The sequence below is a fragment of the Arachis hypogaea genome, chromosome 11, assembly GCF_003086295.3.
Source record: "Arachis hypogaea cultivar Tifrunner chromosome 11, arahy.Tifrunner.gnm2.J5K5, whole genome shotgun sequence".
Classification (NCBI taxonomy): Eukaryota; Viridiplantae; Streptophyta; class Magnoliopsida; order Fabales; family Fabaceae; genus Arachis; species Arachis hypogaea.
Window position 1 is genome coordinate 95,188,975 of NC_092046.1, and position 72,089 is coordinate 95,261,063.

The 72,089-nt window shown below is 37.9% G+C and overlaps 1 non-coding gene across 1 annotated transcript; it reads left to right on the forward strand.

The window, feature by feature from the left end:
- Positions 1–26,479: 26,479 nt before the first annotated feature.
- LOC112725073 (small nucleolar RNA R71) lies at positions 26,480–26,587 on the forward strand. The gene has a single exon (XR_003164202.1). It is a non-coding gene; the product is annotated as a small nucleolar RNA R71 (small nucleolar RNA).
- Positions 26,588–72,089: the final 45,502 nt, after the last annotated feature.

Genomic DNA, 72,089 nt, shown 5'->3' on the forward strand with positions numbered 1-72,089 from the left:
GAGAAGCACACATTGGAGTTTGCGTGCGCACAACCTAATGTGCGTACGCACAAAAGCCACAAAACCATGTGTGCGTACACACGACCACCTGTGCGTACGCACAAGAAGAAAATAAGCATGTTATGTGCGTCCGCACACGTCCCAGCACGTGACTCACTTAATAGAAATCGCTGGGGGGATTTCTGGGCCTCCAGTGTAACGACCCAATTTTCAATATGTCTAGATCATATCGGAAATCGAGCGCTACCAATTTGTCTTCCTAATTATTATCTATTATTTACCATATGAGCCTGATTCGTTGTTAAAAGCGTAGTCAATTTGCGAGGTGTATTTTTTTTTTGAAAACATTTGGATTAATAGGCGGAATCACTCATAATCAATTCACAAGTAATAACAGATAAAACAGTTATAAACAACCACACATAAATACATCACGAGTAGCTAGCAACATTCAGTTATCCAACCTTTCTTAGAGTATAGACCTTTAGTTAGAATACCCCTAGATATAGCTAGATAATAACTATATACATATATATACATACAACCTCCCAGGTCTTGACCTGTTTAAGAAGTCCCTAAGCTGGCACCCAGGCTAGCCTAGACTCTATACTCACCTAGTCCCTCTAAACCACTAAAACGAGGAAAAGTACTTTCTAAGTCTTCAAAACTCAAGTCAGGTGTAACGTCATCAAAAGATAAAACACCATCTACTACTCCTCTGCACGATTAGACTTTTCCACAGGACGTCTCTCTGGTACCTCATGAAGTAGCCACACAATGGGAATCTCATACACAGGATTTAGGTTAAAGTGCGCATACGAACGGGGTGCAGACGTTGGTTGGTCTCATAGTACATACATATAATCAGAGAACGATATTCACCCTAGACTCAGAAGACTATCCAGAGCAGAATCCTCTTCTTGCGAACGGTCATCAGCGAACTATGGTAAGGTACTCTTACTTCCATCTGAAGGGGGAAGGGAGAGAGAAGGGGTAAGAACTGGGGAGTCCTTAGTAGGGTCGGGGTTATTAGTTACGTTCATTAATTCTATGTTGTTTAGCAGACTATTAGCAGAATACAAAGAAGCAGTAATTAGAAAACACAGATAAGTAGAAAAGATAGAGAAAATAGATAGCAGAACACAAAGAGAAGAATACAAGAAAATAACACAAACACAGAGAATGGAATACAAACAAGGAAAGCATACATTCATACCAAAATCATAACAAAGGAAATGCGCAACCAAATATGATGCATGTCTAGCCCTAGCGCAGGTAATGAGCTCATTTGTCGGTTACATACCCGCTCCCGACGTTACCCGGAGTCCTTTGACCAGGTAAGGCTTTCCTGTTGGCAATGTCCCTCGCAAGAGTCCTTTGACTTGCAGGGCGACACTAGCAACCCACTGCAAGAGTCCTTTGACTTGCATGGCGGAGCTAGTTAACTTATATCTGCCAAACACACTCACTGTAAGAGTCCTTTGACTTACAAGAGTATATGCCAGTTGTGTTTTCTCGATACCTCTGTAAGAGTCCTCTGACTTACAGAATAGCATTATAGCTAAGTATCCCAGGAAAGCACTCTCAGTGGTCGTACCACCATCTATCTGACTGCCTTCATGCAGCAGATCATCACATAATCATTCTCATTATCATCATTCATTATCATTCTCATTATTCATCATCACTTTCACATTCTTATGCAGTACCTCTTTCTTTCTCTATATCTCTTTACTCTGTTTTAATTATTCTGTTCTCTGCATCTCTTTTCTCTTCTCTAATTACTCTTTTCATCTGTATCTATATTACTCTTTTTCTCTTTATCTCTTTACTTTACTCTGGTTACTCTGTTTTCTGTGTTTCTCTACTCTGCTCTAATTTTTCTGCTTAACGTATGTATTTAAAGTTTATGTAAATTTCGGTATGAATAGTTAGCCTGTCTCAAGTATAGGTTCATTAAGTCTATACTGAAACAGTTTAACTTTTCATATTATACCTAACCCTAGTCGCAACTCAAGTACTAACTAAGTTGCCCTAGTTCGTTCACTAGTCTCTGTCTGTTTTTCTGTCGTTAAAACTTTACAGACTTTTCTTTGGTGTTTATCTTTTCTTTAACTTTTTATCTTTCTTTTATCCTTGCCTCACTAATATGTTCTTACCACTCCCTAAGTGTTTTATGAAGGTAATTATGAGATTCTGCGCTTAAAGTTGTCTTTCTAAAGCTTTTACAAAAAACTGCCTTTTTCGCATTATTTTATTATTTTTATTAAAATATTAATTTTAATTAAATATTATTATTTAATATTTTATTATTATTTATTATTTTATTATTATATTTTTGAAAATTAACTTACCTTTTACTTTTAACCTTTAAAATTTACTTTTTACCACCCGTAACTTTTAATATTTCTACTTTTACCACCCTAACTTTTAGAAATTACCAAATAACCCCTCAAACACCAAAATAATTACTTCCTTGCCCTTTTATCAATCAAAAAGGTGTTCTTCATTGTTCTTCACCACACTCAAAGTGTTCTTCATGTTCTTCATAAATTCTTCAGATTCTTTCTCTGTTTTTACCCGTTTTTCAGTCTTTTCAGCAACCGATTTTTTCCAAAATTCAAAATAAATTCCCAGCCACTAAAACCCCATATTTTCTACATGATTTTAACACAAATTGAACCCCAATTTAGGGCCTAGGGTTTCGTTTTCCAGCAGCCACAAGAACACACATTCACAGCTTGAATTTCATCAAATTTCATCCAAATTTCACCAAATTTTCACCAAGAATCAATCATATTGCAACCAATTTTTAGCACAGCCAAATAATACAACATTCACACATCTCAAACACAAATAATCAAGATTAATTTCGTGACACCCTACCTTGATTTGCTGCTCCAAATCCGGTTAGACTTTCAGGTGGTCCTTAAGCACTTTTTCCTTCTAAATCACATCAAGAACAACTTTAAATTCAAAAACTCTCAACTGACTAAATCTTACTCAGTATGTTAGGAAGAGATATATCACCTTATACTTGCTGGAAATTCACGTTTCTTGGCCCTCAAGTCAAGTTAAGCATGATTCCTAAGGAAGAACATCAAGAAAACACATGTTTTGCATGGTTTTCCTTGAAAACCGAGTTGAAATGGGAGGGAGACAGCCATCTCACCTTATTTTCAGCCTTGATAAATTACATGGTTATGTAGAGGGAGAAGAGAGGATCATTTTGGTGAAAACGGAGTTTTGATTTGAGTTTTAGTTCAGAAGAAATCAAGCTTTGAAGATTAAGTGTTCATGAAAGTTTCTCTCTTTTCTCTCTTGTTATTGTCGGCCAAAATGATGAAATGAGACAGCCTTGGATGTCTTGGGGGTATAAGGTGAGTTGTGATTGGTTGGCTTGGAGGTGGATTAAAATAATACTAAAATATCTCTGGTGTACAACCACTAAAACTAGGTGTATCGGAACACTCATAAAAACATCTCTAAAAATTATTTTCTGAGCTGCTAGTATAAATGACACTAGTAACATATTTATTATGAGAATAGAACATGTATAATGAGGCCTTGGTATTGCTAAATTCATCAGAGAGTGCTGGTGCTAAGCTGCACCAGTAAACCGTAAACCCGGTTAAACCGATTTTCTGTTTTTAACAAAAATAGACCAGGTAACCTTATAATATCATTCAAGCATGTTCTAATACTAATATAATGATAATATTATACTATTATCTCTCTCCTCTCATGAATCGAGTCCGGTTCGTTAAACAGAGACTATTTACGAAAATCAGAATCAAAACTGCCAACCGATACGGTTCAAAAACTAGGTTCTTCCCGATTGCATTATCAAGCTTGCCTCAGAGGAGGTTCTAGCTTAAGGATGACATAATGATAATGAGGATTGAGATGCTTGATGATATAACAGAGGTGTTCCCTTTACTGATCTTCCGGAGAAACCCGTACTTTCAGAAAAGATCTCATATACTCGAAAATTAGGGTTGTTACATCCAGAGCCCAGTTTTTGGGCCTTCTGAAGCTAATTCTTCCTATATTAGACAAGGCCTCACTTCATGTGAGAGGGGGAAGCAATTAGGGTTAGATTTTAGTCATGTAGTTCATTTTCTAGAGAGAAGCTCCCCCTTCTCTTTAGAACCTAGGGTTTTTAGTTTAATTTCCTTGTAGTTGCTACTTTCAATTCTTGTTTTAATCTATTTTGTTCTACCTTTCTTTGTTCTATTGTCTTAATTCTCTTGTTTATCTTGTTAATTTATCATTTTAGTTGGCTTTTATGTTTATGCACACTCTTGCTACTTTAATTTACATTTAATGCAATTTTATGTTTCATGCCATTTATTGCTTTATTGAGTTGCTATCTTTATTTTCCTTGCTTGGTAGTTGTAGCATTTATTATTTCTTGTCATTTTACCATGCTTTATTTTCACACCCATCAAGTGTTTGGCAAAATGCTTGGTTGGGATTTTGCTTAGTTTCTCACATTCTTGTTTGGGAATTTGGGTGTTTAGATGAACTTGAGTGGTGGATGTCCCTTCCACATTGTGTGAGGGTTGTTAATTAATTTGGTTTCCCTTGACTCTATGTGACCCCTTTAGTGTTGACTTAGGACTTAGGGATTGAGGTTAATTATGCCTAATTGACTTATGCCCGATGTAGGGTTGACTAATTAGGATTAGTTCACACACAATTACCATGTTTGTGGTCCACAACTAGGATAGGAATCCTTAATTATCCACTTCTTGCCAGGAGTTCTTTTTAGCATTTAATTTCCCTTTCTTGCCTTTAATTGCTTTGACCCTTAATTTCTTGCATGTTTTGTTACCTTCTTGCATTTTAATTTCTTGCCAATTGCTATCATCCAACCCCCATTTCCCTATAGCCAATAATAGACACTTAATTGTAACTCCTAGGGAAGATGACCCGAGGTTTAACTACTCTCAATTATTTTGTATTGTATTTAATATTTGATCTTGAAATTCATTATTGGTTTGGACTATACTACTAACGAATTGATTCTTGTTTTGATTGATTCCAAACCATGCAAAAATTTTCACTATCAGGCATCCAACCATAGCTTAGCTCTGTCTCTTACAGCAAAGGGAAAGAGCATCAGCTTGTAGACTTCAGAATTAACTCCATTAGTCTTTACAGTATCACAGATCTATAAGAACTCAGCTAAAAATTGATGTGGATCTTCCATTGGAAGTCCATGGAATTTGCATTTCTATTGCAAAAGAGAGACTAACTGAGGCTTAGGCTCAAAATTGTTAGCTCCAATGGCAGGTACAGAGATACTTCTGCCATAAAAGTCAGAGGTAGGCATGGTGAAGTCACCAAAAACCTTTCTGGGCTCCTCTTGTGGTTCGGCCATGTCCTCTGTTTCTTGTTCAGAACTTTCTGAAAGGTCTCTTCCGGAGTGTTGTGCTTTAGCTTGTTGTAAACGCCTCCTTATAGTCTTTTCAGGTTCAGGATCAGGAGTCAAGAAGGGTTCTTTATCCCTGTTCTTGGTCATAAACAATAAGAAAAGAAAAAAAGAAAAAGAAGAAAACTTTTTGTGCCAATAGGCAAGAAGCTCCTCCTCAAAGTGAGATGTGAAGAAAGAAGAGAGAAATAAAAGTGTAGATGGAGGATGAGAAAGAAGAATAGAGAGAGAAGAAGGAGAGAGTTTTCGAATTAACAGAAGTGAGAAGAGAAGAAGTATAAATAAATAAGATAAATAAGAATTAAAATTATTTTTATTTTTATTTTTATTTATTTATTAATTATTTTTCAAAAATTAAGTTATTAATTTAAAAAGAATTGAAAATTAGTTAGTGTATTTTCGAAAAAGAGAAGAGAGAAATAGGAGGGGATTTTCAAAAATTAAAAAGAGATGAGAGTTAGTTAGGTAATTTTGAAAAAGAAGAGAGAGAAGAATGAGAGAGTTTTCGAAAATTAAGAAAGAGATGAGTTAGTTAGGAAGTTTTGAAAAAGAAGACAGAGAAGAAAAGATATTAATTAAGAAAAGATTTGAATTTAAAATAAGATAGAAGATAAGAAATGATTTGAAATTGAAATTTGAAAAAAGATAAGATAAGAAACTAAAAAGATTTGAAAAAGATTAAATTTTAAAGTTTGTAGTTAGAAAAGATAAGATATGAAATTAAAAAGATTTGAAAAAGATTTTAGAAAGATAAGATTTTGAAATTTGATTTGGAAAAAGATTTAATTTTAAAGTTTAAAATATGAAATTTTAAAATTTTAAAATTTTAAAATTGAAACTTGAATTTTGAAATTTTAAAATTTCATATTTTAAACTTTAAAATTAAATCTTTTTCCAAATCAAATTTCAAAATCTTATCTTTCTAAAATCTTTTTCAAATCTTTTTAATTTCATATCTTATCTTTTCTAAAATCTTTGAAATTTGAAAAAGATAAGATTTTTGAAAAAGATGAGATTTTTTATTTTGAAAAAGATTTGATTTTTTTGAAATTTGAAGACTAAGATATGATAAGATAAAAATTTGAAATTGAAATATAAATTTTTAATGCAAGACTTAAAATTTTTAGATGTAGCACCCCTTATTTTCGAAAATTTTTGGTGGGAAACACTAAGGGACACCAAACTTAAAAATTTTAAGATCAAAACACAAAAAGGACTCAAGAACACTTTGAAGACTAACAAGAACACAAAGAACAAAACTTAAAGACTCAAAGAACACAAGAACATAAAAAGAACACTAAACTTAAAATTTTTAGAAAACCAACCAAATATTTTCGAAAATTGAGAGAAAAATAACAAGAAAACACCAAACTTAAAGAATTGACACAAGAATTAAACAAAGAAACTATTTTTAAAAATTTTTTGAAAGAAAAACATGAAGAAAATGAAAATTACCAAGAACAAAAATACAAAGACTCAAACTAAGAACAAAAATCAAACAAAGAAAATAAAAATATTTTTGAAAAACTTTTTTTGATTTTTTCGAAAATTTGAAGAAGAAAATAAAAGACTTAATCAAGAACACTAACAAAGACTCTCAAACAGAAAGCTAAGGATGCTTGAAAATAAACTGCATGAAATTAAAAATTTTTAATTGAAAAATAGAAAACAAGAACATGCAATACTTAATACCAAGAACAAAAGTTTTTGAAAAAGTTTTTAATAATTTTCGAAAATTGAAGAAGAAGAAAATAAAAATAAAAGACTCAAATAAAATAAAATAAAAATTACCTGATCTACAGAGCAAGACAATCCGTCAGTTTGTCAAAACTCAACAATCCCCGGCAACGGCACCAAAAACTTGGTAGCACGAATCCTCACACTTTCTACTGTTGTACCAGCAAGTGCACTGAGTCGTCCAAGTAATACCTGAGCGAGTCAGGGTCGATCCCACGAGGATTGTGGCTTGAAGCAAGCTATGGTTATCTTCCAAGTCTTAGTCAAGCAGATCAGAAGGTTGTTGGATTGATGCAAGGGCAATTCATAAAAGGAATATATTGTATATATTAAAATCAGTAATAGGAATATAGTTGAGAATTGGAGTTGCTTTATCTTTCTAAATAACTCTGGTACTACTGTCTTCTTTGCTTGTAAATGATCTTCTTCTATGGCAGGCTGTATCTGATCAACGCCATGGGCCGTGGTCATTGATCTCCTCTGCTACAGATTGAACGCCATTGGCCGTAGTCATCCAATCTGACGAAGGGTGAAGCACATAGCAGTTCATTTCCTTGGCGATCCTACTCAAAACACCACAAACAAGGTCCAATCTTCCAGATCAGAGGATGCTGCTTCTTAGGATTCTAGCTTATACCATGGAAACCCTAATCTCCCCAGAAATCGGGTGAATTGGGGTCTTGAGAAGTCCCCAACGAAGTCGTAGATTAGCCGTCTGAGAGATGTATAAACATAGCCGTTGGCTCGTGCTTTCCAGTCACATATTCGCAAAAACCCAAGTAGATGCGGGTGTTTGTCAGACACGCTCGTCTTAATGTGATGAACAGAGCTAATTTGATAGATCATCCTATTCACCATGATGAAGATCGAATATACATCTTAGAGATAAGTCAAACACGAATTAAAGAAGAAACAGTAATACTTTTATTAATTCATAAGACTCAGCAGGGCTCCTCCCCTCATCCTAGGAGGTTTAGAAATTCATACTGAAGGTAAAACACAATGTAAAACGTGAATAATGGAGAAAAGTGTCGAAGAAGTTCTTAATTACATAAATAAAATCCCTTAAATACTAAACAAATGACTAGTAAGGGTAAAACAGTCTATTTAGTGCTAAAATCCACTTCTGGGGCCCACTTGGTGAGTGTTTTGGCTGAGCTTTGATGAGATCCACGTGCTATGACGTCTCTTGGGTGTGGAACGTGATGACAAGTCATCTTAAGCTAGTTTTAATAGCAATTTTCATTTGTTTTCATTAGGTTTTATGCACTTTCTTGCACAATAAGTAAGTGATTGGAGTGAAATTTCATGTTTATCTTGACTCAATCAAACATTAGTAATTTTGTACAAAATCATGAGATTTATAAAAGAATTAGGTGATTATTATAAATGATGCAAAACCTTATGTTTTTGGTGAGACTTTGATTGCATGTTTGATTAATTTTAGGTGAAAAAAATGAAGAGAAAGAGAGGTAGTGCAGAATAACGCTGCGCTCAAATGGAGAACGCTACGTTCTCTTGCGACATGTACGCGTACAGGACGCTTACGCATCGGGCAAGGATTTTTGAAGACCAACACGTACGCGTCCATGACGCGTACGCGTGGATGTGATCAATGCTCATTTACAAAGAGAGCGCTACACTATCTGAATGAGCATTTTCGAGCAAGTTTCAAATTTGGGATTGAAGATTTGGTATTGACGCGCACGCGTACATGACGTGCACGTGTCGATGGAGCATCTTGGAAGAAGAACACAAACGCGTGGGTGGCGCGGAAGCTAGGAATTAACATTTTGCCATCCACGCGCACGCGCAGAGGACACGCGCGCGTTGATGACAAGTCATCTTAGCCTAGTTTCACTAGTCTTTTTCTTTTGTTTTCACTTGAATTGTGCACTTTCTTGAGCTACAAGTAAGCTAATTTGGGTAGATTTTCATGCTTCCTTTGATTGAATCAACCATGTATGAATTCATGTTATTTCATGGGGTTTTATGCTATAATTATCACATATTATGATAAAATGAATATCTCATGATTTTAAGCATAGCTTTGATGTGTTTGGTTGATTAATGATAGGTGAAGAAAGCTTGAAGAAAGGTTGAAGCAAGAAGGAATGGCTAGGAGTAAAGAGAGGACAATGGAATAAGTGAAAATGAACCAGGAAGCAAAAAGCTGGACCAAAAGTTAGCCTCAAACTTTTGCACAAACTTTTGGGTGAAAAGTTAGCCCCAACGTTAGCCCCTAACTTTTGGGCTAACGTTGGCACATGAAAGTTACTCCCTGGGCACCAAAAGTTTGCGCCAATGTTAGCCCCTAACTTTATGGCTAACGTTGGCATGAGAAAAACACTCCCTGGGCACCAAAAGTTTGCGCCAACGTTAGCCCCTAACTTTGTGGCTAACGTTGGCATGAGAAAAACACCCCCTGGCCACCAAAAGTTTGCGCCAACGTTAGCCTCTAACTTTTGGGCTAACGTTGGCACATGAAAAACACAAAGGGGGAGCAAAAGTTTGCGCCAACGTTAGCCCCTAACTTTTGGGCTAACGTTGGCGCCATAAGTGCACTAAGGAAGGCCAACGTTGGAGCAAAAGTTAGACCCCTAACTTTTGCACCAACGTGGGTATCAGCAAAACATGGGGGCTGATATGAAAAGTTGGACCAAAAGTTTGCCTCAAACTTTTACTCAAACTTTTACTCAAACTTTTACTCAAACTTTTGCAAAACTCCAACCCGGTTCACTTGGTTCACTTTGGTTCCTCTCCAAACTCCAAGAGCAATCAACCAAGGCCTCTCTCAACGCAACTCCACCAAGAGCAAAGGCCCAACTCAAGGCTTGAAGATCATTTGAAGAAAGTGTATAAATAGGATAGAATTCAAGTTCTTTCGAGAGCTTTCCTTTTGAGTTTTCATAATAGTTTTCGGAGAGCTTTGGATATTGAGTGATCTTTAATTTCTTAGTTTCGGGGAAGGAGCATTCCACTCTTTTCCTCTTAGTTTTATTGCTTTCAATTTCAATTGTAATTGTCTTGGATCTTGGGTTGGAGAATTGAAGGAATTCTATTTCAATCTCATCCGAAGATCTCTCTGTTTCTTCTACTGCTTATTGAATTTAATTTCTGTTAATTGTTCTTCATCTACTTTCTTTGCAATTTACAATTCCTTTGCAATTGTTCTTGTTGGATCTAGGAAGGCATTGAGATCTAGACTTGGTTATCTAGTCTCTTGGGTCCTGAGATCCGGATTCCCCATTTCCCATTCCCTGTTTACTGTTTTCATGCTTATTTACAATTCTGTTTTTAGATCCGGTTCAATCCAAGTGTTCTTTTACTTCTCTGTTGGTTGCAATTTACTTTCCCTCGTTTAATTTTTGCAAATCCAACTCCCAATTCCCTTTACAATTCAAGCTATTTACATTTCTTGCACTTTAAGATTCTGCAATTTACATTTCTTGTGTTCTAAGTTTCTGCCATTTAATTTCTTGTTCTTTAAGATTCAGCATTTAAATTCCTGTTCTCTTTAATTTCATGTCAATTACCCATTCCCTTTACTTTCCATGCAATTTAAATTCTGCAAATCACAAATCACTCAACCAAATCTTGATTCGCTTGACTAAATCAACCACTAAACTAAAATTGCTCAATCCTTCAATCCTTGTGGGATCGACCTCACTCCCGTGACTTATTATTACTTGATGCGACCCGGTGCACTTGCCAGTTAGTTTTGGGTGTTTTGGAGAAATTCGTTTTTTTTTTCCAAAATACACCATCAAGTTTTTGGCGCCGTTGCCGGGGATTGATTAGATTGACAATGATTAAGTGAAGTGGAGATCTAGATCAAGCATTTTTTCTTTTCTGTTCTTTAATTTTCAATTAACCCACTAACTGTTTGAATTTTTGCTTAAGCTAACCAAAACTTCATTCTAGCAGTAGATTGAAGTGTCACTGGTTTGAGTGTTTCTTATGTTCTGCTTGTATGTCAGGTACAAGAAGAACCACACCCAACTTTCATGAACAAGACGAAAGAACTCTCCGAAGGCTAAGAAGAGAAGCAAGAGAAAGAAATGTTGCTGGAGAGGAAGAATCAGATGAAGAATATCATGAATTGGAGGAACACTCAACAAATCCACCAGTGAGAATGGCCAACAACAATGGTCAACCCCAGAGGAGAGTCTTGGCTTCATATACATTTGCTAATCCAAGGCATTGTGGGAGTAGCATCCTTACCCCAAATGTCGATGCAAATAACTTTGAATTGAAGCCCCAACTCATCACCTTGGTGCAGAACAACTGTTCTTATGGAGGAGGCCCCTTGGAAGATCCACACCAGCACCTATCCACCTTCCTGAGGATATGTAACACAGTGAAGACCAATGGTGTACATCCTTACAGTTACAAATTGTTGTTGTTTCCATTTTCCCTGAGGGACAAAGCTACTCAATGGTTGGAGTCATTCCCAAGAGACAGCATCAACAACTGGGATGATCTAGTAACCAAGTTCCTTGCCAAGTTTTACCCACCTCAAAGAGTTATTAGATTGAAGAATGAAGTACAAACATTCACACAAATGGATGTTGAACCCTTGTATGAGGCATGGGAACGATACAAATCTCTAATCAGGAAGTGCCCTCCTGAGATGTTTAATGAATGGGATAAACTCCAAAATTTCTATGAAGGACTGACAATGAAAGCTCAAGAGGCACTTGACTATTCAGCAGGAGGCTCGATGCAACTTATGAAGATAGCTGAAGAAGCTCAGAACCACATTGATATGGTGGCAAACAATCAATACTTCTTTGCTCATCAGAGACAACGCCAACCATCACTAAGGAAAGGAGTATTAGAAATGGAAGGGGTGGACACCATCCTAGCTCAAAACAAAATAATGCAGCAGCAGATTCAAGAACAATTTGAGCAGATGGCTAAAAAGATTGATAGTTTACAAGTTGCAGTAGTGAATACAAACCAACCATCAACCACATGGGGACAAAATGAAGAAAACCAAGAAAATCAGCAGCAGGAACAACCTCAATATGTGCACAACCAAGGCTCAGGCCAAAATGAGGTTTATGGTGACACCTACAATCCATCCTGGAAGAACCATCCAAATCTCAGATGGGGAGATAACTACACCCACAGCCAGCAACCGTGGCAGAAAAACTCAAACCAAAACAACTCAAGAAACACAACTTACTCAAACCACGACCAGCAAAACACTAATAATAATCAATACAAGAAACCACAAAATACATATCAACCACCCCACCACAATCCACAAACTCATCAAAATAGCATTGCCGCACCAACATCTAACCCCCAAAACTACCACACTACCCCTACAAATAACTTCCAGCAACCACATTCCACCCCCATCATATCACCAATAGACCATCATGAAAGTAGAATTTCAAGTCTTGAGGCAGCCATACAAGCAATTGCTCAGTCCACTCAATGCTTGGTCAAAATGCAAGAGAGAAATGAAGCTACCATGAAGAGCCTTGAACGACAAGTGGGACAATTGGCCAAACAAGCTGAACGGCCAACCAATGTTCTCCCAAGTGATACAATCTCCAATCCAAAGGACAAAGGAAAAGCTACAAAGTGGGAGGAGTGCAAAGCAATCATAGTGGGAAGTGAAAAGACTAGGGAGAAGGAAGCCATCAATCAGGAAGAACACAACAGAGAAGTTCCACAAGAAGAGACAGAAGAGAGAAGTGAGGAGGATCAGAAAATCAAGAATGCAAAAAGCTCAAAGAGAGATAAGGATATCCTTGAAACACAACTACAAGAGAAGAAGGAAAGGGTAAAGCCACATATCCCCAAACTTCCATACCCTCAGAGGTTCAAAAAAGAGAATGAGGATAAGCAATACTCAAAGTTCCTGGACATATTCAAGACCCTCAGCATCAATATTCCTTTCTTAGAAGCACTTGAACAGATGCCAGTGTATGCCAAATTTATGAAGGAAGTGCTGACAAAGAAAAAGTCCCTAAAAGAAGGACAAATTATTGAGATGACAATGGAATGTAGTGCTATCCTCCAAAGAGAGTTGCCAGAGAAGAAAGATGATCCTGGGGGTTTTTACATACCTTGCACCATAGGAAACATAATAATTGAGAAGTCATTTTGTGACCTCGGTGCAGGTATAAACTTGATGCCTTTGTCTCTAATGAGGAAACTTCAAATTTCTGAGCTGAAGTCCACACGAATAGTTCTCCAAATGGCTGACAAATCCATTAAGCAAGCACTGGGAGTTGTGGAGAATGTGTTGGTAAAAGTGGGAAAATTCTTTCTCCCAGCTAATTTTGTCATCCTGGATATGGATGAAGACCCTAACACTCCCATCATCCTGCGGAGGCCTTTCCTGGCTACGGGCAGAGCATTGATAGATGTTGAAAAAGGAGAATTATTGTTAAGAGTGCATGATGAGCACCTAGCATTCCATGTTTTTAAAACCCCACATGAGTCCACTCAAGAAGAAGAGTGTACAGAGGATAAGGCCAGAGAGCAAAGTTTGAAGGAGGCATTCAATGAGTTAACTCCAAGACTTTTACATCCATGCTTGAATGAAGTAGAGATGGTGCAACAGACCAAAAAAATCAAGGAGGAACTAGATCCAAAACCCCAAAATGAGAACCTCAACATTCCAGATAAAGAACCACCAAGGCATGAATCATCTCTTAAGAAAGAAGAGAAGAAGAAGAGGCCAAAAGGGTGGAAAAACAAGAAAATCTCCACTGAAGGCTTTTCACCAGGGGATAAAGTAATGTTAAACACCCAACCAATGAAGGTGTCCCCACAATCATCTGAATGCTATACTGTGAACCGGATCCTTTCACTTGAACACCTAGAGATCATCAAAGAGGAGACCGGAAGAAAGTTCACAGTAAGAGGAGAAAAGCTGAGGCACTATGATTTTCAACCCCCATGATCTAAGGGGATCGATGTCAAGCTAATGACAATAAAGAAGCGCTTGTTGGGAGGCAACCCAACCTGAGGTAGTTCACTTTTCATAGCTATTTCAATAAAAGGGTTAATTAGACTTATCTATATTGCAAGGAGCTAAGTTTGGTGTTGCACACCAAAATAAATTAAGAGAGAATGACAGATTCTAAGTTTGGTGTTCCACCAAATTCTCATTTAAAAGCACATTCTCACCTTCTACATACATGGCTGCTAGCTCCAAGTAATCAGATAAACTAATTAACCAATTGTTTCCTTTTTAGTTTTTCTAGTTTTTATTGTCTTTAACAAAGATAGGAGGATTTCACATATAGTTATTTTGATGCATAAGAAAGGTGGCAAGGAACTAAGTTTGGTGTTCACACACCAAAGTAAGTTCAAAAGCCTACAAGAAAATCCTGCACACTAACAAGTTACCTAAGGGCTTGAGAAACAAGCAACTTCCATGAACTTTATAGGAATTCAATCACTCTCTTGGAAGGGTTACATACCATCAGCTGAGAGTAAGAAGAAGAAGCCACCAAGAGGTTGTATTGTCACTTAATTCTATCAGCATTGAACTGTTTTAATTTGGAAGTTTGAGTGTTACCATTGCAACAGTAACTGTTAGTTCAGTCATTTTGCATCTTGAGTGTTCTAGTTGAAATAAGTATGCTAGCTTAAGTGTGTGCTTGTGTGTTCACTTTCACTTAACAAAAAGCATGCTTTGTCCCCTGCAATTTCAATTCAATAAAAGAAATGTTTGAATGTGAAGTAAGATAGTTCTCTGTTAGATAGACGTATAATAAAAGTAAGTGGTGGTATGTGTGTGACTGTATAATAGCTCACCTTTAATGAATAAGAACACTAGGATGTCTCCTCTTAAGTAGAAAGTAGCTACTGTCTATGAATCTCAATCGAATAAAAATCCTTGGTTAGAAAGAAAAACAAAAAGAAAGAAAAAAAGGGGAGAAAAAGAAATAGCCAAAAAGTGGCAGAACAAAAGAAAAACAAAAAGAAACAAAGCTGGACACCAATAGCTTGAACCTTAGAATATATGCCTGTGGTGTCTTTGTATTAGGATCTGCTTGGATTATTAAGCTCTTTGGAGTGCATTAACACTTGATGACTTGGGTTAACTAACCCGGGATCATCAGCTGAAAGTCCACTATCAAGAGCAACCTAACTACAAGGCATTTAGTTGCCCAAAGAGGTGTTGGGCATCAATGTTCTAAGAAGGAATGGGAGCCAAGTGGCTATAGTGAATAATGTGTCAAGTATAAAGAAAAAGAAATGAACTTGCTACACATGACACTCAAATAAAGCTTATGAACAAGATAATAGCCAAGGATAAAGGAATAATGAGAGGTCATAGCAGTATGTTACTTGAAGCTTGAAGGAGGCTTTCTAGGCTTAGGAGTCAATAAGAGGTGAGTATTTACATATCCACACAAAATCCCATGAACTATCAATAATACTCTGCTAGCATGAACATCCTCTTCCATTTCATCCTTTCTTCTCAATAAATTTTTTTCTTGCTTGGGGACAAGCAAGCTTTAAGTTTGGTGTTGTGATGACAAGTCATCTTAGCCTAGTTTCACTAGTCTTTTTCTTTTGTTTTCACTTGAATTGTGCACTTTCTTGAGCTACAAGTAAGCTAATTTGGGTAGATTTTCATGCTTCCTTTGATTGAATCAACCATGTATGAATTCATGCTATTTCATGGGGTTTTATGCTATAATTATCACATATTATGATAAAATGAATATCTCATGATTTTAAGCATAGCTTTGATGTGTTTGGTTGATTAATGATAGGTGAAGAAAGCTTGAAGAAAGCTTGAAGCAAGAAGGAATGGCTAGGAGTAAAGAGAGGACAATGGAATAAGTGAAAATGAACCAGGAAGCAAAAAGCTGGACCAAAAGTTAGCCTCAAACTTTTGCACAAATTTTTGGGTGAAAAGTTAGCCCCAACGTTAGCCCCTAACTTTTGGGCTAACGTTGGCACATGAAAGTTACTCCCTGGGCACCAAAAGTTTGCGCCAACGTTAGCCCCTAACTTTGTGGCTAACGTTGGCATGAGAAAAACACTCCCTGGGCACCAAAAGTTTGCGCCAACGTTAGCCTCTAACTTTTGGGCTAACGTTGGCACATGAAAAACACAAAGGGGGAGCAAAAGTTTGCGCCAACGTTAGCCCCTAACTTTTGGGCTAACGTTGGGGCCATAAGTGCACTAAGGAAGGCCAACGTTGGAGCAAAAGTTAGACCCCTAACTTTTGCACCAACGTGGGTATCAGCAAAACATGGGGGCTGATATGAAAAGTTGGACCAAAAGTTTGCCTCAAACTTTTACTCAAACTTTTACTCAAACTTTTGCAAAACTCCAACCCGGTTCACTTGGTTCACTTTGGTTCCTCTCCAAACTCCAAGAGCAATCAACCAAGGCCTCTCTCAACCCAACTCCACCAAGAGCAAAGGCCCAACTCAAGGCTTGAAGATCATTTGAAGAAAGTGTATAAATAGGATAGAATTCAAGTTCTTTCGAGAGCTTTCCTTTTGAGTTTTCATAATAGTTTTCGGAGAGCTTTGGATATTGAGTGATCTTTAATTTCTTAGTTTCGGGGAAGGAGAATTCCACTCTCTTCCTCTTAGTTTTATTGCTTTCAATTTCAATTGCAATTGTCTTGGATCTTGGGTTGGAGAATTGAAGGAATTCTGTTTCAATCTCATCCGAAGATCTCTCTGTTTCTTCTACTGCTTATTGAATTTAATTTCTGTTAATTGTTCTTCATCTACTTTCTTTGTAATTTACAATTCCTTTGCAATTGTTCTTGTTGGATCTAGGAAGGCATTGAGATCTAGACTTGGTTATCTAGTCTCTTGGGTCCTGAGATCCGGATTCCCCATTTCCCATTCCCTGTTTACTGTTTTCGTGCTTATTTACAATTCTGTTTTTAGATCCGGTTCAATCCAAGTGTTCTTTTACTTCTCTGTTGGTTGCAATTTGCTTTCCCTCGTTTAATTTGTGCAAATCCAACTTCCAATTCCCTTTATAATTCAAGCTATTTACATTTCTTACACTTTAAGATTCTGCAATTTACATTTCTTGCGTTCTAAGTTTCTGCCATTTAATTTCTTGTTCTTTAAGATTCAGCATTTAAATTCCTATTCTCTTTAATTTCATGTCAATTACCAATTCCCTTTACTTTCCATGCAATTTAAATTCTACAAATCAAAAATCACTCAACCAAATCTTGATTCGCTTGACTAAATCAACCACTAAACTAAAATTGCTCAATCCTTCAATCCCTGAGTGATCGACCTCACTCCCGTGAATTATTATTACTTGATGCGACCCGGTGCACTTGCCGGTTAGTTTTGGGTGTTTTGGAGAAATTCGTTTTTCCGCTAAAATATCCCATCACGCGTGGGGAGCGCTCATGGCACGAACGTAGCACTCGTTCGAAGAACGCAATCAAGGACGCGCACACATGACTGGTGCGCGCAAGCATGATGGAGGCTGAAGATGGCAATGACACGTACGTGTATGTGATGCGTACGCATCGATGTGCAAAAATGCAAGGGACACTAGTGGACGAAATTGTGATTACACTTTGATTATGTAAAATTCATTGCTCTTTCTTTCCCTGGCAATCGCACCAAAAACACGATGCCAATACCATGGTTCAAAACTTCGCACAATTAACCAGCAAGTGCACTGGGTCGTCCAAGTAATACCTTACGTGAGTAAGGGTCGAATCCCACGGAGATTGTTGGTATGAAGTAAGCTATGGTCACCTTGTAAATCTCAGTCAGGCGGATATAAAATAGTAATGGGGTTTTCGAAATTAATTAATAAAATAAGGATAGAAATACTTATGTAACTCATTGGTGAGAATTTTAGATAAGCGTATGAAGATGCATTCGTTCCTCTGAACCTCTGCTTTCCTGCTGTCTTCATCCAATCAATCTTACTCCTTTCTATGGCTGGCTTTATGTAAGGATGTCACCGGTGCCAATGGCTACTTTCGATCTCTCTCGGGAAAATGGTCCAAATGCTTTGTCACAGCACGGCTAATCGTCTGGAGGCATCACCCTTGTCGTTGGTTGCATCCTATTCCTCTCTGTGAAAATGGTCCGATGCGCTGTCACTCCATAACTAATCATCTTGGAGGTTCTCGATCATACTGGAATAGGATTTACTATCCTTTTGCGTCTGTCACTACGCCCAGCACTCGCGAGTTTGGAGTTCGTCATAGTCATTCAATCCCAGAGTCCTACTCGGAATACCACAGACAAGGTTTAGACTTTCTGGACCCTCATGAATGCCGCCATCAATCTAGCTTATACCACGAAGATTCTGATTAAGAGATCTAAGAGATACTCATTCAGTCTAATGTAGAACGGAAGTGGTTGTCAGGCACGCGTTCATAGGGAATGATGATGATTGTCACGTTCATCACATTCAGGTTGAAGTGCGAATGAATATCTTAGAAGCGGAACAAGTGAATTGAATAGAAAACAGTAGTATTTTGCATTAATCTTTGAGGAACAGCAGAGCTCCACACCTTAATCTATGGAGTGTAGAAACTCTACCATTAAAAATACATAAGTGAAAGGTCCAGGCATGGCCGAATGGCCAGCCCCTCTGATCTAAGAACCAGGCGTCCAAAGATGATTCCAAAGATTCAAAGATGTCAAATACAATAGTAAAATGTCCTATTTATAATAAACTAGCTACTAGGGTTTACAGAAGTAAGTAATTGATGCATAAATCCACTTCCGGGGCCCACTTGGTGTGTGCTTGGGCTGAGCTTGAATGTTACACGTGCACAGGCTCTTTCTGGAGTCGAACGCTAGTTTTTGTGCCAGTTTGGGCGTTGAACTCCACTTTGCAACTTGTTTCTGGCGTTGGATGCCAGAATTGGGCAGAGAGCTGGCGTTGAACGCCAGTTTGTGTCTACTTTCCAACACAATTGGAGGCGCGCCAATTTGAGTTCTGTAGGTCTGGAAAATTCACTTTGAGTGCAGGGAGGTCAGAATCCAATAGCATTAACAGTCCATCTTCAACCTCTGAATCTGATTTTTGCTCAAGTCCCTCAATTTCAGCCAGAAAATACCTGAAATCACAGAAAAACACACAAACTCATAGTAAAGTCCAGAAATGTGAATTTAACATAAAAACTAATGAAAACATCCCCAAAAGTAACTAGATCCTACTAAAAACATACTAAAAACAATGCCAAAAAGCGTATAAATTATCCGCTCATCACAACACCAAACTTAAATTGTTGCTTGTCCCCAAGCAACTGAAAATCAAATAGGATAAAAAGAAGAGAATATACTATAAATTCCAAACTATCAATGAAACATAGCTCCAATCAAATGAGCGGGACTTATAGCTTTTTGCCTATTGAATAGTTTTGGCATCTCACTTTATCCATTGAGGTTCAGAATGATTGGCATCTATAGGAACTCAGAGTTCAGATAGTGTTATTGATTCTCCTAGTTCAGTATGATGATTCTTGAACACAGCTTCTTTATGAGTCTTGGCCGTGGCCCTAAGCACTTTGTTTTCCAGTATTACCACCGGATACATAAATGCCACAGACACATAATTGGGTGAACCTTTTCAGATTGTGACTCAGCTTTGCTAAAGTCCCCAATTAGAGGTGTCCAGAGTTCTTAAGCACACTCTTCTTTTGCTTTGGACCTTGACTTTAACCGCTCAGTCTAAAGTTTTCACTTGACACATACACGCCACAAGCACATGGTTAGGGATAGCTTGGTTTAGCCGCTTAGGCCAGGATTGTATTCCTTTAGGCCCTCCTATCCACTGATGCTCAAAGCCTTGGGATCCTTTTATTTATCCTTGCCTTTTGGTTTTAAGGGTTATTGGCTTTTTGCTCTTGCCTCTTGGTTTTAAGAGCTTTTGGCTTTTTCTGCTTGCTTTTTTTTTTCCTTTCTATTTTATTTTTTTTTCGCCTATTTTATCCTTTTTTTTTCTGCAAGCTTTGTTCTTTGCTGATTTTTCTTGCTTCAAGAATCATTTTTATAATTTTTCAGATTATCAAATAACATGTCTCCTAGTCATCATTCTTTCAAGAGCCAACATATTTAACATTCTTAAACAACAACTTCAAAAGACATATGCACTGTTCAAGCATACATTCAGAAAACAAAAAGCATTGTCACCACATCAATATAATTAAACTAAGTTCAAGGATAAATTCAAAACTCATGTACTTCTTGTTCTTTTGAATTAAAACATTTTTCATTTAAGAGAGGTGATGGATTCATACGACATTCATAACTTTAAGACAAAGTTACTAACTACTAATGATCATGTAATGAAGACACAAACATAGATAAGCACTTAACATAGAGAAAACGAAAAACAGAGAAAGTAAGAACAAGGAATGAGTCCACCTTAGTGATGGTGGCGTTTCCTTCTTGAGGAACCAATGATGTCCTTGAGCTCTTCTATGTCTCTTCCTTGTCTTTGTTGCTCCTCCCTCATTGCTTTTTGATCTTCTCTTATTTCATGAAGGATGATGGAGTGCTCTTGATGTTCCACCCTTAGTTGTCCCATGTTGGAACTTAATTCTCCTAAGGAGGTGTTGATTTGCTCCCAATAGTTTTGTGGAGGAAAATGCATATTAGGCATCTCCGGGATCTCATGGTGATGAGCTTCCTGCGCCTCTTGAGCTCCATGAATGGGCTCTCTTGCTTGTTCCATCTTTTTCTTAGTGATGGGATTCTCTTCCTTAATGTGAATGTCTCCTTCTATGGAAGCTCCAGCTGAGTAACATAGATGGCAGATAAGATGAGGAAAAGCTAGCCTTGCCCCAGGAGAGGGCTTTTAGGCTATTTTGTAGAGTTCAAGGGAGATGACTTCATGAACCTCTACTTCTTCTCCAATCATGATGCTATGGACCATGATGGCCCGATCCACAGTAACTTCAGATCGGTTGCTAGTGGGGATGATGGAGCGTTGGATGAACTCCAACCATCCTCTAGCCACAGGCTTGAGGTCCAATCTTCTTAGTTGAACCGGCTTGCCTTTGGAGTCAATCTTCCATTGAGCTCCTTCCACACATATGTCCATGAGGACTTGGTCCAACCTTTGATTAAAGTTGACCCTTCTAGTGTAGGGGCGTTCATCTCCTTGCATCATAGGCAAGTTAAACGCCAACCTCACATTTTCCGGACTAAAATCCAAGTATTTCCCCCGAACCATTGTAACATAATTCTTTGGATCCGGGTTCTTACTTTGATCATGGTTCTTGGTGATCCATGCATTGGCATAGAACTCTTGAACCATTAGGATGCCGACTTGTTGGATGGGATTTGTTAGAACTTCCCAACCTCTTCTTTGAATTTCATGTCGGATCTCCGGATACTCATTTCTTTTGAGTTTGAAAGGGACCTCGGGCATCACCTTCTTCTTGGCCACAACATCATAGAAGTGGTCTTGATGGGCTTTGGAGATGAACCTTTCCATCTCCCATGACTCGGAGGTGGAAGCTTTTGTCTTCCCTTTCCCATTTCTAGAGGATTCTCCGGTCTTAGGTGCCATCAATGGTAATGGAAAAACAAAAAGCTTATGCTTTTACCATACCAAACTTAGAATTTTGCTCGCCCTCGAGCAAGAGAAGAAAGAATAGATGAAGAAGAAGAAGAAATGGAGGAGAGGGAGAAGGGGTTGTGTTTCGGCCAAGAAGAGAAGAGAGGGTTGTGTTGTGTGAAAATGAGGAAGAATGGAGGGTTTTGGGGTGGGTTTGGGTGGGGAATTGATTTTGAATTTTGAAGGTAGGTGGAGTTTATGAGGTAGGTTTATGAGGAAAAGTGGATGGATGTGAGTGGTGAGGAGGTGATGGGGAAGAGAGATTGAGGTGATTGGTGAAGGGTTTTGGGGAAGAGTGTTTATGGCATTGTGTGAAAGAGGGGTGAGAAGAAGCGAGTGGAGGTAGGTGGGGATCCTGTGGGGTCCACAGATCCTGAGGTGATCCTGTGGGGTCCACAGATCCTGAGGTGTTCAAGGATTTACAACCTTGCACCAAATTAGGCATGTAAAATGCCCTTGCACACAACTCTGGGCGTTCAGCGCCAGGTTGGTGCCCATTTTGGGCATTCAACGCCCATTTGTTGCCCATTTCTGGCGTTGAACGCCAGAACCATGCTTGTTCTGGGCGTTCAGCGCCAGCTCCTCTCCAGGGTGCAATTCTTGCGTTCAGCGCCCAGATGATGCCCATTTTGGGCATTCAGCGCCCAGATACTGCCCATTTTGGGCGTTCAGCGCCAGAACCATGCTCTGTTCTGGCGTTGAATGCCAGGCAGATGCTTCCTCCAGGGTGTGATTTTTCTTCTGCTGTTTTTGATTCCGTTTTCAATTTTTATATTTATTTTGTGACTCCTCATGATCATGAACCTATAAAGACATATAACTAAGAAAAATATAGTTAGATAAATAGAAATTGGGTTGCCTCCCAACAAGCGCTTCTTTAATGTCAATAGCTTGACAGTGGGCTCTCATGGAGCCTCACAGATGTTCAGAGCATTGTTGAGACTCCCCCAACACCAAACTTAGAGTTTGGATATGGGAGTTCAACACAAAACTTAGAGTTTGGTTGTGGCCTCCCAACACCAAACTTAGAGTCTGACTGTGGGGGCTTTGGTTGACTCTGCTTTGAGAGAAGCTTTTTCTGCTTCCTCTCCATGGATGCAGAGAGAGATCCTTGAGTTGTAAACACAAGGTTGTCCTTATTTAATTGAAGGATCAATTCTCCTCTGTCCACATCAATCACAGCTCTTCCTGTGGCTAGGAAAGGTCTTCCTAGGATGATGGATTCATCCTCTTCCTTTCCAGTATCCAAGACTATAAAATCAGCAGGGATGTAAAGGCCTTCAACCTTTACTAACACGTCCTCTACTTGTCCATAAGCCTGTTTTCTTGAATTGTCTGCCATCTCTAATGAGATTTTTGCAGCTTGCACCCCATAGATTCCCAGTTTCTCTATTACAGAGAGGGGCATGAGGTTTATTCCTGAACCAAGGTCACACAGAGCCTTAAAGATCATGGTGCCTATGGTACAAGGTATTATGAACTTTCCAGGATCCTGTTTCTTCTGAGGCAATGTCAGTTGATCCAGATCACTTAGTTTATTGGTGAACAAGGGAGGTTCATCTTCCCAAGTCTCGATACCAAATAATTTGGCATTCAGCTTCATGATTGCACCAAGGAACTTGGCAGCTTGCTCTTCAGTAACATCCTCATTCTCTTCAGAAGAGGAATACTCATCAGAGCTCATGAATGGCATAAGGAGGTTCAATGGAATCTCTATGGTCTCTATATGAGCCTCAGAGGGAAACTCTTTATTGATCACTGGGCGTCCCAGGAGGTCTTCCTCCTTGGGATTCACGTCCTCTCCTTCCCTTACAGGTTCGGCCATGGTGCTTATGTCAATGGCCTTGCACTCTCCTTTTGGATTCTCTTTTGTATTGCTTGGGAGAGTACTAGGAGGGATTTCAGTGATCCTTTTACTCAGCTGGCCCACTTGTGCTTCCAAATTTCTAATGGAAGACCTTGTTTCATTCATGAAACTTACAGTGGCCTTAGATAGATCAGAGACTAAGTTTGCTAAATTAGAAGATTTTTGTTCAGAGTTCTCTGTCTATTGCTGAGTGGATGATGGAAAAGGTTTATTATTGTTAAACCTGTTTCTTCCACCATTATTAAAGCCTTGTTGAGGCCTTTGATCCTTCCATGAGAGATTTGGATGATTTCTCCATGATAGATTATAGGTGTTTCCATAAGGTTCACCTAAGTAATTCACCTCTGCTATTGCAGGGTTTTTAGGATCATAAGCTTCTTCTTCATAAGAAGCCTCTTGAGTACTGTTAGATGCAGCTTGCACTCCATTCAGACTATGAGAAATCATATTCACTTACTGAGTAAATATTTTGTTCTGAGCCAATATGGCATTCAGAGTATCAACTTCAAGAACTCCCTTCTTCATAGGCGTCCCATTGATGAGTATTTTGGTGAAAAATAAATTTCTCCCAAAACACACAAATCTAACCGGCAAGTGCACCGGGTCGCATCAAGTAATAAAAACTCACGGGAGTGAGGTCGATCCCACAGGGATTGATGGATCAAGCAATTTTAGTGGGTGATTAGTTTAGTCAAGCTGACATTTAGTGAATTGTGTGAAATGTAGCCAACAGAAAGTAAATTGCAATGAATCTTAAAGATGCAGAAAGTAAAATTGCAAGTAAGTTAAAGAACAAGAAAGTAAAATAGCTAAAACTTAAATTGCAAGAAAAGTAAATTGCATGAAAAGTAAAGGGGCTGGGGTGTTGGAAATTAAAAAGAGCAATAGATCACGCAACTGGAAATTTAAATTGCAGGAAGAATAAAGGAAATTGGATGCTGGGAATCAAAACAGAATTGAAATTTTGAAGTGCAGTGAATTAAAAGCAGCAAGAAAAACAAAGAGAAATCTCAGAGGGAGAATGAAACAGAACACCTTCAATTCTCCACCCAAGATTCAAAACAAAGAAAATTAAAGAGAGAGCTCTCAAATTCTAGTGCTCCCTAGTGGAGCCAGCCTCCTCACAAATATGAAAATGATGCCTTATATAGGCTTTACAAAATGGAAATGAAAATGAAATTAAAAACAAATTACAATTAAATGAAATTCCTATTTTATCTATTTCTTGTGCCTTTGAGTGATGATCATTTGGGCCCTTGCTCTTGATGGAATTGGGTTGATAAAGGCCTTGGTTGATTGCTCTTGGAGTTTGAAGAGGAACCGAATTGAACCGGGTTGAGTTTGCAAAAGTTGGACCAAAAGTTGGAGCTAAAGTTAGGGGTCTAACTTTGGCTCCAACTTTTCATAGCAGCCCACAAAAATTGCTGGTATGAACGTTGGTGCCAACGTTAGGGGTCTAACTTTGACCCAAACGTTGGCCTCCCTTATGCACATTTATGGCGCCAACTTTGTCCTCTTGTCATGTTGCCAATTTTATGCCCAATATAGACTGTCATATATGGTTGGAAAGCTCTGAATGTCAGCTTTCTAACCCACTTGGAATCATTTCAATTGGACATCTACAACTCAAGTTATGAGCATTTGAAGAGGGCATGGTCGCTGGCTTTGGTGTGCAGCGTTTGAGGTAACGTTTGCCTCAAACGTTGGCGAAAACGCCAGTTCTGGAGGCTCAAACGTATTGTCCACCCCATACTATTATACATTGTTGGAAAGCCCTGGATGTCTAATTTCCAATGCCGTTGGGAGCACATTATTTGAAGCTCTACAGCTCGAGTTATACTCCGTTGAAGGTGCAGAGGTCAGTTGGCCTCACTGCAGGTTGCCACCATGTTCGTTTATGCACATTGCGGGGCAGTTTTCTCCCTCAATTTTAGTGTCCACCATGCAGTGCCATATATGCTTGGAAAGCTCTTGATTCCTACTTTCCAATGCTTCTTGAATCACCTCATTTGGAGCTCTGTAGCTCAAGTTATTCTTGTTGGAAGTATACCCCTTCAAGCTGTTGTGGTGTGTGGCGCCAACGTTAGCCTCAAAGTTAGGGGGCTAACGTTGGCGCAAACTTTTGCTCCTCCCCTTGTGAATTTCATGTGCCAACGTTAGCCACCAAGTTAGGGGCTAACGTTGGCGCAAACTTTTGGTGCCCAGGGAGGTTCTCTTCATGCCAACGTTAGCCTCAAAGTTAGGGGGCTAACGTTGGCGCAAACTTTTGGTGCCCAGGGGTGAATTTCATGTGCCAACGTTAGCCTCCAAGTTAGGGGTCTAACTTTGAGGCTAACTTTTCACCCAAAAGTTTTTGCTTCCTGGTTCAACTTATTCCATTGTCCTCTCTTTACTCCTAGCCATTCCTTCTTGCTTCACCCTTTCTCCAAGCCTTCTTCACCTATCATTAATCAACCAAACACATCAAAGCTATGCTCAAAATCATGAGATATTCATTCTTTCATAATATGTGACAATTTTAGCATAAAACCTCATGAAATAGCATGAATTCATACATGGTTGATTAAATCAAAGGAAGCATGAAAATCTACCCACATGGCTTGCTTATGGCTCAAGAAAGTGCATAAAACCTATTGAAAACAAAGGAAAAAGGCATAGAAAAACATGACATGATGACATGTCATCACCCATTATTCACCAGGATTCCTTTCAGAAGTGTACATGAACTGGTTATTTGCAACCATGTCAATGAGTTCTTGAGCTTCTGCAGGCGTTTTCTTTAGGTGAATGGATCCACCTGCAGAAGTATCCAATGACATCTTTGATAGCTCAGATAAACCATCATAGAATATATCCAGGATGGTCCATTCTGAAAGCATGTCAGAAGGACACTTTTTGGTCAACTGTTTGTATCTTTCCCAAGCTTCATAGAGGGATTCACCTTCTTTCTGTCTGAAGGTTTGAACATCCACTCTAAGCTTGCTCAGCTTTTGAGGAGGAAAGAACTTGGCTAAGAAAGTCGTGACCAGCTTATCCCAAGAATTCAGGCTGTCTTTGGGTTGAGAGTCCAACCACACTCTAGCTCTGTCTCTTACAGCAAAAGGGAAAAGCACGAGCCTGTAGACTTCAGGATCTACTCCATTAGTCTTAACAGTATCACATATCTGCAAGAATTCAGTTAAGAACTGAAAAGGATCTTCAGATGGAAGTCCATGAAACTTGCAGTTCTGCTGCATCAGAGAAACTAGCTGAGGTTTCAGCTCAAAGTTGTTTGCTCCAATGGCAGGAATGGAGATGCTTCTTCCATGTAAATTGGAATTAGGTGCAGTAAAGTCACCAAGCATTCTCCTTGCATTATTGTTGTTGGGTTCGGCTGCCATCTCCTTTACTTGTTCGAAATTTTCAATAAGGTTGTCTCTGGATTGTTGTAATTTAGCTTCTCTTAGTTTCCTCTTCAGAGTCCTTTCAGGTTCTGGGTCAGCTTCAACAAGAATGCCTTTTTCTTTGTCCCTGCTCATAAAAAGAGAAGAGAAAAAGAAAAGAAGAGGAATCCTCTATGTCACAGTAAAGAGGTTCCTTATTGTTAGTAGAAGAAGAGAAGAAGAAGAAAAAATTCGAACACAGATAGAAGAGGGGGTTTCGAATTTGGTGAGTGATGTGAGGAAGAGGTGTTAGTAGATGAATAAATAAATAGAATAAGATGAGAGATGGAGAGGATTTTCGAAAATAATTTTTGAAAAAGAGTTAGTAATTTTCGAAAATAGTTTTTGGAAAATGTTAGTAATTTTCGAAAATTAAGATTTTAAAAATTGAAATAATTAGTTAATTAAAAAGGAATTTTGAAAAAGAGGGAGGATATTTTTGAAAATTAGAGAGAGAGAGTTAGTTAGGTGGTTTTGAAAAAGATGAGAAACAAACAAAAAGTTAGTTAGTTAGTTGAAACAAATTTTGAAAAGATAAGAAGTTAGGAAGTTAGAAAAGATATTTTGAAATCAAATTTTTGGAAAAGATAAGATGAGAAGATATTTTTGAAAAGATATGATAAAAATTAGTTTTTTTGAAAAAAGATTTGATTTTTAAAATCACAATTAATAACTTGATTCACAAGAAATCACAAGATATGATTCTAGAACTTAAAGTTTGAATCTTTCTTAACAAGTAAGTAACAAACTTGAAATTTTTGAATCAAAACATTAATTGTTATTGTTATTTTCAAAAATTTGATATAAAAATAAGAAAAAGATTTTTGAAAAATATTTTTTTATAATTTTCGAAAATAACTAAGAAAAATGAAAAAGATTTGATTTTTGAAAAAGATTTTGAAAAAGATAAGATTTTTAAATTGAAAATTTGATTTGACTCATAAAAACAACTAGATTTTAAAAATTTTTGAAAAAGTCGAATCTAATTTTCGAAATTATGAGAGAGAAAAAGGGAAAGATATTTTTTTGATTTTTGAATTTTTATGATGAGAGAGAAAAACAAGAAAAATGATGCAATGCATGAAAGTTATGGATCAAAATAATGAATGCATGCAAGAATGCTATGAATGTCAAGATGAACATCAAGAACACTATGAAGATCATGATGAACATCAAGAACACATTTTTGAAAAATTTTTAATGCAGAGAAAACATGCAAGACACCAAACTTAGAATTCTTTAATGCTTAGACACTAAGAATTCAAGAATGCATATGAAAAACAAGAAAAGACACAAAACATGCAAACGCAAAGATCAAACAAGAAGACTTACCAAGAACAACTTGAAGATCATGAAGAACACTATGAATGCATGAATTTTCGAAAAAATGCAAGATGCACATGCAATTGACACCAAACTTATAACATGACTCAAGACTCAAACAAGAAACACAAAATATTTTTGATTTTTATTATTTTATAATTTTTTTGTATTTTCTTTTAAATTTTTTTTTTCGAAAATCATTTTGAAAAAGAAAAATAAGGATTCCAAAATTTTTAATATGAATTCCATGAATCTTGCCATGTTAGTCTAAAGCTCCAATCAAAGGGTCAGGCATGGCTTAATAGCCAGCCAAGCTTTAGTCAAAATATGAGTGTAATTTATTCAATTTTAAGCCAAAACTTCAGTCCAAAAGAATTTAGACATGGCTTTACAGCCAGCTAGGCTTCAACATGCTTCATGAAACACTAGAATTCATTCTTAAAAATTCTGAAGAAAAATAGATTTTTGAAAACATTTTTTTTTTCGAAAACAAAGGAGAAATTTTTTGAAAGATTTTTGAAAAATTTTTGAAAATAAAACAAAAAGAAAATTACCTAATCTGAGCAACAAGATGAACCGTTAGTTGTCCAAACTCGAACAATCCCCGGCAACGGCGCCAAAAACTTGGTGGACGAAATTGTGATTACACTTTGATTATGTAAAATTCATTGCTCTTTCTTTCCCTGGCAATGGCACCAAAAACACGATGCCAATACCATGGTTCACAACTTCGCACAATTAACCAGCAAGTGCACTGGGTCGTCCAAGTAATACCTTACGTGAGTAAGGGTCGAATCCCACGGAGATTGTTGGTATGAAGCAAGCTATGGTCACCTTGTAAATCTCAGTCAGGCGGATATAAAATAGAAATGGGGTTTTCGAAATTAATTAATAAAATAAGGATAGAAATACTTATGTAACTCATTGGTGAGAATTTCAGATAAGCGTATGGAGATGCATTCATTCCTCTGAACCTCTGCTTTCCTGCTGTCTTCATCCAATCAATCTTACTCCTTTCTATGGCTGGCTTTATGTAAGGATGTCACCGGTGCCAATGGCTACTTTCGATCTCTCTCGGGAAAATGGTCCAAATGCTCTGTCACTGCACGGCTAATCGTCTGGAGGCATCACCCTTGTCGTTGGTTGCATCTTATTCCTCTCTGTGAAAATGGTCCGATGCGCTGTCACTGCATGGCTAATCATCTTGGAGGTTCTCGATCATACTGGAATAGGATTTACTATCCTTTTGCGTCTGTCACTACGCCCAGCACTCACGAGTTTGGAGTTCGTCACTGTCATTCAATCCCAGAGTCCTACTCGGAATACCACGGACAAGGTTTAGACTTTCCGGACCCTCATGAATGCCGCCATTAATCTAGCTTACACCACGAAGATTCTAATTAAGAGATCTAAGAGATACTCATTCAATCTAATGTAGAACGGAAGTGGTTGTCAGGCACGCGTTCATAGGGAATGATGATGATTGTCACGTTCATCACATTCAGGTTGAAGTGCGAATGAATATCTTAGAAGCAGAACAAGTGAATTGAATAGAAAACAGTAGTATTTTGCATTAATCTTTGAGGAACAGCAGAGCTCCACACCTTAATCTATGGAGTGTAGAAACTCTACCGTTAAAAATACATAAGTGAAAGGTCCAGGCATGGCCGAATGGCCAGCCCCTCTGATCTAAGAACCTGGCGTCCAAAGATGATTCCAAAGATTCAAAGATGTCAAATACAATAGTAAAATGTCCTATTTATAATAAACTAGCTACTAGGGTTTACAGAAGTAAGTAATTGATGCATAAATCCACTTCCGGGGCCCACTTGGTGTGTGCTTGGGCTGAGCTTGAATGTTACACGTGCAGAGACTCTTTCTGGAGTTGAACGCCAGTTTTTGTGCCAGTTTGGGCGTTGAACTCCACTTTGCAACTTGTTTCTGGCGCTGGACGCCAGAATTGGGCAGAGAGCTGGCGTTGAACGCCAGTTTGTGTCATCTAAACTTGGGCAAAGTATGAACTATTATATATTTCGGGAAAGCCCTGGATGTCTACTTTCCAACACAATTGGAAGCGCGCCATGTTGAGTTCTGTAGCTCTAGAAAATCCACTTTGAGTGCAGAGTGGTCAGAATCCAACAGCATTAGCAGTCCTTCTTCAACCTCTGAATCTGATTTTTGCTGAAGTCCCTCAATTTCAGCCAGAAAATACCTGAAATCATAGAAAAACACACAAACTCATAGTAAAGTCTAGAAATGTGAATTTAACATAAAAACTAATGAAAACATCCCTAAAAGTAACTAGATCCTACTAAAAACATACTAAAAGCAATGCCAAAAAGCGTATAAATTATCCGCGCGTCAGACACGCACGCACAAGGGACGCGTACACGTCGGTAAATGAACGTTGTGCTCTCTTTTAGAATGCTACGTTCCCCTGGAAGTTGCAACCAAGTACCAATCCTGTCCCACTTCATCAATGGCAAAAAAGCCCACTCCAAGCACTTGATGACTGAATTGGAAGGTGTATAAATAGATGAAAATTTGATTTGATTAGGACCTTTGAACCTTTTGATCTTTTACCTTTGTTTTTTGTTTTCTTTTGAGAGTTCTGTAGAATTCTGAGATCTGATTTTACTTTCTATTTTCCTTCTATTCTTCTTCTCTGCAATTTTTCTTTTCTATTTTTGTACTAGAGCAATGATGAACTAAACCCCAATTTCATTAGGGGGAGGAGCTCTATTATAATTCCAATGAATCAATGAAATTCTTCTTCTTCTCAATTCAATTGTGTAGCTATTGGGTATCTTCTATTTTGATTTTGAATTATTCACTCCGGAAGGGGGTTTAATTAAGTGAATGCTTGTGTGAGTCTCGGAAGGGGAATCACTTGCATTAGAATTGGAGCTCTATCCTTCACGACTCTCTTGATCAACACTATTCTGGAGGAATCGAGATCCTGAGAGTTAGTGTGCCTTATGGATGAGAGATATGCACTTAACCTCTTCTCATGACAATTAGATCAAGGAATTGGCGAGATTGATTGTGATTAGAGAGATTGGATTACCAAGGAATTGGGATCCAATCCATTTCAATCCGCCATAGATCTACCAAATGATTTAGAAAGGAGTTGAGTCTAAGTTGATACAGGAAGGATTACAGTACCTCCAAACCCTGATGAATCATTTTCTTTGATTTTCTCCAACTTAGATCTCTCTGATATTTACTGCAATTTACATTCTGTTTGTTTTCCCAGAACCCAATTCCCTTTCTAATTCATGCAATTTAAGTTCCCTTGCACCTTAGATTCTGCAATTTAAATTCCTTGCACTTCAAGTTTCAGTCATTTACTTTTCTTGCAATTTAAGTTTCAGCTCTTTTAATTTCTTGTTCTCTAAGTTTCTACAATTTACTTCTCCTGCAATTTAAGATTCTGTCAATTTACTTTCTGCACATTACTTTCTTGCAATTTACTTTCTGTCAATCAAATTTCACTCAAATCATCAACCGTCTGCATAACTAAATTCATCACCCAACTAAAATTGCTCAATCCATCAATCCCTGTGTGATCGACCTCACTTTTGTGAGTTTTACTACTTGATGCGACCCGGTACACTTGTCGGTTAGTTTGTGTGGAATCGATTTCCCCTCATCAAGTTTTTGGCGCCTGATAAACCACTATTTTACGGTTTATCTTGTGCTCAATTGGTGGATTTTATCAATCTTTCATGCACCTATCCATACAAAATGCATGGTTTTACAATTTCCTTCTTGATTTTGTTCTATAATTGGAAACTTGCTTCCTAATCCTTTAAATTACCAAATATTAATTCTCCTTTACCAATCGATGTCTTGATATGTGTGTTAAGTGATTTCAGGGTTTATAGAGCAGAAATGGATTAAAGGATGAAAAGGAAGCATGCAAAAGTGGAAAGAATACAAGAAGCTGAAGGAACTGCAAAGTTGTCCAGCCTGACCTCTTCGTACTCAAACGGTCATAACTTGAGCTACAAGGGTCCAAATGATGCGGTTCTAGTTGCGTTGGAAAGCTAACATTCGGGGCTTTGAAATGATATATAATTTACTATAGTTTCTCTGATGATAAGTGACACGAATGCGTGATTCACACGGACGCGTCGCAGTGACGAAAAACTAGCTTGGCAGATTTTGCAACCAGCGATTTTTGGCTGTTTCTGGCCCAGTTTTCGTCCCAGAAAACATAGATTAGAGGCTATAAAGTAGGAGAATCCATTTATTCATCAATCATACTTTCATATTCACAATTTTAGGTTTTAGATGTAGTTTCTAGAGAGAGAGGCTCTCTCCTCTCTCTTAGGATTTAGGATTAGGATTTCTCTTAGATTTTAGAATTAGGATTCATTAGTTTTCTTCATTCCAGGTTAAATGTTCCTTTAATTTATGTTCTCTTCTACATTTATTTATTTTATTACTTTAGTTTGTTTATTTTCCCAAATTGGTTTATGGATTCCTATGTTTAATTTGATTTCTTTATTTAATATAATTTGAGGTATTTCAGATTTAAGATTTCTTTCTTTTATTTATGTTACTACTGCTTCTAATCTGAAGGTATTTTTATTTGAGTAGATTTTCTCCCTTTTTTCTTTGGTTAAGTAATTGGTAACACTTGAGTTATCAGACTCAGCAGTTGACTGAAAATTGAGAATTTCTGATTGATTTGGATCGCTCTAAAGCTAGTCTTTCCACAGGAGTTGACTAGGACTTGAGGATCAAATTGATTGGTCTACTTGACTTTCCTTTATTTAGTAAGTGTTAACTAAGTGGAAGCAAAATCCAATTCTCATCACACCTGATAAGGAAAACTAGGATAGGATTTCCAGTTCTCATACCTTGCCAAGAGATTTTCTAATTATTAATTATTTTTCTTGTCATTTAAATTACTTGTTCCCTATTCCAAAAACCCAAAATTCTACCTTTTCCATAACCAATAATAAATACACTTCCCTGCAATTCCTTGAGAAGACGACCCGAGGTATAAATACTTCAGTTATAAATTTTATTGGGTTTTGTTACTTGTGACAACCAAAGTTTTTGTACGAAAGGATTCTCTGTTGGTTTAGAAACTATACTTACAACGCGATTATAATTTTATAAAAATTTCTTTACCGGCAAAAATCCGATCGTCAAAAATGTCGCCGTTGCCGGGGAATTGCAAACGTGTGCCTTATTATTGGTTATTGTAAATATTTGCTTTTTGCTTGTTTATTTGTTTTTATTTTTGCTTTTTCATAAACTAAGAGGTTATTGGTTTTTATTTAGTTATTAAAATTTTCAAAAATAATGTTCCTTGTTCTTTCTTGATCATCAAGTTGTTCTTGGTGTTCATCTTGACCTTCAAGTTGTTCTTGGTTGTTTTCTTTGTTTAGATCTAAAAACTTTTTGTTTGGTGTCATTTTATTATTTTTCTCTTTCCTCATTAAATTCAAAAATATCTTTTCTCTTTATTTTAATTGATTTTTTTTTCAAAAATTACAAAAAAAAAATTCAGATTTTTATTTTAAAATTTTTATCTTATCTTATCTTAGTTTTAAATTTTAAATTTTAAATCTTTTTCAAAAATCATATCTTTTTCAAAATCTTATCTTATCTTATTTTAAAATCAAATTTAAAATTTTAAAAATCAACCCTTTTCAAATTTTTATCTTATATTGTTGTCAGTGTTTCTAGTTTTAGGAGTTTGTTTTCATTAATTTTTATTAATTTTTGTCTTTAATTGCTACTATGAATTCTCACCCCTCTGGTTTCAAGTTTGGTTCCAATGTTATTGTAAGGAATGGAAACTATAATAAAAATAGGCATCAAGGTTGGAAGAATCAAAGATGGGAGGAGCCACAAGGATTTGATCAACCCTCTTGGTAACAACCCCCTCCAATGCGCTATACCAAGACAATAGTTATGGTGGACCCTTTCGTGACAAACCACTTTCACCAAATTACTATGGTCAAGAGTCATTCCAGGGAGCATACCAAGATGATGAATATGGTGGACCCTCTTGTAGTTACCAACAAGCCCCGCCATATGCTTATGAACTGCCTCCCCAACATACCTTTGAACCACCATACTCACAAGCACCTTACCACCAAACACCCCCATATGACCCTAACCCACATTCACCACACCAACCACCACATGAACCACACCCAGAACCACCACCTCAATATCCACCATCTCCATATCCTTATCAAGAAGAACCACCTCTGTATTATGAGCCCTTTCTCCCAACAAATGAACCCTCCTATCCACCCCAACCTCCATTGGATAACACACTCATCTCTAATATCATTGGTCTCACCTCTACACTCCAAAATCTTATAGCCCGCATGGACCAACCCTCTACCTCCAATATTCAACTATCAAGCTTCAGTGCACTTCCTTTTCAACCACATAATAATCTCCCCATCCCATTACCACCCTCCATGGAAGAGCACCTACATCCATCGATCCAAAAATAAGATGATCCCAGTTATGCTATTGATATGGAACAAGAAAGAAGGAATCATCTTCGCGAATCCATACTTCATAAGAAGCTAGATGAGGCCCTACAGATGAAGGTAGTGGAGACCCTTGAAGTCGAAGGAGTGGTTGAAGAATTAGTGAAGGAAGACAACAAGGAGGAGTCTGATTTTGTCTTAGAGCAAGAGGAGGCCCAAAATGTGGAGAAAGGAGAGACCCTTGAAGATGAAGGAATAGTTGAAAGGAGTTATCATGGAAAGAAAATCATCAAGGATGAGTACGATCTTATACTAAAACAACTGGACAAAGCAGTAATTATTGAAGAGGAAGAACCGGTTGAAGACTTAGGAGATGCTGAACCTCCATGGGAAAGTCTAGTCATAGAACCTCCTTCCAAGACGTCTGAATTTGATGTTGAAGAGGGTGTACAACCTCCAAGGAATATCATGGCTAAAGACTTTGAAGAGGTTGATCAAGAGATGGAGATTAAAGAAGAAGAAGCACAACCTCCCATGCCCTTGGTGAGTAATGAATAAGATATTGAATTGGAAGAAAGCTACCAAGAGGAAGAGGTTGAAATTGAAGAAGCTTGCAAAGAGGTGGAAGTTATCAAGGAAGAGCACAAGGGAATGGAGCTTGAAATCACCTTGCCAAAGTTGTTAGAGACCTCTCCGCCTAAGTCACCATCATCCTTCAAAACATTCAAGTGGGTAAAATTCATATCCCTTAGCTTTCTCATCCCACTTGAATATGGTTTACTTGAGACAGATGGCAACTTAGAGCTCTTTGTAGCTATAAGAGCAAGCGGGAGATGGTTAGTAATATGAATTGTCATGCAAAGTTCAATATGGTTGTATGCTCCAAATTAAAGTACAAAGGTTGGTATAAAGCTCAACTGAATGGGTCTAGGAAGTTGTTTGGCTGCTTTAGTGAGAATTCAGATTGCTTGCTACCCAGTTGGAACAATAATGATCAACAAGAAGACGGGTGCAAAAGCAAGATTTGGGATCCCAGAATTTGTTCTACCAATCAACACTCCTGGGGCCTTGTCACTTGCTTTAACTTGCTTGAAGGCTTTATGCAACTAGTGTGGGATCCTGGAGGCTATTGGAATCACAAACATTGGTGGAGATTCCTGGATGAGTTCAAGCACAAGCCACCATAACAAGGAGCTCACCAAATGTCCAACTTAAGGACTTTAACTAAAAGTGCTAGGTGGGAGACAACCCACCGTGGTATATTCTTTCCTTTTTGTTCTTAGTTTTATTTTATTTTATTTTTATTCGTGTTTATTCATAATTTCTGCACAGTCATTTGCATTCTGCATTTTGCAGTCTACATAAAAAAAAGAGAGCACGCGACGCGGAAGCGTCACTGATGCGCTCGCGTCATACGTGGATTCAGAAGAAAAGAGAATTGAACAGAAAGTCACACGGGAGTGTGGCTACAAGCGTGCCTTAGGCACCAACGCGTTCACGCGAACGCGTCCCTGACACGTCCACGTCAATTGCAAAATCAGCCTTCACGCGTACGCGTCACCCTACAAATTGGCGTAAAGAGGTGTTAGGCCGAAAGTTATGCTGGCCTGGTACGGGCACTGTGCCCAAGGCACAAAATCACCCACGCGTAGGTGTCAGGGACGCGTACGCGTCATGTTCCCTTTATGGCCAGCCACGCGTACGTGTGGGCGACGCTTACGCGTCGCATGGCTAGTTCCGTTTTCACGCGTCCGCGTGATGGACGCGTACACGTTGCGCGCTGTTTCTACATTCTTACTTCTTTCTTCATTCTTTCTGACTTTCTTTTTCTTCATCTCTTTAACTTCTCATCCTTCTTTTCAGTTTCATTCTATTTTACTTAATTTATCTGCATACTTCCATTCATTGCACTTTAATTTTGTGCATATTTTTATTTTCTTTTCTAAATTTATTATTTTTCCATTGGTGTTAAATTTTCTTATTCAACTGTTACATCTTTTCTCGCATCACTCTGGCGCTTTATGACTTGTTCTGTTCTGATTGGGTGATTTTATTTTAGTCAATGCTATTATTTTATGATACTTGCTTTCCATTTGCATTGATATGCACTTCTACTATCTTGTATTACCCACACTCTCTTCCCCTTTGTTGCAACTTTTGTACTATTGATATGCCATGTGTTTCTACTATTTTCTCACTGCATGTTGTAGCTACCACGTAACTGAGACTCTTATTATTTGGTATAACCCACTCATATTTTATTTGTTTTCTATCTTTATTCTTCGGTTACTCTTCTTCTTTTTCCTCTTCTTTCAGGATAACCACCGGAAAAGGAAAGGAAAAGAACTTCTATATGGGGCAACAGACAAGTCCATCTACACAATCTCTGGAGTGACGAAAAACCAGCATGGCAGGTTTCGCAACCAGCGATTTCTGGGCTGTTTCTGGGCCAGTTTTCGGCCCAAAAAACACAGATTAGAGGCTATAAAGTGGAGGAATCCATTCATTCATCAATGATACTTTCATATTCACAATTTTATGTTTTAGATGTAGTTTCTAGAGAGAGAGGCTCTCTCCTCTCTCTTAGGTTTTAGGATTAGGATTTCTCTTAGATTTTAGAATTAGGATTCCTTCGTTTTCTTCATTCCAGGTTCAATGTTCCTTTAATTTATGTTCTCTTCTACTTTTATTTATTTTTGTTAATTTAGTTTGTTTATTTTCCCAAATTGGTTTATGGATTCCTATGTTTAATTTGATTTCATTATTTAATATAATTTGAGGTATTTCAGATTTAAGATTTCTTTCTTTTATTTATGCTACTGCTGCTTCCAATCTAAAGGCATTTTTATTTGAGTAGATTTTCTCCGTTTTTGCTTTGGTTAAGTAATTGGTAACACTTGAGAATTGAAAATTGAGAATTGCTGATTGATTTGGATCGCTCTGAAGCTAGTCTTTCCACAGGAGTTGACTAGGACTTAAGGATCAAATTAATTGGTCCACTTGACTTCCCTTTATTTAGTAAGGGTTAACTAAGTGGGAGCAAAATCCAGTTATCATCACACCTGATAAGGATAACTACGATAGGATTTCCAGTTCTCATACCTTGCCAAGAGATTTTCTAATTATTAATTTATTTTTCTTGTCATTTAAATTACTTGTTCCCTATTCTAAAAACCCAAAATTTTACCTTTTCCATAACCAATAATAAATACACCTCCCTGTAATTCCTTGAGAAGACGACCCGAGGTTTAAATACTTCGATTATAAATTTTATTGGGTTTTGTTACTTGTGAAAACCAACGTTTTTGTACGAAAAGATTCTCTGTTGGTTTAGAAACTATACTTACAACACGATTATAATTTTATAAAAAAAAATTTTTTACCGGCAAAAGTCCGATCGTCAGCGCTGTTGCCGGGGATTGATTTAGATTGACAATGATTAAGTAGGTGATAATCTAGATTAATCATTTTTTTTCTTTGTTTTTGCTAAGCATATTAACTGTTGTGTTTTTGTTTCTGCTAACTTTAACTTTACTCTCGCAATAGAGTGGTCTGTTTTTATTTTCCTTTGGTTTGTTTGTGTTGTATTCCAGGAGGAAGAAGAGGTGCATCCACCTCTTTTGATTCTGAGCCTGAGAGGACATTCTTGAGATTGAGAAGAGAAGCAAGAGGGAAGAGAGTTATAGGAGAAGAAGAATCAGAAGACGAAGACCAAGAAATGGCGGGTAACCTCCCTAATCCACCAGAAGAGGTGGCCAACAATAATGGCCAGCCTCCAAGGAGAGTTCTAGCATCATATACCTTCCCCAATCCAAGAAACTCTAAGTGCAGTATACTCACTCCTAATGTTCATGCAAATAACTGATTTGAAGCCTCAACTTATCACTTTGGTACAAAACAATTGTTCCTATGGAGGAGGCCCCCTTGAAGATCTAAATCAACACCTATCTGTCTTCTTGAGGATATGTGAAACTGTCAAGACAAATGGTGTGCATTCGGATATCACAAGTTGCTTCTGTTTCCATTCTTTTTGAGGGATAAGGCATCTCAATGGCTAGAGACATTCCCCAAAGAAAGCATCAACACTTGGGATGATTTGGTGAACAAATTCCTATCTAAGTTTTACCCACCTCAGAGAATCATAAGATTGAAAATAGAAGTGCAAACATTCACTCAAATTGATGGAGAATCACTTTATGAGGCATGGGAAAGATACAAAGCTCTGATTAGGAAATGTCCACCTGAGATGTTTAGTGAATGGGACAGACTTCAGAATTTTTATCAGGGGTTGACTCTAAAAGCTCAAGAGTCTTTGGATTACTCTGCATGGGGATCATTACAACTGATGAAGACAGCTAAGGAGGCCCAGAATCTCATAGACACTGTGACCAACAACCAATACTTTTATTCTCATTAGAGGCAACGCCAACCAGTTCAAAAGAAGGGTGTGTTGGAGCTAGAAAAAGTGGACACTATCTTAGCACAGAACAAGTTGATGCACCAGAAAATTCAAAAGCAAATGAAGATGATGGCAAAGAGAATTGATGGACTTCAAGTGGCTACAATTAGCACAACAAGCCAAACTTCAAATGGATGGAGCCGAAGTGAAGAAGGTTCTGAGAAATACAACTATGATCAGCAACCAGAACATGTCCAATACATGCATAACACCTCAAGCTCTTCTCAAAATGAATTCCATGGAGATGCATACAATCCATCATGGAGGAATCATCCCAACTTGAGGTGGGGTGATAATCAGAATTCATGGCAAAAGAATCACAATTCCAACAACTCCCACAACACAAACAACCAAAATCATTCATCCAATAACACTAACCAATACAGAAAACCACAAAACTCATATCAGCAACCCAACAACAACTCACAAATTCACCAAAATAACTTCTCCATATCACCTTTCAACTCCCAGAATAACCACCTCAACAACCCAAATAACTTCCAGCAACAAACATCATATTCCAACATACCATCCATTGACCATCAGGAAACCAGGATCTCAACTCTTGAAGCAACATTACAAGCACTTGCTCAGACCACACAGAGTCTAGCCAAAGGGAAAGAGAGTTTAATCGAAGGACAAGAGCGACAAGAGGCCACCATGAGGAATCTTGAAAGACAAGTAGGGCAATTGGCCAGACAAGCTGAAAGACCAACCAATGTTTGTCCAAGTGATACCATTCCAAATCCCAAAGAAGAATGTAAGGCCATCCAGCTAAGGAGTGGGAAAACTTTGGAGAATGACAAAGGTGCTAGCCAAAAGCAAGTAGAGGAGGATAAGCATGACCAGGATAAGCTCAAAGAGAAGAAGGAAGAGACACAAGATTCAAAGAAGGGAAAGCAAGTTGTGGAAGAGCAAATACAGGAGAAAAAAAGGGAGGTGAAACCTTACATCCCTCCTCTGCCATACCCTCAAAGGTTGCATAGAGAGCTCAAGGACCAATAATTTCCCAAGTTTTTAGAGATTTTTAAGAAGCTAGAAATCAACATTCCCCTTGCTGATGCTCTAGAGCAAATGCCATTGTATGCTAAGTTTCTCAAAGAGCTTATCAATAAGAAGAGAAGCTGGAATGAGAAAGAGACAGTGGTCTTGACTCAAGAGTACAATGCAGTAATCCAAAAGGAACTCTGATGAGAGGACTTTTGTGTGGCCTAGAATTTCACAATTGAGTTCTCATTGTAAGTATAGTTTCTAAACCAACCATAATCCTTTCATACAAAAATTTGTTTGTCACTAGTACAAACCCCTAAATTTATAAACCGAAGTATTGAACCTCGGGTCGTTCTCCCTAGGAATTGCAATAGAGTGTCCTTGTTATTGGTTATGGAGTATGTTTTGGGGTTTTTGGGATACAAGGCATGAAAAGTAAATGGCAATGAAAATAAACTAACAACTAGAAAGCTCTTGGCAAGGTTGTGAGAATTAGAAGTCCTATCCTAGTTATCCTCCTCAATTGTGACCACAATTACCCATTGCTACCACTTAGTTAACCTCTAACTATGGAGGAAAGTCAAGTGGATGAATCAACTTAATTCTACAAGTCCTAGCCAACTCCCAAGGGAAAGACTAGCTTTAGTGGTATCTAAATCAATTAGCAACTTCTAATTATCAATCAACAAGGGAATTAGATAACTCAAGCATCACTGATTACTCTACCATAGCCAAGAGGAACAAAATCTACACTAAAATCCAACCAAGCATTTTATCAAACACTTGGAAGGCACAAAAGGAAAGCAAAGTAAATTGATAACAAGAATAAAATCTAACAACTACTCATTGCAAAGAATTAATAACAACAATAAAAGGAAACACAATTATTATGAATTACCTCTAATTGAATTGAAAGAGAAGAAAAGGAACAAGAGTAGATCTACAACAAAGCATAAAAGCAACATAAAAGAAATTACAACAAAAGAATAGAGGAAGATGATTGCAACAACAATGAATTAAGAAGCAAAAGTAGATGGAAGCATGAATGAAAACCTAGATCTAAGAACTAATCCTAATCCTAATTCTGATCCTAGAGAGAAGTGAGAGCTTCTCTTTCTAAAACTAACCTAAACTAAACTAATGATCAAAAGTATGTAAAGTCTATTAATTCCCCTTCAATCCTTGGCTTAAATAGCTTCAGAAATGAGCTGGATTGGGCCCACAAGACTTCTAAAATCACTGGCCACAGGTTGCATTAAGTGAAGCATGTGCCACCATCGGCGCGTCCGCTCACCGTGCGTGTGCGCGCCCCTATGCGCGAATGCAACTATGGCAAATCTTATATCATTTTGAAGCCCCGGATGTTAGCTTTCCAACGCAACTAGAACCGCATCATTTGGACCTCTGTAGCTCAAGTTATGGTCATTTAAGTGCGAAGAGGTCGACTTGACAGCTTTTGCAATTCCTTCATTTCTTCATGAGTTCTCCATTTTTACATGCTTTTCCTTCATTCCCTTGATCCAATCTTTGCCTCCTAAATCTGAAATAACTTAACAAACATATCAAGGCATCTAATAGAATCAAGGTGAATTAAAATTAAACAATTAAGGGTCTAAAAAGCATGTTTTCACTCTTAAGCACAATTAAAGGAGAATTTACAAAACCATGCTATTTCATTGGATAAATGTGGGTAAAAGGTTATAAAATCCCCTAAATCAGGCACAGGATAAACCCTACAAATGGGGTTTATCAACCTCCCCACACTTAAACCAAGCATGTCTTCATGCTTAAACCAAGAGAGAAACAAGGGGTATCAACATTTATTCAATGAAGTCTAACTAAATGCAATCTACCTATATGCAACTATCTATATGAATGCAATTGCTTGGTCAAAATACATCAATTCCCAAGAAGCATATATGCACAAGGGCTAAGGACTAGCAAGTCTAATCCACAATTGAATTGAGTTATTAAATATTTTTACAAACTTGCATGAAAAATGATGATTATAGGTGAAAACATGTAGTTGAGCATCAAACCCTCACCGGATGTGTTTGCACTCTATTCGCTCAAGTGTTTAAGGTTGATTCTCTCAATTCTTCCCTAATCATGCTTTCCAAGATTTATTTTTCTTCTAACAATCGACATTTATTTCATGCATGCATACAAGTATCATGAGGTCTTTTCATTGGTTGTAATGGGGCTAGGGTCAAGGTAGGATGCATATATGGTTAAGTGAGCTTGAAATTTGAATCTTTGATAAGCTTAGACTTCCCACCTAGCCTATGACATCCTATACAATTGAAAACTAACCTAACTACCCATTTTTCTCACTTTCTTTTTCAACATACTCATGCATTTTCTTTTCTTGATCACAACACATATGCATTGATTCTTATTGACTTTACTTTGGGGCATTTGTCCCCTTTTTATTTCTTTTCTTTTTTTTTCTTTTTCTTTCTTTTTATATTTTTTTTATTTTCTTTTCCATACTCTTCTTTTTGTTTCTTGTTCTTTTTCTTTTATTTTTCTCTTTTTTTTTTCTTTCTTTCAAACTATATACAAGAACATCAATGCATAAGGTCTATACATTTTAATTAACACATGAGCATGTACCCAATTCCCAATATTTGTAACAAAAATACAAAACTACCCTTTTATTCACCCAATGTCCCAAGATTTCCCACACTTAAATGACACACACTCTAGCCTAAGCTAATCAAAGATCCAAATAAGGACATTTATTATTTTTCACTTTAAGGCTTGTAATGTGCTAAATTAAGAACAAGTGGGTTAATCATAGGCTCAAAGTAGCTAACAATGGGAGATAAAAGGTAAGGCTATTTGGGTAAGTGAGCTAATGAAATGATGGCCTCAATCATATACATGCATGAATACAAGGAATAACGGACATATAGAATTAAACAAATCAAAGATCACAATCAAAGGAAGAGAACAATTTCACACAAGAAGGAAAAATAAGTGGTTGTAAAATGTAACCACACAATTAGGCTCAAAACTCACTTGGTTGTGGTCTTGGCTCAAAAACCATGTTCCAAAATAAATTCTTTCAAGAAAGTTCAATAAAAAGTTTTCAAATTGGTAGGTTGCCCTGAAAACACAATTCCTTGGAAAAAAAATCATCACCCTAACCAAGTAGTCCTAGCATAAAAAGAAGTGATAAAAATATGTACAAATTCTAACTAACATGCAACCTAAGAGAGCTAAGAATTGGTGTTGGACAAGAAAATTGTTACCCATGGAGATCGGTCAGACGACCTCCCCACACTTGAAGATTGCACCGTCCTCGATGCATGTAAAGAAGAGCAAGGTGGATGGGTTGCTACAATTGTTAAGCTTCTTCAAAAGGTTGTGCGGATGACTTGTTTGTTGCCCCATTTCGAAGCTTTTCCTTTTTCTCCTTCTTGGTGGCCTACCTAAAGGAAGAGAAAAAAGAAAGAAAATTAAGCCTATAACAAAGATATCAAAGCAAAGAGAACATATAAAACTAGTTATTACAGACGGATCTTTCCGACGGATTTTATCCCACGGAAATACAGACAGAATTTCAGAGGGATTTTTTGTTAGAAAACAAAAAAATGAATTAGTATAAATTCCAGACAGAAAAAAATCCGTCAATAATTTTGTCGGAAAAATTAATTTATTTTTGTGAAAAATAGTTACAGACAAAAAATCCGTCTGTAATTAAATAAACATAATATTGTGATTTTATAAAATTATTACAGACAGAAAATCTGTCTGTAATTTAAAATAATCCCTCGGAAATATTAAAATAAAGGATTGGTTAATGTTACTCTCAATCCCTCATTTCACTTTTTTTTTATGTTTTCCTTGGATTACTGCCATGGCTTCTCTCTCTCCATCGAAGATTTGACGACCTCCGCTGTCGCGCCACCACCGCCGCTCGCGTCGCACAAGCTCCCTCCACCACCGCTCTCATCGCGTTTGCTCCCTTCATCACCATTGTTGCACGAGCTCTCTCCGCCGTGCTCTTGTCTTACGAGCTCCCTCTGCCGCCACTCTCGTCGCTGCTTCTTCTCTCCTCGCCGGAGGTTTGTCATCGTCTCTTCTCATCACCGTTAGTTCAGGTAGGCCTTCGCCTCTTCATCCCAAACCCTAACCCTTCCATTGTGACTCTGTTCTGATTTCATTATCCCTAGCCCTAGCCGTAGCGCTAACCCTGTCCTTTCCCTATTTTGCTTGAAGTTGAAAATCAAAGAATACGATCCAAGAGAGCTTTTATGTTTGCAAATTAGCTGTTGCTACTGCAGAGAACTGAGTTTCTAAATTCTAAGGTATGAATTTTGTATGTTCCTGTAATTTGTGAAATCTGAAACATAAAAATTTCTATGATTGTGGTATAGAATGAAGTTTGTTTATGAACTATATATTTGAATTGCTAAGATTTTTTATTTGGAATTTGCATGTTCTTGTTCCTTCCAGTTCTTGTTATGACTTATGACTATTGATTTTGGCTCCTCCTTCCTGTTCTTGTTTGAATCTGCTGAATTGCTTTTTATCAAGTTTTTTAAATTTAGAGTTCTCTGCTAAATAGTTACATTAGTTCTTTACTGAATTGCTTTTTATCAAAATTTAGAGTACAAAATAATAGTGAAAAAAAGACGAAAATTAGTTTTTTGTGGACTCTTGAATGATATATGTTGCTTTATTTATTTTAGCTTCTGAGCATTTTTACCTATGCTTTGGCGGCAATTTTGATAGATTTTCTGATTTCCTTGCCGTGAAACATGATTGTGAGTTTGGTGATGACTTGGATTTAAATGAAATAACCTACGTATTAGGGGTATAAGAAGCTTCCTCTCCCCACTTAGTGCTAAATATCATTGTTGTTCAATGCATTTGAAGGATTTTTATTTTTATGGTTCCGTCTCTGAACTTTTGTTTCATATGTGCAAATATAATGCAGGGCCCCAATTTGAAGGATAAATGCATTGAACTATATTGCTATTCAGTGATTAATTAATTTATTGCAAATTGATATGAGGTTCTATATATGAGGTTCTATATATAAAATTCTCTTCAAGTGCTAAATATCATTGTTATTCTTTTCTTTTTACTTAGTGAATATACGAAGTTTGTGTTAGAATCCCTTGAACTGTAGGATACCATAAAGAACTATCAGAGCCTTGACTCTACAGGATGGTTTGCTCTTAAATCTACATGTTCTTATCTTTCTTGGTACTGATACTAATTTTCTGGTTTGAAGATACTACATGTTTTTTGTTACAAATTCTATAGAGATTAGTTTTCTCACAATGATAACTACATGAAATATTGATTTATAACATAATTTCTATGGTGGTGTATATTAAGGAAGCAACTACAAAGATTAGCTGCTGTTGTCTTTCATGGGAAAAACTATGCTATAGTGATCTCCCCAACTGACTTGACACTACTGCCTCTTACTATGTCATGAAAAGAATTAAATCCCTTGATCATAAATATGCCATTCAAAGGACAGTTATTGCATCAATCCATCAGCCTAGTGCTGAAGTTTTTCAATTCTTTGATAATATCTGTTTGTTCTCTGCTGGCAAAACAGTTTACATTGGACCTGCTTCTGCTGCAATTCAGGTTAATATACAACTAATAACCAACTAACTAACTAGTTTATATTTTGAATGCCCATCATTTCTATAATACTATCATAAGAACATCATCTTGTATGTAGTTTTTCGCTTCCAATGGTTTTCCTTGTCCTGCTCTTCAAAACCCCTCAGATCATATGCTAAAACGTATAAACAAGGACTTCGATCAGGTAATAAGCTTTCCAATGCCTCTTTTCTTTTCTTTAACAATTCAGTTGTTCTAAATGAGATTTCCTCTGTCACTTGCATCTCTTTGGCTGCTAAAGTTGAAGAAACTCAAGTGCTTCTTCTCTTGGACCATCAAGTACGTGTTTTTTTCTCCTTTATATCAGAAAACTCATCATGACGTTTCTAATAATGTGATTATTTGATCATGAATCATCATCAGGTTGAAGATGCAAAATATGTGTTTGAGTCAAAGACTATTCAGAGAATGGAGCTTCTGATTCTGTCCACCTTGAATTGGAAGATGCATCGTGTGACCCCACTCTCAGCGATTGAAGAATAGGTGGATTTGACACAGCACATGCTGTAGCTAGGTAATTTTGTTATCGGTTCTTTTTTTTTCTTTTTGGCTAATGAAAAATATTTCATGGATTTGAATTTTAGTGTGTAAGTTTTAATTTAATTTTCAGGGCATATGATCGAGCTGCGATCAAGTTCTGTGGCATTGATGTAGATATCAATTTCAACATCAGTGATTATGATGAAGATATAAAGCAAAATATATGTAATTGATTGACCAAATCTATGCACGCCATTGCCAGAAGATATCCACATTGCTTCTTTATTGTTCCAAATCTGTTTCTGCTTATATGCAATAAAATCAATTTATTTCATTGCCTTGGCTTTTATTTCTTCTCCCAAAGTTTCCTTCTATTTTGTGTTGACGTACTGTGTGAATGTGAATGGTTTAGTCTGTTTTAACTTTTTAGTTGATTCTTGTGCTTGCTCATATTTTTGGATTGTCTTAGTCGTGCCTTTCATCTGAGTCTCGTGCTTCTGTGTAAATATTTTTGCCTTGTTCATGCTGTTTTCAATCTTTGTCAGGTCCCACGAGGAAAAACGATCTGCTTATGCACCCAAATTCAGAGTGAGGTATGATGGAGTTTATAAAATAGAGAAATGCTGACGTAAGAGGGGGATACAAGTAAGATACTAGGAAATCCTTGTAATTAATTAATTTAATAGAGAGATAGGCTTATGAAAGGTATATGTTGCCTTGGACTTTCCTATAAAGACTTTTGATGCACACGAAAACTTGTCTCTCAACAATTTTCCTTCGGCAAGTGTACCGAATTGTCGTCAAGTAAAAACTCACAATAGAGTGAGGTCGAATCCCACAGGGATTGATTGGTGAAGTAACTTTAATTAGAGGAATGTTCTAGTTGAGCGAAGCAGAATTTGGTTTGAGTGTTGCAGGAAATTAAATGGCGAGAATGTAAATAGCAGAAAATGTAAATGCCGAAAGTAAAGAGCTGAAAGTAAATGGCGGAAGGTAAATTGCAGAATTTAAATGGGAATGGGGAAGATGCTCATAAAAGTAAATTGCAGAAATTAAAGAGAATGGGTAAGATCAGAGATGGGGATTCATTGGGCTTAGGAGATGTTACATTCTCCGGATCAAATTCATTTTCATCTCTTCCTCAATCAATGCATTCATTGATCTCCTTGGCAATCTTAAGTGATCGAATTCCAATTCCTTGGCAATTCAATCTCTCAAATCTTGATCAATAGCCAATTCCTTGGTCAATTGCTCATGAGAAGAGATGAAGTATGGTCACTGATTATACCACATGCATTCCCAAATCAAGTGTTGGTAGGATTATAGCCACCATATCCAACCGAACCCAATTTGGTCCAACATGAGAAAGCTTTTCTAGCATGATCTCTTCATTCCTCTTGCAAGGTTCAGAAGAAATCCAAGTATGAATAGCTTCTTTTCTAAGATAACTACCCAATTGGATGAAGATTGAAAGCTTTCTAGTAAAATCAAGAGAAAAGATAGAAGAAGAGTAATGAAAACTAGTACTGATCCATCAAATTACAACAGAGCTCCCTAACCCAATGAAAGGGGTTTGGTTGTTCATAGCTCTGGAAATAGAAAACAAAGATGGAGAATACATCATCAAAATTAGAACTAGAAGTGCAAAGGAAGTAAATTATACAGAGAGTAGTTCCCAATTTCCAATCCCCCCTTCTTAGCTTTTTTTCCTAATTCAAAACTACCCCTATATATACTACTCTTCTGATCTTCTAGTTAGTTCTTCAAGTCATGGATATGGGCCTTTGGATCTTGAGTTTGAAGCAGTCATCTTCTGCAGTGGGCTTAGCTTTACTTGCAGAGAGAAAGTGTGAAGTAGGCAGGGTGTTTAGCTCAGGACGTTAGTGGCATTAACGTTAAGTGAGAGTGTGGGTTCGAGAACGTTAGTGACAATCACCTTTTTCACTAACGTTCCTCACCCAGGGATGGTCCACGGTAACTTCAACGTTAGTGGCACTAAAGTGACCACTAACATTGCCTCTTGGTCCTTCGCACACGTTATTGGGACTCACCTTTCCCAATAACGTTGAGAGTCTTCCCTTTCCCCTACGTTAGAGTCCACATTAACTAGGTTAATGTGGCTCTTAACGTAAGCTTGCCAATCCTTCGAGAACGTTAGTGACACTTACCTTTGTCACTAACGTTCTAATGTGCCCCTACTTCCCACGTTAGAGTCCACGTTAACTAGGTTAACGTGGCTTCTAACGTAGCAATGATAGCCATTTCCAACGTTACTGATAAAGGTGAGTGTCACTAATGTTGGCTCATCCCTTATCCACGTTAGCTTCCATGTTAACTAAGTTAATGTGGGAGTTAACGTTGCTCACATTGGCTCATTCCAACGTTAGTGACAAAGGTGAGTGTCACTAACATTGGCGATTCTTGCTCCCTCCACGTTAGCTTCCACGTTAACTAAGTTAACGTGGGAGTTAACGTGGCTCATTGTTGCTTAGCACAACGTTAGTGACAAAGGTAAGTGTCACTAACGTTGGCTTCTCTTTTGCTTCTCAACTTTAAAGTCCACGTTAACTGAGTTAACGTGGCTCTTAACGTGGCCAATTGTGAGCTTGGTCTAACGTTAGTGACAAAGGTAAGTGTCACTAACGTTGGCTTCATTTCTTTCTTCCACTTTAGAGTTCACGTTAACTTAGTTAACGTGACTCTTAACGTGGCCTATTATGGCTTCGAGGGCGTTATTGGCGATTACTTTTCTCATTAACTTTGCAAGTTAGCTCCCATTCCACGTTAGAGGTCACGTTAGTTAAACTAACTTGGCTGCTAACGTGGTTCTTCCTTGCTTCCTTTGTCCTAAAATCAAGCAATAAAGTGCATCAAAGCTCTAGTCCCAGTCATGGGAAATGCATCATCCAATTTGTCATTAAATTCATGCAAAATCCTCATGAAATCATGTAAAGTGCACAATGTATGCTTGAATCAAGATGCATGATGAATTGGATGATGTAAAGTGCACAATGTATGCTTGAAATTCATGAAATCCTCATTAAATTCTACCCAAAACTTGCTTATTCCCTAAGAAAATGCATGAAACTACCCTAAAAACAATAAAGAAAAGGTCAGTGAAACTGGCCAAAATACCCTGGCATCACAACACCAAACTTAAAGCTTGCTTGTCCCTAAGCAAGTACTGGAACAAGAGAATGATGAATGGAATGCCAAGAGAAATGAGTCATTATTGTGGAAGTTATGTCCTTTGGTTTTATGGTGGTTTCATGCATAGCAACTTAGGTTCATTCCTTCACTGGCTTTCAGACCTTTATCATGTCCTAGAACACTCACTTTATTGCATCCCATGAGACTTTTATTCATTGATCCTTTTTGTTATTTCAGGGCTTGTTTGTATTCTTAGACTAGGTGCTTTGTGAGGGGGCAACTCTTTAAGATAAGCTTTCAGCCAGCACTCCCGAACCAGTTGGTTCAAGGTGCTAGGTGTTGAGACACCCAAGTTACCAAGTGATGAAGCACTCCTACGAACTTATTCATCCAAGCAGATACTTGGTACAAGAGCACCACAGACACATCTCTCAAGTTTCAAACCCTTGGTGCCTAGCCTTATTCTTTATTAACTTTTCTTTCTTTTTCAACTCCTATTGTTCTTTTCCCCTTTTTCTTATTAGGATCTTGTTATTTAGCTAGTCTCATGGGGTGTGTTTCAAGCATATGATTCAGGCCAGATAGTTATCTTCCCACCCTTGTTGGTGAACCAACTTAGCTAACTTATGACCACATCACAAACTAAGGAATTTACTCTACAATATGAAATCCCCTCTGGTTTTTGATAATAAACATTCTCTTTTTTATTTGTTTCAAAAAAAAGGAGACAAACAACACAATAAGCAGGATGTAATTGAAAACAGGCAACTTGACTAGTAATCATAGACCTAAGCAATGAGAAGCTTAAAGACAGAATTAAAAATTTCTAAACTACCATGGAACATGTTCTATTTCATACATGATTTTCCTTATTTAAAGCTTGAAAAAGATGGAACAGATAGGGAACTCCACCACCTTTTACTCATGGGATTGCCCATGCTCTCCCTCTAGCTCGTCTTCATTGTGCCTACTTGTTGCGCTTGAGCTCCCACCTCCTTTGCCTTTTCCAATTAACTTCTTCCAGAAGCCAGCATCTTCCATCTTCTTCTTTAATGTTTCCTTCTACTGTTTCACCTTCCTTTCTTCTTGTTCTACAAAATCTTTTTGGACCTTATCATAAGTAGGGATGCATAGTGTAAATTATGCATATGAATAGACATGTAGTTCAACTTGGCTTGAGTGTTTATGTGGAACTCCTCCCTATGTAGTTGCCGTCCTTCATTAAGTACACTGAACTCATTGAATACCTTCGTCTGAGCTAGCTGGCATTGGTTGAGTTCTTGAAGGCGCTTATCTTGAAGCTCCTGCCTTTCAGACACTTGATTGATGGCTTGAGTGAGCTGGGAATAATGTTCCATTTGCTGTTTCTGCCACTCCCCTTGTTGATTCATCCAATTAGAAAGGAGCTCTTCTTGACGATCCATCCTTTGAGCTTGAACATGCAGTTGTTGTTCTTGTCCCTCCATATAACTCCTTGCTAGTTCCTCAATGGCTCCATGAATGTGATTCAGATTTATGTTGGTTGGGTCATAATATTCTCTTTGTTGGTGTTCTTTTCCTGGTGAGACTCTTCTTGGTGAGCTCCTCCTTTTGGTTTTGGCTTTCCTATGTGAGGTCTTCTTTGTTGTTGGGCTGGTGTCACAAAGGTTAGACGCTGAAATATAATTAGCCTCCCAGGATTTAACCAATCTGGGTTGCTATCCTCGAAGACAACCTTGGCCTTCATGCACAGTCTGAGGATGGTGCTGGGGTACCAAAGCCTGGCACCCGAATCAATCTTCTTAGATGCCTCTTGAATCCCCTCAGCTATAAGCTCGTGCACATTGATATCTCCACCTTGTACTAAGCAATGTACCATAGTAGCTCGAGTGACGTTGACCTCGGAATTGTTTACTGCTGGGAGGATAGATCTTCTCACGAGTTCAAACCATCCCTTGGCTTCAGAGCTGAGGTCTCCTTTCTTGATGAACTTGGGCCTCTTATTCGCATACCTTTCCCAGTCAGCTCCTATAACACATATGTCATTCACAATTTGTTCGAGTTCATCATCATCAGGGCTCCTACTTACTCTTGCTTGATAACCGAGCTCATCAAAATGTGGTGATTTCAACTGAAGAGTCCTTGTTATAGCGTTGGGGCTGAAATCCACCTCTCTCCCTCTTACGTAACTTTTGAAGGTGGGGGCCTTGGTTTTGTCTTCTCTGACCACGTTTGCATAGAACTCTTTGATGAGGTTTGCATTTATCTTCCCCTTCGGGTTCGTAAGCCTTTGCCAAACCCTTTGTTCAATCTTCTCTCGAATCTGTGGGCACTCATCCTCATCAATTTGGAACGTTAACTCAGGCAGTATCTTCTTGAGCTTTATCCGTTCAAATTCGAGTTCATGGAACGCAGTTTTGAATCTATTCTCATCAAAAGAAATACTCTCTACTGGTTCCTTCCTCTTTTGCCTTTTGGAGCTTGATGATGCCATGAGTTTGAGTTTGATGTGTGAAGAGGGTGGAAGGTACGGATAGATGAGGAATTTGATTGGTTAGGACAAGGTGTGATGAAGGAATTTGGATGCAGAAGGTGTGAAGTGTGAGAAATGGCACTTTGGGTGTGAAGGGGAGGTACGGAATAAGGATTACTTATATAGAAAGGTGGTGAGTGAATGGAAGGTGTGGATTAATGGAGTTGTTGTGTGATGGACGGATGGGGTTTTGTGTGGAATAAGTACAAGGATTGCCAACTTTATGATGGGGTTGGTTCAGTTTCCAAGTTTGTTCTTCTTCCAATGTTGCATGGCAACCATTCCCAATGCATTCCCCCTTGAGACACGTGCGAAATATACTTCCTTTTATGTTATCCGAACCCTTCAAAGCCCCATCAATGATCCTACAAAATAAAAAAAATGATTAAGAACACAGTTGTAGGAAGTGACGGCAAAATTTAAAGAATAACTACTTTTTAAAGTTTTTGTTTTAACTAACTAAGTGCCATTCATTAGTGCAAACCAACTGACTAGCTCAACATCCATGTGTACAACATTTGCAACACCAAACTTAGTTTGGTGCCGTGTGATGTAAAAGAATTGTTCAAGGCCTCTAAGAGTGACATGATATGGGTTACATTGATGTTCTCTTAGTGTGCCTTGAACACCAAACTTGTTCTTCACTATATGTTGAACACAATGACTCATACAAATGCATATCAAGTTGATTTAAAATTCATGAACCTTGCATTATTAACTAATCTAAAAGCATATAAAATATGGGTTGCCTCCCATGAAACGCTTCTTTAGCGTCACTAGCTTGACGTTTTGCCTTTATCAGGGTGGTTGGTAATGCTTCAGATCTTCCCCTCTTGTAGTAGACCTATATCCATTGGCTTCATCAAGGATCTTCACATGTTCTAAGGAAAGAACTCTGTTAATGGTGAAGACCTTAGGTAACTGAGATGGGATAGTGGGGAGATAAGGTGGAATATCTGGGAAGTAGGCTGAGATCACTTTATCCCCCGGAGAAAAGTCCTCTGTAGGGATCTTCTTGTTCCTCCACCTCCTTGGTGTCTTCTTCTTTGTCCCTTTTGATGATGCCTTGCTCTTTGTGACCTCCTCTTCTAAGGAAATTTTGTTGTTGGTCTCACATGACTCTGGTGGTTTAGGTTCCTCCTGATTTTCCTTAAGCTGTGACAGCTGCTGAGTTCCTTGTTCATCAACTAAGGGTTTCCCAGAGGTGTTGTTTGTGCTTCAGTGCTTGCTTCTTCCCTCGATATCTCATTATGATCTTTGCTTGGTTCTTTGTTCTATTGATCTGTTTCTTGTGAGAGTTTGAAGACATTGAAGCTGAGTTGTTCATCATGGATCCTCAAAATTAGCTCCCCTCGCTCCACATCTATGAGTGCTTTGGCTGTAGCTAGGAATGGTCTTCCCAATATGATTGGGTGAGTGTGACTCTCTTCCATGTCTAAGATGACAAAGTCTGTGGGAAGAAAGTATTTCCCAACCTTTATTAACACGTTTTCCACCACTCCTATTGCTTGTTTTTGAGTTTTGTCAGCCAGCCTGATGACTACATCTGTGGGCATTATCTCATTGATCTGCAGCCTCTTCATAAGGGATAAAGGCATTAAGTTGATGCTTGCTCCCAAATCGCAGAGTGCTCTATCAAACAGTGTTTCTCCTATTGCACAGAGAATGTGAAAACTCCCTGGGTCCTTCCTTTTTATAGGCAACTCTGGTTGAATGAGAGCATTGCATTCCTTATTCATCACTATTGTTTGTCCTCCCTTGAGTGAGCTTTTCCTGGTCAGAAGCTCCTTCATATACTTGATGTATAAGGGCATTTGTTGGAGGGCCTTGATGAATGGTATGTTTACATGGAGGGATGCAAATAGGTCAAGAAACCTTGAGTATATTCTCTTCACTACAACACCATTGAGTAATTGGGGAAAAGGTGCATAGAGTTTCAGCAGCTCCTTCTGTGTCAGCTCCTTTTGTAAAGTTTTGGGTTCTTGGCGATCTTTTTCCTGTTTCTCTGCTGATGTCTCTCCAAGTTGTTCTAATGGCTTGTTTTGCTTTTCCTCAGTCTCCTTATTACTTGTAGTAACCATCTTGCAATCTTTCCATCTGACTTTCTTTGCTTCACCTCTCGAATTTTTCTCTGTGTCACTTGGGAAGCTATCAGTAGGTTTGGGAATCTTTTCAGATAAGTGTCCCACTTGAAATTCCAGCCTCTTGATGGTGTCTCCCTGGTTCTTGATGCTAGCTCGAACCTCCTCTTTGAATACCTTATTATCTTAAATCTCTTTGCATATGCCCTCAAGCATAGTCTCAATTTTGGAGAGTCTATCTTCAGATAAGGGTGAGTTGAGAGTGGAGGGGTGAGTTTGGTTATTCTGGTTTTGGTATGGATGTGGAGAGGTTTTGTTAGGGTGGTGTTGATATGATCTTTGTGTGGAATGTTGGTGAGCTGCATGGTTGTTGGGGTTGTGACGTCTCTGATCTTGGTTTTGATCTTGTTGATTTCTCCACCCAAAGTTTGGGTGATTCCTCCATCCAGGGTTGTAGGTTTTGGAGTATGGATCATGGGTTTGCCTGGGCGAGTTTCCAATGTAATTGGCTTGTTCTTGCTCCTCCTCTGCCTCAGCATTCACTCCCTCTTGGGTTGCTGATGAGGTGGTGATTGCTGCCACTTGGTTCCTCTCCATCTTCTTGGTGAGGTCAGCCAGCTGCTTGGTAATAAGCTTATTTTGGGCCAGCAATGCATCCACATTGTTTAGCTCCATCACTCCTCTAATGTTGCCTCTTTCAGAAGCATAGAAGTAGTCATTCTCAGCTACAGTTTCAATGACATCTATGGTTTCTTCAATGGTCTTCTTCTTGTTCAGAGATCCCCCGGATGAATGGTCTACTGCCTTTTTTGATTCCTAAGAAAGGCCTTCATAGAAAATGTGTAGCTGCACCCATTCATTGAACATATCTGGTGGACACCTTCTTATCAGGTCCTTAAACCTCTCCCATGCTTCATATAGAGTGCCACCATCCTGCTGCCTGAATGTTTGCATCTCAGCTTTTAGCCTGTTAATCCGTTGAGGGGGATAGAATCTTGCCAAGAATTTGTTTATCACATCTTCCCAGGTTGCTATACTCTCCTTTGGGAAGGATTTCAGCCATTTAGATGCCTTATCCTTGAGTGAGAAAGGGAACAGAAGTAGTCTATAGGTGTCAGAATGAACACCATTAGACTTCACAGTATCACATATCCTCACGAAGGTGGTTAGATGTTGATTGGGGTCTTCTTGGACACTCCCTTCGAATGAACAGTTGTTCTGAACAAGGGTGATGAGCTGTGGCTTTAGTTCAAAGTTGTAGGCATGTATGGTTGGCCTTTGGATGCTACTCCCACAGTTTCCTGGGTTTGGGTTGATGTAAGAACCCAAAACTCTTCTCTCTTGCCCAGCATGATTTACTGGACCCTCTCTGCCGTGGTTGTGAGCCTCTTCTTCGTGATGGTTCTCTATGTTTTCATCCATGTCTGGTTCAAAATATTTTTCTCTTCCTCAGCACCAACTACTCTCTTTCCTCTTGCTTCCCTCCTTAATCTAAGGAAGGTCCTCTCAGGTTCAGAATCAAATGAAGTTGAAGCCCCGCTTCTTCTCCCTGTCATGCAACCAAGAAGGCACAAGCAAAGAACTAGATGCAGAGACTATTCTTGTTAGAAATGCTGTTAGTGTGAGTGAAGCAATATATCAAACAGTTAGTGGGTTAGTGGACTGAATCGTAAACAACTAAGAAAATAGGTAGTAGGAAGGGAAGAAAATAACTGAACAGAAAGTAAATTACTCAAATGAACTTAAATCAAACAAAAGAAAAAAAATGCTCAATCTAGTTATCCTCCAATTTAATCATTGTTGATACAAAATCAATCCCCGGCAACGGCGCCATAAACTTGATACACACAAAAACTTGTCTCTCAACAATTTTCTTTCGGCAAGTGTACCGAATTGTCGTCAAGTAAAAACTCACAATAGAGTGAGGTCGAATCCCACAGGGATTGATTGGTCAAGCAACTTTAATTAGAGGAATGTTCTAGTTGAGCGAAGCAGAATTTGGTTTGAGTGTTGCAGGAAATTAAATGGCGAGAAAGTAAATAGCAGAAAATGTAAATGCCGAAAGTAAAGAGCTGAAAGTAAATGGCGGAAGGTAAATTGCAAAATTTAAATGGGAATGGGGAAGATGCTCATAAAAGTAAATTGCAGAAATTAAAGAGAATGGGTAAGATCAGAGATGGGGATTTCTTGGGCTTAGGAGATGTTGCATTCTCCGGATCAAATTCATTTTCATCTCTTCCTCAATCAATGCATTCATTGATCTCCTTGACAATCTTAAGTGATCAAATTCCAATTCCTTGGCAATTCAATCTCTCAAATCTTGATCAATAGCCAATTCCTTGGTCAATTGCTCATGAGAAGAGATGAAGTATGGTCACTGATTATACCACATGCATTCCCAAATCAAGTGTTGGTAGGATTATAGTCACCATATCCAACCAAACCCAATTTGGTCCAACATGAGAAAGCATTTCTAGCATGATCTCTTCATTCCTCTTCCAAGGTTCAGAAGAGATCCAAGTATGAATAGCATCTTTTCCAAGATAACTACCCAATTGGATGAAGATTGAAAGCTTTCTAGTAAAATCAAGAGAAAAGATAGAAGAAGAGTAATGAAAACTAGTACTGATCCATCAAATTACAACAGAGCTCCCTAACCCAATGAAAGGGGTTTAGTTGTTCATAGCTCTGGAAATAGAAAACAAAGATGGAGAATACATCATGAAAATTAGAACTAGAAGTGCAGAGGAAGTAAATTATACAGAGAGTAGTTCCCAATTTCCAATCCCGCCTTCTTAGCTTTTTTTCCTAATTGATACGCACAAAACTTGTCTCTCCAAAAATTTTCTTCGGCAAGTGTACCGAATTTGTCGTCAAGTAAAAACTCACAATAGAGTGAGGTCGAATCCCACAGAGATTGATTGATGAAGCAACTTTAATTAAAGGAATGTTCTAGTTGAGCGAACCAGAATTTGATTTGAGATTTGCAGAAAATTAAATGGCGGGAAAGTAAATAGCAGAAACAATAAATGCTAGAAATAAAGAGCTGAATGTAAATGGCGGAAAGTAAATTGCAGAATCTTAAACGAAAATGGGGTAATTGCTCATAAAAGTAAATGGCAGAAATTAAAGAGAATGGGTAAGATCAGAAATGGGGGGTCATTGGGCTCAGAAGATGTTGCATTCTCCGGATCAAGTTCATTTTCATCTCTTCCTCAATCAATGCATTCATTGATCTCCTTGGCAATCTTAAGTGATCGAATTCCAATTTCTTGGTAATTCAATCTCTCATATCTTGATCAATAGCCAATTCCTTGGTCAATTGCTCATGAGAAGAGATGAAGTATGGTCACTGATTATACCACATGCATTTCCCAAATCAAGTGTTAGTAGGATTATAATCACATATCCATCCAAACCCAATTTGGTCTAGAATGAGAAAGCATTTCTAGCATGATCTCTTCATTCCTCTTTCAAGGTTCATAAGAGATCCAAGTATGAATAGCTTCTTTTCCAAGATAACTACCCAATTGGATGAAGATCGAAAGCTTTCTAGTAAAATCAAGAGAAAAGATAGAAGAATGAGAATGAAAACTAATATTGATCCATCAAATTACAACAGAGCTCCCTAACCCAATGAAAGGGGTTTAGTTGTTCATAGCTATAGAAAATGAAAACCAAGATGAAGAATACATGATGAAAGTAAAACTAGAAGTGCAGAGAAAATAAAATACAGAGAGTAATTCTATGCCAAAGGCTCCCTAAAGTTTTCAACTCCCTAACTAATTCAAAGCTACTCCTATATATACTACTCTTCCGATCTTCTAGTTGGCTTTTCAAGTCTTGGGTATGGGCCTCTGAATCTTGAGTTTGAAGCAGTTATCCTTTTCATTGGGCTTAGCTTTGCTTGCAGCGAGAAAAGGTGAAGTATGCAGGGACTTTGACTCAGGACGTTAGTCGTGTCAACGTTAAGTGAAAGTGTTGGTTCGAGAACGTTAGTGACAATCACCTTTTTCACTAACGTTCCAATGTGCCTCTATTTCCCACGTTAGAGTCCACGTTAACTAATTTAACATGGCTTCTAACGTAGTCATGCTAGCCATCTCCAACGTTAGTGACAAAAGTGAGTATCACTAACGTTGGCTCATCATCTCTTTATCCACGTTAGCTTCCACGTTAACTAAGTTAACGTGGGAGTTAACGTTGCTCATGGTGGCTCTTGGTGGTTCACCCCAATGTTAGTAACAAAGGTAAGTGTCACTAACGTTGGCTATCAATTGCTCTCTCCACGTTAGCTTCCACGTTAACTAAGTTAACGTGGGAGTTAACGTGGCTTATGGAGGCTTGGCCAACGTTAGTGACAAAGGTGAATGTCACTAACGTTGGCTTCTCTTTTGCTTCTTAACTTTAGAGTCCATGTTAACTAAGTTAACGTGGCTCTTAACGTGGCCACTTATGAGCTTGGTCCAACGTTAGTGACAAAGGTAAGTGTCACTAACGTTGGCTCCATTTTCTTTCTTCCACATTAGTGTTCACGTTAACTTAGTTAACGTGACTCTTAACGTGGGTTATGATGGCTTCGAGAGCGTTATTGGCGATTACTTTTCTCATTAACGTTGCAAGCTAGCTCCCATTCTACGTTAGTGGTCACGTTAGTTAGACTAACGTGGCTGCTAATGTGGTTTTTCCTTGTTTCCTTTGTCCTAAAATCAAGGAATAAAGTCCATCAAAGTTCTAATCCAAATCATGAGACATGCATCCTCTAATTTGTCATATAATTCATGCAAAATTCTTATGAAATCAAGTAAAGTGCACAATGTATGCTTGAATCAAGATGTAAGTGAATATCTACCCAAAACTAGCTTATTTTCTAAGAAAATGCATGAAACTACCTTAAAAATAGTAAAGAAAAGGTCAGTGAAACTGGCCAAAATGCCCTGGCATCACAAATTCAAAACTACCCCTATATATACTACTCTTCTAATCTTCTTGTTGGTTCTTCAAGTCTTGGATATGGGCCTTTGGATCTTGAGTTTGAAGCAGTAATCTTCTGCAGTGGGCTTAGCTTTACTTGCAGAGAGAAAGTGTGAAGTAGGCAGGGTGTTTAGCTTAGGACGTTAGTGGCATTAACGTTAAGTGAGAGTGTGGGTTCGAGAACATTAGTGACAATCACCTTTTTCACTAACGTTCCTCACCCAGGGATGGTCCACGTTAACTTCAAAGTTAGTGGCACTAACGTGACCACTAACGTTGCCTCTTGATCCTTCGCACACGTTATTGGGACTCACCTTTCCAAATAACGTTGAGAGTCTTCCCTTCCCCCTACGTTAGAGTCCATGTTAACTAGGTTAACGTGGCTCTTAACGTAAGCTTGCCAATCCTTCGAGAATGTTAGTGACACTTACCTTTGTCACTAACGTTCCAATGTGCCCCTACTTCCCATGTTAGAGTCCACGTTAACTAGGTTAACGTGGCTTCTAACGTAGCAATGATAGCCATTTCCAACGTTAGTAACAAAGGTGAGTGTCTCTAACGTTGGCTCATCATTTTCTTATCCATGTTAGCTTCCACGTTAACTAAGTTAACGTGGGAGTTAACGTTGCTCACATTGGCTCATTCCAACGTTAGTGACAAAGGTGAGTGTCACTAACGTTGGCGATTCTTGCTCCCTCCACGTTAGCTTCCATGTTAACTAAGTTAACGTGGGAGTTAACGTGGCTTATGGTGGCTTAGCTCAACGTTAGTGACAAAGGTAAGTGTCACTAACGTTGGCTTCTCTTTTGCTTCTCAATGTTAGAGTCCACGTTAACTGAGTTAACGTGGCTCTTAACGTGGCCAATTGTGAGCTTGGTCCAACGTTAGTGACAAAGGTAAGTGTCACTAATGTTGGCTTCATTTCTTTCTTTCACGTTAGAGTTCACGTTAACTTAGTTAACGTGACTCTTAACGTGGGCTATTATGGCTTCGAGGGCGTTATTGGTGATTACTTTTCTCATTAACTTTGCAACTTAGCTCCCATTCCACATTAGAGGTCACGTTAGTTAGACTAACGTGGCTGCTAACGTGGTTCTTCCTTGCTTTCTTTCTCCTAAAATCAAGCAATAAAGTGCATCAAAGCTCTAGTCCCAATCATGGGAAATGCATCATCCAATTTGTCATTAAATTCATGCAAAATCCTCATGAAATCATGTAAAGTGCACAATGTATGCTTGAATCAAGATGTAAGTGAAATTCTACCCAAAACTTGCTTATTCCCTAAGAAAATGCATGAAACTACACTAAAAACAATAAAGAAAAGGTTAGTGAAACTGGCCAAAATGCCCTGGCATCAACTTTAACCATCTCTTAAACCACTTTGATTTGATGCCTTTGCAGTTATTACTATGTATAAGATTCTTAAGTTGATATAATTTTGCTTCTTGCTTCATCAATTTTGCAGAGTTTGCTTGCCTCTTGTGTTGCAAGGTGTTGAGCGTCCCTGTGACAACTCCTTGTGGCCACAACCTTTTCTGGCTAAAGCTTTATCAGAAAGAGGGGAAGCGAAGGTGGGCGCACCTTGCGAGCACAAAAGAATGTTATGAAATGCCCTTCATGTTCAATTGACATAGCTGAATTTCTTCAGAACCCAGAGGTAGTACATCATGTCTCTTTTTAATTGTCTGAGCATATTGTTGGTGATGGTATTTGGGAAAGCTTGAATTTGGTTTTACTCCCAAACTATTTTAATTAGGAAGGTGGATGTTACTGCCATTGACTATCTATTTTTGCTTCTTGTTTTATATTTGACACCAAATGTGGATAACTTAAAATCCAACCCTTAATTTGTTCTATTTACTGTTAACCCAAAGTCACTGAAAAATCTTAGGCCTTCTTTGAAATGAGATTCAATGGAGAGTTGGCAAGTTTAATTAGGTGGTGTTCACATTTAGAAATAAATCTTCTAAAGAGGAGCATTCATAAATATGCAATTTACAGTTTGTATGTGATCTTGCGATTGTATTTATGCTGTTTCTGGCCTTTGCAATAGGTTAACAAACACATGATGAGCGCGATAGAAACCCTCCTCCGCGAGGCTGAGATAGAAGAGAGTTCTGAAGTGTCCAATGACAAAAATAATGAAAATATAGAGACTGTGAATGATGATGATGGGAAAGAAGTTTCAAAGCATTGTGATTCAGGTGAGAATGTCCTAGAGGAGATCAAGGACAATGATTTGAATCAGCCACATAAGCGCAGAAAGGGTGCTGGTGATTCAGCTATTGTGAACAGTGAGGAGCAAATCAATGTGGCAATAGATTAGATTGGAGTCTACCATGGAGTGAAGAATCATGTAACTCAGATTAGATTGGAGAGTTTAAACTTTAAAGAGAGCATGAGGAAATAGTTTTAAAACTTAGGCTGAAAGTCCTGCCCTTCTTTGTTGTAGTTTAAAAGAAATTTTGGGGTATCTTTTTATTGAGACAGTGAGATATTGGATAATGGTGTTGAAAAATAACATCCATTTTATAGGTATTATGTAATGAATATTATGTTTATCTATGTGATTTTTGGTTTTTTTTTTTTTTTCAATTTACAGTGTGTTTGATGGAGTAAATTTAGAAAACAAATCTAAAGTATTTATTTTACAATAGAAAAATAAAAAAAATCTATTTTACCTTATAGACAGATTTACAGACAGATTTTCTGTCTGTAATTAGAGTGTAAGATGATTCTCCAAAGTTCAAATTACAGACGGAAAATCTGTCAGAAAATCTGTCTGTAATTACAGATGGATAATCTGTCGGAAAATCCGTCTGAAAATTCGTCTGTAATTACAGACAGAAAATCCGTCAGAAAATCCGTCTGTAATTACAGAGGGAAAATCCGTCGGAAAGTTCGTCAACTTCAGGAAATGGATGGAGAATTTACAGAGGGAAAATCCGTCGGTAACTGGTAAAAATCCGTCGGTAATTTTCTGACGTAATAAAAATCCGTCGGTAAATAATTTCCGACGGGGCTTTTACAGAGGGACAAAATCCGTCGGTAATTTCGTCGGTAACCAAAAATCCATCTGTAATAAAGACCAAATCCGTCTATAAATCTGTCTGTATTAATCTATTTTCTAGTTATGATAGGCGGGGGCTAATGCCAAATAAGGGTAAGGTTCTTACTACATGGTAGCTACAACATGTGAGTAAGAAAGCAATATAAGTAAAGGCATATCAACTAACACTTGATGCAATAGTAAAATTAAAACATGAAGAATATATTGAGCATCAAGTTCAAATAAGAAAAAGTGGGTCATGAAAAACAATATGAGGTCAAATCAATGCACAAAGACACAAGAGTCATACAAGATGAAGCATTGATTTAGAAGTTTCATCGCCCAACAATATCAAACAAGTCAAGAAGCACCAAAATAATGCAAGAAATTCTCAACAATAGACTAGAAAAATTCAACACCGTTATTAAAACAAGAAACTTAAAAAAAAGAAAATTATAATAAGCTATAAAAACAAAATTAAAATGCAATGAATGAAAGTAAGCAATTGCAATAAAAGAAAATAGAAGAAAATAATTTATTTATTTATTTATTTATTTATAAAAGAAAATTATTTATTTATTTATTTAAATTTTTTATTTATTTATATTTTTTTAAGTTTTTTTTTATTTTATTTTATTTAAAAATTTTTTTTCAAGAGAGGAAGAAGAAAGGTAGAAAGAAAAAAGAAGAAAAGAAGAAAGAAGAAGAAAGGAGAAAGGAGAAAAACAGGGTGCAAATCTGCGCATAAGCGCCATGCGTGCTTAAGCGTACCTTGCGCAGTTGGGATCATGGGCGCGTACGCAGCATGTGCGCGGGCGCGCGCATTGCGGATTATGCCATCGGCGCACATGTGCGCAGTGCGCATATGGGTACATTAGGTTGTGCCAGGAGCTTAATGTTTGCGCAGAATTAGCACAACTCTCTGGAAAATGTACCAGGAGCCATGCAGTGCAATCTGCGCGTACGCGCCATGCGTGCTTAAGCGCGGATTGATTTTTTTTTTTTAGAAGCATAAACACAGAATTTAACACTCTCCTAACCTATAAATATCCTAAAGCAACCAAAATTCAAATTTAACAAAAATCTTTAAGTTTTTGAAAAAATTTTCAAAGACAAAACAAACAAAACTTGTACTTCAAGTAACCTACTTTAACAACACTCTAAACAAATCAAAACTCACTACAACAACCTATCAATCAAAACAAAATGTATAAGAGTATAGAAAAGAAGAAAACTAGCTATAATGGCAACTCAAATCACTTATTAAGTATATATACAAGAGAATGGAAAGAGTTTACCATGGTGGGGTGTCTCTCACCTAGCACTTTTATTTATTGTCCTGAAGTTGGACTTATGGGGAGCTCCTCATCAAGGTGTCTTGTGCTTAAATTCATCTTGGAACATCCACCAATGCTTGAATCTCCAATAAGCTTTATTCTTTAAAGATAATAACTCCAAGCCTTGATGGAGTTCTTCACAAACCATAGGCTCCCAAAGTTGATTCTCCTTGTGCGATCCGGGATCCCACACTTTATTTTCACACCCGTCTTGAAGTTGATCATTATTAGTCCATCCGGGTGGCATGACTCTAGAATTCTCATGTAAGCGACCAAACAACTTCCTAGACTCATGCAATTTAGTTCTCCACCAATCATTACTATACAACTTTGAGCATGCAACCATCATGAACTTAGAGTGATGTTTCCAACCACTACATAACTCTCTTCTACTTTTAACTCCACGAAGAGCTCTAAGTTGACCATCATTTTCAATCAAACCCTATTCAAGCGAGAAAGTAAAGCTTAGGGATAAGAATTTTACCCACTTGAATGTTGTGTTGGATGGTGACTTGGGGAGGGAGACCTCCCTACTCTTAGACAATGCGAGGTCTACTTCTTTAGGCTCTCCTTTAGTTATTTCCACCTCTTTGCAAGCTTTTTCGATTTCAACCTTTTCCCCTATATCACTTGGCTTGGTGTTGTCTTTAAGAACTTCAATTTCTTGCCTAATGAGAGGTGATTCAATTTTGGATAGGAATTCATCGATGAATGAATTCATCTCTTGATCAACCTCTTTATATTCTTCAATTTCAATATACACCAATTCAACTTTTTCCCTTTGGTAGCTTTCTTCCGATTCGCTCTCTTTCCCATTGCTCACCAAGGGTATGGAAGGTTGTGCACGTTCTTCTCTAATTTCAACTTCATGTCCAATGGGAGAGGATTCCATTGTAGAGAGAAATTCATCCATGATTGAATCCATCTCTTGATAAGCCTCTTCCAAGTCTCCAACTATGATATGCCTTGGAGGTTACGCACCCTCATCAACATCAATATCAAACTTCTTGGAATAGTTCTCCATGATGCTACGTTCCCTTGGACTTTTAACATCTCCTAAATCTTCAACCACTTCTTCCTTTTCTTCACTAACCATAGGCTCCTCCAATTGTTCCAACACAAAATTCGACTCTTCCTTCTTCTCCACCAGATTTTCCAATCTCTCTTTCATGTTTTGCTCCTCCTTTGATTTTTCACATGTGGCCACGGAAGCACCTTGAGTATTCAAGCATTGGTAGGCTAAAGTATGCACTACTTTAGTCAAATTGGTCACAAACTCTAAAGTGTTCCTTTGCATATCTGCTTGGCCTTGAAGTAGCAAGGTGAGAGAATCATCTATTGGGGCTTGGGGTGGATAAGAGGGTTCATTATTTTAGAGAGAGGGTTCATAGTAGGAAGATGATTCTTCAAAGTAAGGGTATGGAGATGGTATGCATTGAGGTGGTTCTTGGTGGTAATCTTGATAGGGTTATGGTGGCTCTAAAGGTTCTTGCTCATAATGGTCATAAGGATATGGTATGGGTGATTGGTCATGTGATGGGTATAGATCATAGGAAGGTGTTTGGTAATGAGAGGCTTGTGAGAATGGTTGAGGTTCATGCTGAGGATAAGAGTCATAGGCATACGATGGTGGTAATTGATTATCATAAAAGGATTCACCATAGCCATTGAATTGACATGCTTTAGGATGGAAATTATACCGATATGCATCCGGAGGTTGTTGCCAATAGGAGTGATCAATTCCTTGAGACTCCTCCCATCTTTGTTGGTTCCTTCCATAATGAGTGTCATCATTGAAGTTTACCTTTTCTACAACACAATTAGAACCAAACTCATAGCCAACGTGAGAATTCATGATAGCAAGAGAAAATAAGAAACAAAAGCTAACTAGAAAAAATGAAACAAAATCCTACAAATAGCAAAGCTATTTACAATATTCACATATATACAATAACCAATAACATAACACCATTGCAACTCCCCGGTAACGATGCCATTTTGATGAGAGGACTTTTGTGTGGTCTAGAATTTCACAATTGAGTTCTCGTTGTAAGTATAGTTTCTAAACCAACAATAATCCTTTCATACAAAAATTTTTTTGTCACTAGTACAAACCCCTAAATTTATAAACCAAAGTATTGAACCTCGGGTCATTCTCCCTAGAAATTGCAATAGAGTGTCCTTGTTATTGGTTATGGAGTATGTTTTGGAGTTTTTGGGATACGAGGCATGAAAAGTAAATGGCAATGAAAATAAACTAACAACTAGAAAGCTCTTAGCAAGGTTGTGAGAATTAGAAGTCCTATCCTAGTTATCCTCCTGAATTGTGACCACAATTACCCATTGCTACCACTTAGTTAACCTCTAACTATGGAGAAAAGTCAAGTGGATGAATCAAGTTGATTCTACAAGTCCTAGCCAACTCCCAAGGGAAAGACTAGCTTTAGTGGTATCCAAATCAATTAGCAACTTCTAATTATCAATCAACAAGGGAATTAGATAACTCAAGCGTCACTAATTACTCTACCATAGCCAAGAGGAACAAAATCTACACTAAAATCCAACCAAGAATTTTATCAAACACTTGGAAGGCACAAAAGGAAAGCAAAGTAAATTGATAGCAAGAATAAAATCTAACAACTACTCATTGCAAGGAATTAATAACAACAATCAAAGGAAACACAATTATTATGAATTACCTCTAATTGAATTGAAAGAGAAGAAAAGGAACAAGAGTAGATCTACAACAAAGTATAAAAGCAACATAAAAGAAATTACAACAAAAGAATAGAGGAAGATGATTGCAACAACAAAGAATTAAGAAGCAAAAGTAGAGGGAAGCATGAATGAAAACCTAGATCTAAGAACAAATCCTAATCCTAATGCTAATCCTAGAGAGAAGTGAGAGCTTCTATCTCTAAAACTAACCTAAACTAAACTAATGATCAAAAGTATGTAAAGTCTATTGATTTCCCTTCAATCCTTGGTTTAAGTAGCATCAGAAATGAATTGGATTGGGCCCACAAGGCTTCTAAAATTGCTGGCCACGGGTTGCATTAAGTGAAGCATGTGCCACCATCGGTGCGTCCGCGCACCGTGCGCGTGCTTGCCCCTAGGCGTGAATGCAACTATGGCAAATCTTATATCATTTTGAAGCCTCGGATGTTAGCTTTCCAACGCAACTGGAACCGCATCATTTGGACCTTTATTGCTCAAGTTATGGTCGTTTAAGTGCGAAGATGTCGGCTTGACAGCTTTTGCGATTCCTTCATTTCTTCATGAGTTCTCCATTTTTACATGCTTTTCCTTCATTCCCTTGATCCAATATTTGCCTCCTAAATCTGAAATCACTTAACAAACATATCAAGGCATCTAATGGAATCAAGGTGAATTAAAATTAAACAATTAAGGGTCTAAAAAGCATGTTTTCACTCTTAAGCACAATTAAAGGAGAATTTACAAAACCATGCTATTTCATTGGATAAATGTGGGTAAAAGGTTAGAAAATCCCCTAAATCAAGCACAAGATAAGCCCTACAAATGGGGTTTATCAGTCTCCCACCAAAGCTCAAAGATCCTGGGAGTTTCATCATATCATGCACCATAGGCAATATGACCTTGGAAAAAGCGCTCTGTGATTTAGGTGCTAGCATCAATTTATTGCCTCTCTCACTAATGAAAAAGCTTGCAGTAGAGGAAGTCAAACCCACCAGAATGTCACTTTAAATGGCAGATAGATCACTCAAAATACCCAATGGGGTTGTGGAGAACTTATTAGTGAAGGTGGGAGAATTTATCTTCCCTGCCGATTTCGTCGTTTTGGACATGGAAGAAGAAGGACACAATTCAATTATCTTGGGTAGACCTTTCCTAGCAACAGCAAGAGCTATCATTGATGTGGAGAAAGGAGAGATGACCCTCAGGGTGCACAATGAACAAATGATCATCAATGTCTTTTAAGGCCATGCAATATCCCCCTGAGAAGGAAAAGCAAATGAGGGTGGAAATGATAGAAGAATTGGAGGAAGAGATACTTGAAGACAACGGCTAGGAGGAACAAGAAAAGGAAATAGAGGTAGAACAAGATGTCTCAGAAGAATAAGTGATTGAAATCTCTTTTGAAGGCAAGAAAGAGGAGGTGCCAAAGCAAGAGTTCAAGCCCCTCACTCCTCATCTCAAATATGCATATCTTGGTGAAGAGGATAGCCTTCTAGTAATCATCAATTCATCATTGAGCACACAAGATAAAGCCAAACTGATTGAGGTGTTGAAGAATCATAAAACAGCTTTAGGATGGACAATTGATGACATCAAGGGTATAAGTCCTGCAATTTGTATGCACAAAATCTTGCTAGAAGAGGACTCAAGGCCTGTGGTACAACCCCAAAGAAGGCTTAACCCGACTATAAAGGAGGTGGTTCAAAAAGAAGTGATGAAGCTGTGGAATGCTGGAATCATATACCCAATCTCTGACAGCTCTTGAGTAAGCCCAGTTCAAGTGGTGCCAAAGAAAGGTGGCATGATTGTCATCTTTGATGAGAAGAATGAACTCATTCCCACAAGGACAGGGACAGGGTGGAGAATGTGCATTGACTATAGAAGACTGAATAATGCCACAAGGAAAGATCACTTCCCTCTCCCCTTCATTGATTAGATGCTGGAAAGATTGGCTGGCAATGCTTACTATTGCTTCTTGGATGGGTACTCTGGGGACAATCAAATAGTGGTGGATCCCAAGAATCAAGAGAAGACATCCTTCACATGTCCATACGGAGTCTTTGCTTACAGAAAGATGCCCTTTGGGCTATGCAATGCCCCTGCTACCTTTCAAAGGTGTATGCCTTCTATATTTTCTGACATGGTAGAAAAATTTTTAGAAGTCTTCATGTATGATTTTTTTGTCTTTGGCAATTCATTTGATACCTGCTTGCATTATTTAACTCTTGTCTTGAAAAGATGCCAAGAAACTAATCTGGTCTTGAATTGGGAGAAATGTCATTTTATGGTTCCTGAAGGGATAGTTCTTGGGCATAAGGTTTCAAGCAAAGGTATAGAAGTTGATAAAGCTAAAATAGAGATCATAGAAAAGCTTCCTACACCAGTTAATGTGAAAGTAGTAAGAAGTTTTCTTGGACATGCTGGTTTTTACAGGAGATTCATCAAAGACTTTTCAAAAATAGCTAAACTACTAAGTAACTTGTTGGTGGTTGACAATCCCTTTGTCTTTGATGAAAGCTGTAAGCATGCCTTTGAAACTTTAAAAAATAAACTCACTACAGCAGCAATCATCACACCCCCAGATTAGGAATTACCTTTTAATCTCAAGTGTAATGCAAGTGACTTTGCAATTGGTGCTGTATTGGGGCAAAAGAAAGACAAGCTGCATCATGTTATATACTATGCAAGTAAGGTGTTGAATGAGGCACAGAAAAATTATACCACCACCGAGAAAGAGCTCTTGGCAATTGTATATGCATTTGATAAATTTAGATAATACTTGATTAATTCAAAGGTTGTAGTATATACTGATCATGCTGCTCTCAAGTATCTCATGTCTAAATAGGATTCAAAGCCAAGGCTTATTAGGTGGGTGCTATTGCTACAAGAATTTGACATTAAACTGAGTGACAGAAAGGGAAGTGAGAACTAAGTTGCAGACCATCTATCAAGACTTCAACAAGAGACCAATCAAGATGAACATCAACCAGTGAATGAGAAGTTCCCAGATGAATATCTTCTCCAAGTCCAACAAGCACCTTGGTTTGCTGATATTGCAAATTGCAAAGTTGGATGGAAGATTCCTCAAGAGTTTACCGGACAACAAGTGAAGAAGCTGCTTAAAGAAGCCAAGAAATTCTTGTGGGATGAGCCCTACTTATTTAAGAGGTGTTCAGATGGAATGATAAGAAGGTGTGTTCCTGAGAATGAAATGAGAGACATATTGTGGCACTGTCATGGTTCAGCTTATGGTGGACATTTTGGGCCAGAGAGAACAGCTGCTAAAGTGCTTCAAAGTGGATTCTATTGGCCAACCATATTCAAAGATGCCAGAGAGTTTGTGCACCAATGCAATGAATGCCAAAGAGATGGAGGACTAACAAGGATGAATAAAATGCCTCAAAACTTCATTTTGGAAGTGGAAGTGGATGATCTTTGGGGCATAGACTTCATGGGACCGTTTCCCCCATCATACTCCTTCAAATACATCTTGGTGGCTGTAGAATATATTTCAAAATGGGTGGAAGCCATGGCAACCAATACATGTGATGCTAATGTGGTTCTGCATTTTCTTAAAAGAAATATCTTCACCAGGTTTGGAGTACCAAAGGGACTTATTAGTGATGGTGGCAGCCACTTTTGCAATAAACCAATGGAAAAACTGCTCCACAAATATGGATTAATTCACAAAGTGGCCACACCATATCAACCTCAGACTAATGGCCAAGCTGAATTGGCAAACAGGGAGCTGAACAGAATTCTAGAAAAGACAGTTGGAATCACTAGAAAATATTGGGCAAGAAAATTGGATGATGCTCTATGGGCATATAGAACAGTATTCAAAACAACAATTGAGAAGTCACCATTTCAGCTAATCTATGGCAAATCTTATCACCTTTCTGTGGAGCTTGAACACAAAGCTTTCTGGGCTACTAAGCTCCTCAATCTTGACTCTCAAGCAGCAGGAGAGAGAAGGCTTTTGCAACTCAATGAACTGGATGAATTCAGAATAGAAGCTTATGAGAATGCTAAGATATACAAGGAAAGATCTTGGAACAAAGAAGAGAGCATTCATGAGTTGGGATGAACAAGAATGGAGGATGTCAAGCTATTGACAATAAAAGAGCACTTTTTGGGAGGCAACCCAACCAGAGGTAGTTTTCTTTTCTTAGCCATTTCAATAAAAGGGTTAATTAAGTTTATCTGTATTGCAAGGAGCTAAGTTTGGTGTTACACACCAAAACAAGATAAGGGTGAATATAGGATGCTAAGTTTGGTGTTCCACCAAAAAGTTCATTAAAAACACATTTCAACCCTCTGCATAGATGGTCATTGGCTCCAAAAAATCAGGGAAACTACTTAACCATTGTTTGCTTTCTAGTTTATAGTTTGATTTCTTTAATAAAAAACACAAGGACACAAAGAGGGATACAAAAGCTATGGATGATGAGGGCAAAAGAAAAACTAGAAGACATCACTAAGAGGTTGTATTGTTACTTAATTCCCTCTGATTTGAAGTGCTTTAAAAATTGGAAGTATAATTGTATCCCTGCTGAATGGTATTAGGTTAGTTAGAATTCAATTGCATTTTGTTATATGTCTTTGAATTAGCATTTTAGGCTGCTAGTTTAAAATGCCTAGATCACTCATCCTACTTGAATTTGTGTCTTGTTCCCCTCTGCATAAATAAGAGAAAATGTTGAAACAGAAGTGAAAATGTTGAAACAAAAAGTGAAACTGTCCAATTTGATAGGAATAAGAATAAGGTTCAGTGGTGGTAATTGCTTGATTAGTTGGTAAGATCAATAATAAAAGCTGCAAGGTAGAATATCTCTTTCAAGTATAAACTTAGTTGCTGCTATGGACCTTCAATTCATAAATATCCTTAGAAAAAAAGAGCAAAAAGGAAAGAAAGAAAAGCTGAAAATTGGCAACAAAATGAAAGAAGCAAATAATAAAGCTAGACACCAATGGCTTAGACCTTAAGACATATGCCTGTGGTGCTATTGTATTAGGATCTGCTTGGATGATTAGGTTCTGAGGAGTATTTTAAAACTTGGTAACTTGGATTAACTAATCCGAGATTATCAACCGAAAATCCACCATCAAGAACAACCTAATTATAGAGCATTTAGTAACCCAAAGAGGTGCTGGACATCAATGTTCTTAAGTAGAATTATAAGCTAAGTGTCTGTAGTGAAGAGGTGTTGATAAAAAATTAAGCAAAAGAGCTACTGCAACACTTGACACTGAGCTACAATTGAGAAATAGGTTTCTGAAGCAAAAGAAAGAAAGGAAAATCTAACAAGGATCAATAAAGAATAAGGTCTTATAGCAGCAACTCTAGTTAATACTCAAAGAGGCATTTCACATTTGGAAGTTGATAATAATTGAGCTGCATTCTGTCTGTATAAAACCCCATGAACCAAATTCAATCACCTGCTAATAAGGACATATATGCTTATCTGTCTTCATTCCTTTTTCTCATGTTTTAGTGCTTCCATGGGGACAAGCAAGATTTAAGTTTGGTGTTGTGATGACAAGTCATCTTAAGCTAGTTTTACTAGAAATTTTCATTTGTTTTCATTAGGTTCTATGAACTTTCTTGCACAATAAGTAAGTGATTGGAGTGGAATTTCATGTTTATCTTGACTCAATCAAACATTAGTAATTTTGTACAAAATCATGAGATTTATGCAAGAATTAGGTGTTATTATGAATGATGCAAAACCTTATGATTTTGGTGAGACTTTGATTGCATGTTTGATTGATTTCAGGTTAAAAAAATGAAGAGAAAGAGAGGCAGTGCAGAATAACGCTGCGCTCAAATGGAAAACGCTACGTTCTCTTGCAACGCGCACGC